At 36.5% G+C, this 53,802-nt stretch overlaps 2 protein-coding genes and 1 long non-coding RNA gene across 4 annotated transcripts; 1 reads left to right on the forward strand and 2 right to left on the reverse strand.

Moving 5' to 3' along the window:
• Window positions 1–5,016: 5,016 nt before the first annotated feature.
• LOC128013901 (uncharacterized) lies at window positions 5,017–9,915 on the reverse strand. Its single transcript, XR_008183447.1, has 8 exons — window positions 9,243–9,915; window positions 8,914–9,101; window positions 8,481–8,814; window positions 8,066–8,355; window positions 7,261–7,439; window positions 7,007–7,134; window positions 6,632–6,758; window positions 5,017–6,482 (listed from the first exon to the last, which is right to left on the reverse strand). It is a non-coding gene; the product is annotated as an uncharacterized LOC128013901 (long non-coding RNA).
• Window positions 9,916–16,431: 6,516 nt separating this feature from the next.
• On the forward strand, window positions 16,432–34,416 carry LOC128014118 (pyrethroid hydrolase Ces2a). The gene is made up of 25 exons (XM_052597404.1): window positions 16,432–16,597; window positions 20,885–21,074; window positions 21,163–21,301; window positions 21,379–21,512; window positions 21,810–21,963; window positions 22,088–22,192; window positions 22,295–22,393; window positions 22,494–22,640; window positions 22,756–22,833; window positions 23,345–23,492; window positions 23,582–23,731; window positions 24,215–24,287; window positions 25,539–25,699; window positions 25,818–26,007; window positions 26,091–26,229; window positions 28,006–28,139; window positions 29,560–29,713; window positions 29,812–29,916; window positions 30,012–30,113; window positions 30,601–30,744; window positions 30,893–30,970; window positions 31,061–31,208; window positions 33,592–33,741; window positions 33,843–33,915; window positions 34,000–34,416. The coding sequence occupies exons 1-25, from the start codon at window positions 16,522–16,524 to the stop codon at window positions 34,181–34,183; spliced, it is 3,255 nt and encodes a 1,084-aa protein (XP_052453364.1). The 5' UTR covers window positions 16,432–16,521; the 3' UTR covers window positions 34,184–34,416.
• Window positions 34,412–49,609, reverse strand: LOC128014119 (F-box only protein 31). 2 transcript variants are annotated; one of them, XM_052597405.1, is made up of 10 exons: window positions 49,150–49,609; window positions 46,141–46,212; window positions 43,987–44,073; window positions 42,189–42,265; window positions 40,222–40,389; window positions 40,064–40,138; window positions 39,358–39,467; window positions 39,107–39,260; window positions 37,798–38,132; window positions 34,412–36,592 (listed from the first exon to the last, which is right to left on the reverse strand). In XM_052597405.1, the coding sequence occupies exons 1-10, from the start codon at window positions 49,520–49,522 to the stop codon at window positions 36,370–36,372; spliced, it is 1,674 nt and encodes a 557-aa protein (XP_052453365.1). In that variant the 5' UTR covers window positions 49,523–49,609; the 3' UTR covers window positions 34,412–36,369. The 2 variants fall into 2 exon arrangements, with proteins under 2 accessions (XP_052453365.1, XP_052453366.1); XM_052597406.1 differs by lacking the exon at window positions 43,987–44,073 and having other exon boundaries at window positions 49,150–49,606.
• Window positions 49,610–53,802: the final 4,193 nt, after the last annotated feature.

Raw genomic sequence — 53,802 nt, forward strand, 5'->3', positions numbered from 1 at the left:
AATATTTTGAATAAATGCAGTTCTTTTTAACCTTTTATTCATCACCTATATTAGCCAGCAGAACTGTTTCCAACACTCATAATAAATCAGAATATTAGAATGATTTCTAATTGATCATGTGATCGATTGGATGTTACATGTGACACTGAAAGCTGGAGGAATGATGCTGAAAATTCAGCTTTGCATCACAGGAATAAATTATTATATTATAGTATATTCAAATAGAAAACTATTATTTTAAGTTGTAATAATATTTCACAATACTACTGTTTTTTCTGTATTTTTGATCAAATAAATGCAGGCTTGATGAACAAAAGAAACTTCTTCCAAAAACATAAAAAATAGTAATGTTTCCAAACTTTTGGTCTGTACTACATTTACATACAGTATATACAGTACAGACCAAAAGTTTGGACACACCTTCTTATCAAAGAGTTTTCTTTATTTTCATGACTATGAAAATTGTAGATTCACACTGAAGGCATCAAAACTATGAATTAACACATGTGGAATTATATACATAACAAAAAAGTGTGAAACAACTGAAAATATGTCATATTGTAGGTTCTTCTTTTGCTTTGATTACTGCTTTGCGCACTCTTGGCGATCTCTTGATGAGCTTCAAGAGGTAGTCACCTGAAATGGTCTTCAACAGTCTTGAAGGAGTTCCCCGAGAGATGCTTAGCACTTGTTGGCCCTTTTGCCTTCTGTCTGCGGTCCAGCTTACCCCTAAACCATCTCGAGTGGGTTCAGGTCCGGTGACTGTGGAGGCCAGGTCATCTGGTGCAGCACACCATCACTCTCCTTCTTGCTCAAATAGCCCTTGATGCCTTCAGTGTGACTCCACAATTTTCATTTTATTGTGTATAGTATTATTATATTATTTATATTAGTAAGAACAACACTAAGAATTATTATTATTATTGTTGTTGTTTTTGTTATGATTTTCCACATTACTGTAGGATTTTAATTGTTGGATGCAGTAGAGAAGGACAAGACCACAATTAAACTCTCTTTTTTTATGCCTCATTTTTATTTTATTAGATAATTACTTAACACAACATGGAATTTGTCCCTTCATTGCTTTATTGGATGCCAAACTACAGTCTAATAGATTTATCAGGGTAAAAACCAGCAGAACAGCAACCAGAAGAAAAAGCTTAAGGCGGAAAGGCAAAGGAAATGATTGTGTTAGAGTAATTAGAGCACAAATGTTCTGGCTGCATTGTTCCTTTCAGAAGACAACACTGACCCTCAGGCGCGCGCACACACACACACACGCGCGCGCACACACACACGCACAATGAAACAACACGCGAATCAGCTGCAAAGATATGGAGCTCAAACAAAGCTGAGTGACATTATAAGCCAGCCAAACCGGCAAATCCACCACACAGACCATATTTAATAACCATATTTATCCTGCATACAGTTAGTGTGAAAAGACGTTCATACAAACCCAATTATCCTCAAACTACAGTAAGAGCACAATAAACCAGACCACCCGCTGTCACAAACCATTAAACCAGCAATCTTTCACAACTCATATAGGCAGCAATGCTTCGTCTCCTGCCATCATGTGGAGATTATAGGAATTACACTTGAATAGAATACATTTAGTGATAGGAAAGCATAAAAATAACCTTAAAAGACTTTAAGTCCTGATGGTCCTGCAGGCTTCACCCGATAAAACCAACTAACAGACGAGGATCCCATGAGACAACTCTGTACTAGGGTGACCACCTGCTAATAAGCCCAAGGGGGGACAAGGGGTATGTTTCTGAGGGACAATGTGGGACACCTTGAGCGGGGGTGCCCCCACCCCATGGGCAGACTCACTGATAGCGGTTTACCCATTTCTAGCACATACCACCTTACATGGTATATTAATAATGCCCGATTGCCCTAAACATGTGTAATTGCTGATGTATGCTCATGACAGAATTGACAGATGCACTTCCACTTACGATTTACTTTAGCTATTTTATTTATTTTTCATTACAATTTATTCACTTTAAATAAATTATAATATAAAATTTTAGGATTAAAATGAATTGTAGTTGCTCAGCACCACAGGAACAGTTTTTTTTAAAAAAAAGTCTTACATCACAACTCAAGGGAAGGGAATTCACTCATTCACTAATCCCTATATAGTGTATGGCAGTTGAGTTCACTATATCAGGAAGGAGTGAACTGATAAATAAGTGAACGGATTCGGACAGTGACGTACAGCCTACACTGCGCCTGAGACTTAATTTTAGAAAATAATACTAATAGCAATAATACTCAAAATGTCTTTATATTGCAGTTATACATACCTCCCGCGTCAGCTTTGTGGTTTAAAATGTAAATTATCCACCAAATTATCATAATTTTTGTAAGTTAACAATGACGCCACCTCAATTAATTAGTCAAATATTAAACTGAGTTATTGCCTACATAACATATTTTTATATAAACAATGTAGGAAAAACGTTAAAACAGAAATAATAAAGATGTAAACTTAATCTCTCATTCAACCTCGCTTGCTCTCGCTCTCGCAGTAACGTGCTGAACTGTCAAGTAATGTTCGTTTGGCTGCCTGGGGCTCGAGGATATAGAGAAGGGGGCAAGGAACTCGACCGGAAGTTGAAGTCGGGTGGGGGCTGCCATCTTTTAGCAGAACTTCACTTGCGTTAGCATTCCCAATGACTCCCATTCATTTTGGCGTCACTTTGACAGTGAATAACTTTACATCTTAAGCGTTTAAAGACTCCGTTTGTCCATTATTTATTTCTAAAGATACACGACTTATAACGATTGCGTCATAACCACCTCGACTCTCTGTCGCATTACCGTACAGACAGGAGGAGAAGCTCGCAGGCAATTAACTTAATATGGCGTACTGGCGTTACATTTTAAAATACTATACAAAATAATTAATCAGAATACTTACTCGTGCTCACTCACGTCAAAGAACTCCCCGCTCAAGCTCGCCGTCTCTGCAAGATTAACGATGGCAGTTTGCACGCACGGCTACTAGAAGATTTACATCTGTCAGACAGGTTGCTGACGTCGTTAAGCTTCGTTTGAGTCTGCGCGTCAGAAAAGGACGGGTTAAAAAAAGCTAAAAATGAGCTTCACTTGTCTCAATTGAGTTCCAATGGGGTCGCTGTGTCCATTTCTTTTACTGTCTATGATATAGAGCCATCAACTTTTCTTGAGCAAGCATTGATTATGCGTGACAGTCTCAATTTGTGGGACGCATGAATTGGCCTTCAAACGCTGTGCACGCACGCGCTACGTGGGTAGGGTGGTCACCCTACTTTGTATGACACCTCTCCTCTCCTTCACCCCCCATTAGTCGTGGTAAAGATCCTAAAAGACGCACAGGGACGCGAGTTCGCGGCCCGCTCCGACCAGTGATGGATTTCCGAGAATGTGTCCATTTTGACTCTGCTGTAATCATCATTGTCCCCCGCATTTTAATCAAACGTAAATTAGTCCCCAACACTTTAATTTGGGAACTCTCCGAGGTAAACACTCTCACGCTATGTATGTTTCGTTCATACCAGACGCCGGAGGGCGCTCTCTCACATAAAGTCCAAATAGGACTCGTAGAAAATACCTTATATGGACAAAGGCATCCGGCTGTCGCTTGATAAAAAAGCCGAAATGATTTGACTAATAAAATGTGAATATTCATTGCAACAATACATGATTTGTGTTTTGTGCATTGTGATTACAAATACATGAATAACGCAGCGCTGACACCTTTTTCTTCAGTATAGTATATTATTTTTTTTTCAGTTATTATATTTTCTGCGCCGCGTTGCATTCTGTTACGAGGCGGCCATGTTGATGGCCTCGCGAATGTAAAAATACAGCGAGTCGAACGAGAAGCAGAAGAATTGGGAGAAAAAAAGATGTTAAAATCGCGAAAAGGTTGTGGGATTTACAGGTACACGCTAAATAGGGATGTCAAGGACTGGTATGTGGACAAAATCTTCACTATTAGCGGTATGAATCCAACAAGTCATTGGAGTCTCGTGTGCAGTTCACAAATGGGTTCAGGAGCTGCAGATCATAAAGCCGACAAACAGTATACAGTAATACTGCAATCTGGACAAAGGTAAGCTGCGCTCCACCTACCTAGTAACACGTGTAACTTTTAACTAACTTATGTGTTTCAAAAGTGTAGTTAGTAGCTGTCAACCCCCGTTTTTTCCCCGGGGTTCTCACGGATTTGAGCTCTTTTCCCGCTGTCTTTCGGTTTTAGTATTTTCCTGTAAAATATCCCAGTAATGTTAGCCCTTCTATCGGACCTGTCAGTCTCTGTATTGTTATCCTGTTGCTATCCCCTTGCCCTTCCAGCTGTTTTCAAAGCATTGTTTTGCTTACTTGAAAGCAACCTTGATGTGATATCGGGCTTTTTAAGATAACAGCGTGGTTGTTGTGAGAGCACGATTTCACGCCAATCTGTAAGCAAAGTCACGTTAGACCTAGCTTCACAACTCGCTTAGTCAATGCAGCAGTTTTGCAGTAACGTTACTAATTTTTGCTGTCAGCAGAGGGATATCAACAGAAAGATACATGTTGAAATACATGTTGAGTAACCAGGGAAATTTCCTTTATTTCCAATGTTTACTAAAGCTATTTTTAATTAATCAAATTAAGACACATGGCTGAGAGGGAGTACGTCTAAACACTGCGCAGTCAACACGGCGGCCACCCCAAGTAATGACGTCACGACGCCCAAGCCCAATTCTTAAAGTCCCTTTTTTTGTGTGTGTTTTACGGTTATGCAATACATAATACAAAATGTTTTAGAACTACAAATACAGTGAGAAATAGGCACAAAAACAATGTGAGTGCAAAGATTAACAACCCTTTTTATTTGCAAATACAAAGTCATTTAAAATAAATTATAACAGCAGTGCAAATATATATATATATATATATATATATATATATATATATATATATATACACATATATACATACATGTACAAATATTGTGAGAATACAAATAGGCACAATAACAATAGTGTGAGGGCAAATATTCACAACCCTTTTAATCTGCATTTATATTTTAAAGCCAATAAAACATTTAGAACAGTAATGCAATTTTGACACATCAATTTAAAATATATAAAACCAAAAATGTTTACCACAGTAGTAAAATTTACATATCAGTGTAAAAAAATATAATAAATATAAATTTGCAGGTGTTTCGTTGGGGCTCACAGTCCTGCACAGTGGCCTGACTGCAACCGAGTGGTGGAGGCCATTTTCACAAGGCTCTGTGCTCTCTACCCAAACGCGGTGCGCTGTGATGGAGTGAGGGTGTCCCGCTTCACTGTTGTAGCACGTGCTCACAAGCACATCCAAGAGTGCATCCTCACCAATGCTAAGGTGATGAGTGAGACCACCATCCAGCTCCCAGAAGTGAATGTGCAACAGTCACACAATGGTGAGTAGATTAACAGTGCAATTTGCAGTGCAATTTTGACATCAGACTAAGAAAATAATAATAAATTGTAAACCAAAATAAACATTTACGACAGTAGTGCAATTTTGACATATTCGCCAAAAAAAAAAAAAAAAAGTAAATCCAAACAAAAATTTACCACTCTTTTCATATATTAGCCAAAATAATGATAATAAAAAAAAACATAAACATACCATCTGTTGGGAATATACATATATAGGAAACACACAGTAATTACACATTTTAGAGACAGCTGTCATTGTGGGAGACTTGTAAATTGCACTATAAAGCAAACATTAACCAAATAAAAATATCATGTGCTGAAATGGCAGCTTTAAGAAGCTGAGGGTTGCCATTTCCCTTTTTTTTCCCTATAACCTCGTTCCTGCAGCACAGCCCTCCATTCACCATATGATTGAGTCTCAGACTCTTTGCAGAACCAGTTATCAAAGTACTAAAGATGTGATTGTGGCTTTCTCTCTTTGTTACACTTTCTGCAAAGAATGACGTCTGTCTTCTTCACATCTTTTCTTGTGACAGTTCCAGTGCGCTCTCTCTCCAGTTTTCTCTTTCTGTATTGCTGGGTGGAGTGAGGAACATCTTGACCGAATGTCTGTGTCCGAGCGGATGGTGACATAGCTGAAGGTAATGGGAGGTTGAAGAACATCACCTGTGAGGTACCTGGCACTGTAGAGGATGGCGCGGAAGCTGCACAGATGGTAAAATGAAAGGGAGAGAGACGGCTAGTGCTGGTGCAATGACAGGAAGTCCTTGATGTGATGTTGGAGCCTGGGAGATGGCCTGGGGTTGCGACCTCCTCTTAAGTTTTGCCTTCCCAGCAGTGTTTGGTGGCAGGATAAAAAGGTGAGGCTCAGCCAAATTGCCTGGATAGAGAGTTGGTCCTTTCTGCATAGCCGCAGGAAGCGTCTCGGGTCCTGCCATGGGTGCATCTGGGGCTTGGATACCCTGCTTCAAAATCTCCTGTTCCTGTGACTTGCCACGCCTGCTGAACCTGGGAAACATAAAACAACCAATATTAAAGGTCCCATTTTACGCGCTTTTTTTGAAGCTTTGATTGTGTTTACAGTGTGCAATATAACATGTGTTCATGTTTCGCGTGTAAAAAAAAAAAAAAACAACAGTATTTTTCACACAATTCACCTATCTGTATACCACTGATGACTTCCTTGTTCTATGAAGTCCCTCCTTCAGAAACACGTAACGAGTTCTGATTGTGCCAGCGGTTCCTGTGTTGTGATTCGACACCAGCTTAGAGCAGGCTGCTCTCCTGTAAACGCAATTGGACTAGTTTTGGAGTAACGTTAGTTTTGAGAAGCAAGTGGGCAGGAGCATGTTCTGGAGATGTACTTATAATCACAGGAGAGTTTTTACTGACGAAGAGATGCGCATGAAAATTGCATTCGTTTTTTTGCACAGCCCTACCATCTAGTTAACAAAGCTAAACAGCGTTGCCCTTTGTGTAGTAAGTTACAGAAACTGTTAAACGCACCAACTTAAATAATAAAATACACTAACTGGTTGTGGTCCATAAACAACGCCTTCTCCAGACAAAGAGGGAACTGCTCCATCTTTCAGGAATAATCTTTGTGTGAATCCGGCATTAAACTGATGGAGATTGAGGAAGCTGTCCTCAGCAAAATGTGCTGCACATAGTTTTACATGTGGATTATAATTTTCGGGAACAGAAATAAACATGAATTGTAACCATTAATCTCCAAGTACAGCTGCTTTAAGTTTAGGCTTAGCGGTGACAATGCGAATTTACTCACCATTGTGTGACTGTTACAGCATTCACTTCAGGGAGCTGGATGGTGGTCTCACTCATGATCTTAGCACTGGTGAGGATGCACTCTTGGGTAGAGAGCACAGAGCCTTGTGAAAATGGCCTCCACCACTTGGTTGCAGTCAGTCAGGCCACTGTGCAGGACTATGAGCCCCAACGAAACACCTGCAAATTACAACAAAATACATATTAATGTAAGATTTAATTTCATTGTGTGATCTTATTTTTATTTTCCCTTTCCTATTCTGTCTGTTTTGCTTTGTGTTGTCTAAATGTTCATTTATAATATCTGCACATAGTTATATTGTCTTTCTTCGTGTTGTGGAATTATTACAGTGTTGTTAGTCAGCCTGTCAGGTTTTTTTTCACAATAATGACTACATATTATCCCGCTTATTACATGGCTACTTACTAAAGTACAGTAAAAGTCAACATATTGATACAAAATGATTTTACTGATTAAGAAATGATTGCCTTGTTTTTGCTAAATTAAATATTACAATGTGCGGTTGGAACTGTGTCCATAGCAATGTAACATACTTAGCAACCTAATATATATAGTCAGAATTAAATGTAAATCACAACTAACAATGTGTTATATAATCAGGCTAAGTTTGAACTTAACAGGCTACAGGAAGATAAGCTAGTCATGAAGGTGTCAGGTTTTACTCATTTTACTAGAAATCCTTACTAAACAAAAAAAGTTGTAGGTAATATTTCAGCCAGTTTCAGATATATATATATTTTATATAAAAAATGTGTAGACCCTGTGTTTACTAAACGTAACATACCTTTTGGTTCTCTCCACACCTGGGGCCACAATCTTCTTAGTGGCCCTGAATCATCCCTGTTTTAGGTTGGTTTGGTTACGTGGTGGGTAAATGTTTTTTTTCTTGTCATACTCCCCCAATACCTGCCATAAGGAGATGATCTTGATGCACTCTTCTCCTGACAAAGCCAGACGGTGCTCTCTGTGGCTAACCAAAAACTCTGCCAAGTCTTGCACGGCTCCATAACCCTAAAGATTATGAAGTGTTCTCTTCCGATGTTGGACGATCCATTTCTGCAGATAATCGGTCCACTGGGACAACATCAAAAAGGTAAACATTTATTTTAAAGTTGTATTTATGCCTTTCAATGTGATAAAAATGTATATAGTGTGACAACAAATAACGAAACCTTTATGAATACTTTAGTAAAACTCACAGCTATGTGCTCCAGGAAAGAGTTCTAGATTTGATTGAGTGTGCAGTGAGCTTCTGACAGGAGATGACACTGATGGAGGGAACACAAACAGTGATGACGTGGGGCTGGTTGCTGGAGGAGTTGGAGATGATGCTGCAGACACTGATGCTTGTGAAGAGGCAGCAGGTGTCAAAGGTGAGGACGGTTATGTCCTGAAACTCCTCAAGTTCAGCTTAACCTTCATCCACCTCTATACCAACCTCAGTGGTATACTCTGACTCTTCAATGGCCAACTTGTAGTCCTGCAGAACTTTACCAGTTTGCTTGTAAAGATATTCCACTCCAATAAGCTCCCCTTTAAAATAGTAAAACATTGACAATTAGATAACATACCACAGTTCAGTGGTTTAAACTTGAATTAAAGTGTCACTAAAGACAAAAAATAGCTATATACCAGTGTACTTTCTTGGCCCAACATAAGGGATGATTTTCATGCCAATAAGCTCCTCTACAAGAGTGTTGACCGCATGACGCAGAAGATGATTGTAGGAATGTTGGTTGCTGCCACTGCCCGGTCCTCATTCCACATTGCAAGTCCATCCAAAAGATATGACTGAAAGAAGCTGTCACTTGCCAGCGTACCTATAAATGAAAAAAATAAAAAATAAAATTCACAGCACAAAATTTCATATAAATACACAAATAGCTGTTCTTGCAATTCTCATAATTATTTCAGTATAAATCAAATCTTATTTTAATAATTCAGTTCAATAATTTATTAACCTGGGATGAATCTGTTAAGGTGCAGGTGAAATGACTTAAGTGGAGTGGTTGGCAGGCGGTGCCCTCTCTTCATTACAGTACCCGTCTGCATGTAGAGCTGCACAACGGCAGGATCCTGGATGCAGGCCACATGTTTCCGCTGGGACTCTCATACGGGCTGAGTTTATTAGTGGGACTCCCTGAGTGTCACGACCAGCATCTCCATCAAAGGGCTGAACATCGCTCTCAATCAGTGCCAGGGTCTCTTTGGTCCCGTGAGTGGTTCTCCTGCAATGTAGCGCTAGCTCGCTACGACTGATACAGCGTAGCACATCAGCCTCGGATGATGGTTTCCCATATGCTTCTAGATCTGCATGCTTCACTGTCTTCAGGGCCGTCAGGTCGACCGGGTCCCACATGAAAATACAACGGCTGAGGCGACTCATAAATGTGGCATATAACTGTCGGTGGTGCAACCCACAGCAAACGTCCGCATGAAGTGCTATACATCTAACCGGATGGTCATTTGCTCCCACTCTTCAAACATCCTCCACAAAAGAGAGTAGCCACAGTAGTCTCAGTCGACATACAGCACTTCGGGAGGAGCCACCCCAGCCACTCTGTATCGTTTGATAAGGCCTTCAGTCATTGGCCCGAGACCAAAACCTTGATGATCACCTGTCCATGCTCATTGCCAACAAAACAATTTTTTGGTAGAATCCATTTTTTAAAGATTTTACCATATTGTGATGTTATAGTGGCCTTGACCTAATCAAGCCTTTGCAGGACATCCTGGGCATACACCTGCATCAGCCATCGGTGCTTAGGTATAGAAGGCATTGAAGGAGCAGGTTCGACGTCACAGCTCTGGCAATCCCCTTGCAATCTGTCAGATACTGGACTGTCTTTTGCAACCAGACATCAACATGACGCTCCTGCAGCTGTTTCCCAGCCCTCGCTGACGCATCAAAGTTATTACCTCGAAGTCACATGCAAGTTTTAATGTTAGAATGAAAGGGAACAGCACCTTGTCGCCAATGTCGAGCTGGGAAACGAGATCATGGCTCCAGCTGATGACCTTCCTCTTACATCTTCGGCAGGCCAGGTACTCAGATGCCACAAAGTACATCTCACCCAACCACCTGCCTGATCATTTGATCCTTATCCAAGGAAGGAGAATTACTGGTCTTCAGTGGCACCAGTGGAGGATAACACCAACGTTTGTTCACCCTACTAAATACCAGCTCAAGATGCCCCTGTGCTGTCCACCAGAACAGGACCTTGGAGATCCACCTCTGGTCCACTTCAGGCAGGGTGTGTGCCTGGGCCAAAGCTACAAAAAAAACAAAGGACAAACAGATAAACATGACTACTGAACAGCAATAAATACTAAACAAACCAAAAAAGTGGTTTGCTTACAAGGTGCGACTTTGAGGGGGGAATTCAGTCTTTCTACAGTCTTGTTCTGGTTAGGCAACTTCCTATCCAAGAGGGAGCGGAGAGAGGCAGTAGAAGTATGGGTGGTGGTAGCGTGCTGGGTGGGGGTGGTGAACTCTGTGGGGGCAGAGTGCTGGGAGTCCGCAGCATGCTGAAGAGCTTTCCCAGCATATTGCTCTTCATTCATGGCAATGGCAATTCTGCCAGAAGAAAAGAGCTCAATATACTCCCTGAAACTCCCCTTGTTGTGGGCATGTTCTTTGGTGTCTTTGCTGCCTCCTGTGGGGTCCCTCTTCATAGCTGCCACCAGGTAAGCAGCATACCCCAGGGCATTTTCAGCCCCCCACTTTCTGTTAGACCGATCTCCGTGATGCTCACTTAAACTTTTCTTGGCTTTGTCTAGCACTTTCTCCAGGAACAGGGGTCTTGCGTATGGCTTTCCTTTGTTGGCTTCCTTCACCTTTCAAGCTTCCACTGTATCAGTCAGATTCGGGTTGGCATTAGCCCATCTCCTGAAGCGACGGTCCATCTAAATAAAAAAAAAAAGTAAATCCCCTTAAACTATTTTCAACACTTTGAAGCCCTCTGCTCTATTACAAGTAAATAGATTAGATAGATTCAACTTTATTGTTATTATGCAGAGTACACGTACAGAGCTAATGAAATGCAGTTAGCATCTAACCAGAAGTGCAAGAATATAGTGTTTTATATACATAAAAGTGCAGAGTAAGTAAAGCTATGATATACAGAATGTACAGTGGAGTTGCTATATACAATATTGATCAGAGTATATACAGAATATAAATATGAATGCAATGTAGGGATTGTATGTACATTATGAACAGAGCAATGTAAGATTGTATATACATTAGGAACAGCAGCAACGTGAGAACAGTGGTAATAAATACAGTTGAATGAGTCTGCAAAAGTATTGTTGAACAATGTATTATATGCAAAATAACAGTAGTGCAATACATGCATGTAAAGTACTGTGACCAGTGCAGTAAAAGAGCAGGTGCAGGTTAGATTGGGTGTGTGGAGTTTAGAAGTGTCACAGCCCCAGGAAAGAAGCTCTCCCTGAGTCTACTAGTGTGAGAGCGAAGGCTCCTGTAACGCCTGCCGGATGGAAGGAGGGAGAACAGTCCATGGTTAGGGTGAGAGACATCCTTGATGATGTTTCTTGCCCTGCCCAGACAGCGCTTGTGATAAATGTTCTCGATGGAAGTTAACTGGGATCATACATTCAATACACTCAAAATTTTAGCATCAAAATATACTTAAAGTACTAAAAGTAGAAGCATAATGTATAATGTATTATTGCATTATAACTGATGCACTAATGTGTAAGAATCGTTTCAATGTTGCAGCTCGTGAAACTGTATTAAACTGTAACTTTATATACTTTATATTCTGCTTGGTCGGCTAATCTATAAAAATATAAAATACTTTATTTTTTTAATAGTAATTTACATTAATTAGCTAAATTATTAGCTTGTCTGAGGTACATGTTATTCATTCAAAACAACTTTATATATTTAACACTTTATTTTTATGTTAACTCACTTTACAATATGCTGGCACTAATATGCATTAATTCATGATTAATTCATGAAAAGATAATCATGACTTAATATATAACTCATTAAGGACCAAACCATTTATCAATGATTACTGCATTGGCAACAAATTAACATTTTATATGATTCATAGATAAAGTTATCAATAAATTGTTGTTATTAGTTAAATGTGTCAATGTATTAATTCCTTAATAACATATTATATTAACTAATAGTGTAAAATTCTATCATTAATTAATCATTAGCTAATAATTTGTAAAGATGTCATTATGTCATTACTTTAATGTTACTTGTTGAGACAAATGACTAATAAAAAAAAAATCCATAACCACATATTAACATACATAACATATTAACAATTAGTTAATAGTTCTTTGCCATAACATGATTACTTTGCAAATCATTAGCTAATGATTAATTAAAGTTGACAACTGGAAGTTGAAGTAAATAGCTTTGACCACTGTAGTAATTAAGATTACTACATTTACATCATTAGTTAATATAATGTTATTACGGAACTAATACATTAAAGTAAACTTAACTGATAACAATTTATTTATTACTTAATCTATGAAACACCACATTGGAAATGTTGGTAAGAAGTTAGCCGATGACCGTTATCATCTTCTTCAGCCGTGATCCGCACGTCTCCGGGGGTTCTTGACGTTATCAATTGATCTACTTGTTGTTACTATGAAGAATCACGGATGAGGAAGGAGCACTGATTGGCCAATTTCTTGTTGTTACTGGGCAAAATCATGGTTGCGATAGGAGCTGATTAGCTAATTGCTTGTTGTTACTGGGCAAAATCATGGTTGCGATAGGAGCTGATTAGCTAATTGCTTGTTGTTACTGGGCAAAATCATGGTTGCGATAGGAGCTGATTAGCTAATTGCTTGTTGTTACTGGGCAAATCACGGTTGCGATACAAGCGCTGATTGGCTAATTGCTTGTTGTTACTGGGCGAAATCACGGTTGCGATACAAGCGCTGATTGGCTAATTGCTTGTTGTTACTGGGCAAAATCACGGTTGCGATACAAGCGCTGATTGGCTAATTGCTTGTTGTTACTGGGGGGAATCGCGATACATATGTTTCATGGTTGCAGCTGGGAATGTGATTGGCTGTCATAACAAAGAATAACCACGACCTACAGGTGTTGCCAAGTCTGCTTATTATAATCGACTTTGGGCTTGTTTTTCTGTAAAGTCGCTTACAAATAAATATTGGTAGTCGTGGGTCGCATTTTTTGGGGCTTGTTTCTAAAATGTAGTTGCTTAATTGGGCTTCATCCCAGCTCCATAATAAGTTATCAAGCAGATATTTTATATATGTTATTTAAACGTAGCAGTTCTAGCCTGTTTTCTCTTCTTTTTTTTTCTGGTTAGGAAAACGTCGGCAGTGAGTGACATAAACTTTCAATGAATGGGCGCCAGTTGCAACTGATGGTGACTGACTGGACTGTAGGAGACTTTTTATTATACAATAATAAATAAAGAATTTGTGAATTCAGCAATTTTAATTATCAGATGTTTACGGTGTATATAATGTACTTGGTACATTTGATATCCCATCAGTTTTCTAATGTTAAACAATGTTCAAAGGTGGTTTGACTCCCTCTTGTGGTCATTGTCCTGAAGCTCAGGGGGCAGAAAAATTAATAAACTGTACTGTGTGTGCAGTTTTGTAAAACTGTGCACAGTTTACCAATCTGTCCACATGGATGTAAATTGATAATCTGTACCCACAGTTTAAAATCTGTCCCCACGGATTGTAAAACCGTGCATGTATGTTTATAAACCGTGGTTTATTTATTTTTCTCTTCCCGGAATCTAGGGGGGCTCCGTAGAAAAAGTCGCTTGTTTTGGGCTTGTTTTCGCAGTCCTAGTTGCTTATTTGTCTTGTGAGATCTGGCAACACTGGGGCCGACGTGTTTAGCGCTTTTATACACGTAACTCCTAACAAACTGCTTTGATATAATCATGCAAGATTTGCACAGTTTGCAAGGTACACGTTAATTTTTTAACCTTAACCGCAGCAAGTGAAGCTAAGCATCGCTAAGTTAACTAGCCTTTTGATCTCTAATATTCTATTTGTAGGTCAACGTGTGTATTGTGTGAACTGTAGGTCCATGTAAGGTGATATCAAAATCATTGTTGCGTCATCATTATGAATAGGCACTTAGGGTAAAGGGCTGATTTACTCTATGACAGACACTATTTGATAATGCTCTTTGTGTTTCCAGATTGAAAGAAACCACACCAATAAAGAAACAGGACCGTCTCCTCCCAAGGAGTCAGCTACGGAACAGGACCGTATATTCTCCCGAAGTGTCAGCTATGAAATAGTGTCTCCAGCAGTGCAAAGCTTGCTCAGGAATGGCAGCAGGTTGGTGTGAGAGCATCTGCACACAGTGAGGCCAAGACTTTAGGACAACGGCCTGGTGTCAAGAAGGGCAGTAAAGAAGCCACTTCTCTCCATGAAAAACATCAAGGCCAGACTGAAATTCAGCAGGAAGTACAAGGATTGTACAGCAGAAGACTGGCGCAAAGTTATTTTCTCTGATGAAGCTCCCTTCTGACTGTTTGGGACATCCGAAGAATAAATTGTTCAGAGAGAAAATATGAACGCTACCATGAGTCCTGTGACGTGCCAACAATGAAGCCTCCTGAGATCATCCATCTGTGGCTTTTCAACCAAGGAGTGGGCTCTCTCATAATCCTGCTTCAAAACACTGCCATGAATAAAGAATGGTATCAAAACGTCCTGCAAGAACGACTTCTTCCAAGGATCCAAGAGCAAATTTGTGATCCGTGCATTTTACAGCATGTTGTGTTACTGTGACTCAAGTGGTAGAGCTTTGCATTAGCAAGTGCAAGGTTGTGGGTTCGATTCCCAGGGAACACATGTTAGGTAAATAAAAGAGTTAGCCTGAATGCACTGAAAGTCGCTTTGGATAAAAGCGTCTGCTAAAATGTAATGATGGAGAACCATGTCACAAAGCAAGAGTGATAAAGAAGTGGGTCAAAGATCATTACTTTGAGACTTTAGATCCGTGGCCAGGCAACTCCAGATCTCAACCTGTGGTCACTACTCAAAAGGTGAGTGGACAAGCATAAGCCCACAAATCGTGATCAACTCTGAGAACTAAAAAGGCAAGAATGGATTGCCATCAGTCAGGATTTGGCCCAGTGTAGCTTCCTGGCTTAAAAATGTTGAACTCTTTCACTGATTCATAATGAGCTTTATTAAAAATCTGTCACAGTAGATTTGCAGTAATCACCATTAAATGCCATAAGACATCAGGAATCACCGTAAGGGCTTTACATGAAAACAAACAAAACATAATATAAAGAAACCATGAAACAAACATACATCAAATCACATACAAACTAATACCCCTTATTACATTACATAAAACAAGAAATCCAAAACAATACATATAAGTCAATTTTACCTTATTCTCCACTTAAACCAGGAGTTAAATCCTTTAAGTTCTCTTTAACCGTATGCCTTTGGATGAATCAACCATGTTCGCTCCTTACTACAATGCTTTGAGCACGCCACAATATATATGCTTAAGTGGATACATTTCAAAATAAAAGACCTCGTTACCACAAATGTACAAACTAATAATAATAATAATAAAAAATCCAACGATAAAACAATACACATTCAAAACAGACAAAATTATAAATCATTTAAATATGAAACATTGAAAGTAAACTGTATAAAAGGACATAACCAAATCCGTAACACCCAGAAGCTGATATCCAGCATGAATTGCAGAGGTTATGAAGAACAAAGGTCAACACTGTAAATATTGACTCATATTTTCTATTTTTTTAAACTTATGCTTATCATTGTTTTTCAGTATACCATAGAAACATGGAAAAATAATCTACAATTACTGAAGCAGCAAACTTTGCAAAAACACAATTTTTGTTAAGGACCACTATCAAAACTTTTGGCCATGGCTGTATATAAAGTAAATCTGAAACAATCAAAAAAGGATAAAATAATTACAAACATGAAATCGCGTTCCACGTCTCAATTAAACGTTCCATCGCATTTGAGAAGGTTTCAACTGACAATATGCAGTTGCTCATTTGGCTATAACCTTGAGCAAAGTTAACTGAATAATCTTTAACCGGGATTCACTGAATCTGGCAACCACAGTCCCATAGCAAAGTTCAAAGTGTGTCCAGATTGCGCAGTCGAGTTGATGAGAGTGTGCAGAACGCTTGTGAACACTCATACTGCTGTGGGACTGAACACGGACTGACGATGAGAGGCTCTGTCGTGCTTTCACTCTGCGTCCTGATCCAGCTGAGTCTACAAAACACAGTGAAAGCAGAGGATGGTAAGGAGCGCGTTTACTTGCACAACAGTAGGCTACGCCAAGTTTTGAGGACCGGGTCTGGTACAAATTATGACATACAAAAATAAATAGGCTATAGGCTCATATGGATTAATCATTAAAAGATCGCTATTCAAACACATGCAATATCTTATTGCTATAACGATAATTCTCTATAGTATATATTAAACATTTGACATCTCAATCACATCGGAATATTTAAAGCTGATTTCGCGCAGCCGCTGATCCAGAGAGAGCATGTAAGATATTTGTTTGAAACATATTCACTAAGTCTACTAAAGTAGGTTACATTTCTGTGTTGAAAACATTAAATAGGCCTGTATCAAAATAATTGGGATAAAAGTTTAGGCTATAGTGAGAAACTGACTGTTAATTGGAACTTAGGAACGTTTCAAATAAAGATGCTAGTGATTGTTAAAAAATCATTTGATGTCTAATTCACGCAATCAAGAGATTCGTTCAAAAACGATCGAATCATGTTCATTCATTTACTATCTATCTATCTATCTATCTATCTATCTATCTATCTATATATATATATATATATATATATATAGGCTATATATATATATAGCTTATATAGCTTATTAAAATATAGACTACGATGTAAAATGTACAGTCTTACAGACTTACAGTTTACATTTATAATGCATTATAATGCCCCTTCTCATCCAGTGTGCGAACTCCATCACCCCAACCCCGCCCCTTTCTTTTGGTACGTTCAGCGATCCGTGGGTGTGTCGACTGTTTTGCTTAAACAGACTGTTACAGGCGTGTATATCGGTTAGGTTTGATCAATGTCTTTATGTATTGGCTATGCATATGTAAAATGGGCATAATGCATGCATAAAAATAAAATGTAACAAATAAAATAAATAAAAATAAAATATAGAACATAAAATAGTTTATATATATAATATATATATATATATATATATATCATTTAAATTAGTGCTGTCAAAGGAGTAAGATAATCCTGATTAATCGCGTTAAAGTTTAAAAGTTAAATAAAAATCAAAGTTTCGTTTCAATTATATGCGTGTGAACAACTGTATTTGTATTAACTAATGTAAACAAAGCTTAATTATACTGTAAAATATGCTTTTATTTTTGAACTGATGTTCAGCTGTTTGTTTTAATAGTCAACTTAATTTTGGGTCATCGTCATAAAAGCTCTGTAAACACTGCCACAGACATGAAGATCTTTCATTTCATCACGCTGAATGCTCACTAAAAACATGACGCAGTCGTCACATTTTCAGATCATTTCAATCTTTATCTAAGGGGGAGAGTTGTATATACTTACATTGTAATTAGTTAATAACTCATCATTTTCTTAATTCAGACTGAAAGCTTGCACGAAAACAAGAGACGGGATTTATCGCAGGAACCAATCACATCCAGTCATTGGTTGATCATTGTCAAAGTGAATGGACCGAAGGGAGGCAAGCCTCCGCTGTAACTTTACCTGCGGGTATCCCTGAAGGACAGTGTTACTTTATAAAAACGAGTGACTTTTAGACTTTTACTATCATATTTAGTTATATTTGGGCTGTTTTAATTTTGTAATATAGATTATTTTCTGATCCAATTTTGAGGAGAGGATATACTGCCTCCTTTGCCTCCTCGGAGGAAATTACCCTGATTTGAGTGTATGTATATTAGTGATGTCAAACGATTAATTGTGATTAATCGCATATAAAATAAAAATAAATGTTTACAAATTGTTTTCAAAATATATACTGTATGTTCTGGGGCGCATTGATGCACTGGCTTTAAAGTTACCATTTTTCAAACACAAACGCTTCCTTCTCCGTGGGAGCTCAACAAAACCACGCCCCCTTTTTTGTGTATTCATGTTGGCGGAGGTTAGTCAAAAAACTGTTTTAGTGACTTATTACTGCAGGAACTAGAGGGATGTAGTCCAACTGGGTCGTTCGTTGTAGGCGAATTCTGTTACATAAAATATCTCGCTTGGCATTGAACTTTGAGCTTTAGAATTTTACAGATATTATTTATACTCTAACAACAACATTACACACTAACTAAAGTTTAAAACATGGGATCACGAAGAACGGGACCTTTTAAGGGGCTGAAGCCCAGGGGCCTACAGTTGGGAGGGGCCTACTGCTGCTGGGAAATTATATTTTTCAAACAAACTTACACACTCATTTTCAGTGACGCCCTGCTTGAATGGTTCTTGAATGGCTTGAAAGAGTCCTGCATTCAAATGCACCAATAGGCTTACGCTTGCTGCAAATCATCAGCAAAAGTATTTATCATAAATGTGTCAGGGGGAAGCAGTAAGGAGATATTTCAATTATTTACCAATAAATAGTGTTTTATGAGTTGGTGTCGCAAGGATGAAGTTCACTTTTCACATCTTCATTAGACGCGCCTTTAGAGAGTTTTTGTTTTATTTTATTTTTAAGTAGTAATTTAAAGCTTTATATAAATATATTTATCATGTCTGTGAGGCATGTATTCGCTGAGTTTCGGTTCATTTTTGTTCTCCTGTTCAAGAAGAGTTGGCAGAAAGCACATCATGTTTGTTTCTTTATTTTATAAAAGCACAATGTTTAGTTGATATTGTGAGTGCACACAAATACAACTAGACCCCTTTCACTTTCACCTTTCAGGAAAAATGACGGCATACCCATTAGAAAAAAAAAAAAAAAACACAAGTGATCGTGCTGGTGCCTCCATGTCCTGCAAAGTGTGTTTAAGCTTCCACTCTCCACAATGTCTGAATGTCTGCTGAGGAAAGTGATATCTTTGTCCTACTATTCTTTCATCTGTTAAGAGTGATTTCCAATGAAAACGCTGGTCAGTGCATTTGTTGGCTGCATCTTGCAAGCTGTTGAAAGTAAAAATAACTTCTTACCCTTACCAAAAAGTAGTATACTTCAAGTTTATTTTATTAAGTATACTTAAGTAAAGTTCAAGTATATTTTTAAGTATACTTCATGGAACAAAAATACAAATATCAGTGTTCTAGTAATATACTTGTACAGTTTCAGTTCTCCTTGGGACTAAATTAGCCCACTTTCTAGTATATAAAAGTATACTTTTAAGTATACTTTAAGTATAACAGTAGCAAACTTTGAGTACACAAAAAGTTTATCTCTATGTCTGTAATTTGTACTGCAATTATTCTAAAAGTGACCTTATAGGTATACTGATAGTTTACTAATTAAATACTTTGTACACTTTGAAGTATAGTCTTAGTAAACTACTAGTTTAGTAGTTTTTTTTACTGCAAGTATACTCTTTTTATTTAAGTTTACTTTACATCATACATTAAGTATACTACTATATCCCTATTTAGGTTTGAATTTGTATAGATATTGTTGTATGAATATGGACATACAAAACATCCAAATAAAGAACAGGGTATCTGCTTGTAAACAAAAACATTTTATTCTAGCTTCATGCATTCATTTTTTAAAACACTTTAATGTGGGTAAGTTTCATAAAAAAAATAGAGAAATAAAATTTTGAACAAAAAAGCTGGAAAAATACTATGAATTGGTTTCAGAATGATAATCAAAATGTAGATGGAGTTAATCAACACCCCAAAAGCTTGAATGTAATTATTACCTCTTTATCGGTTGACATTTTATTCCATAACATCACAGTTTTGATGTTGTTTCATGTCAGATGATCGTGTTACATGTGTTAGTATCTGTTGTTTCTTTTTTCTTCTTTTTTCCGCTGACATCCTGGAGCTCACATCTCCGAAAACATTGAACAAATTTTCAAATAGATCTTATCTTTATTAACAAACCACATATTTGAAGTACAGTATACTGTAAACAACTACATCTTTTCATAAAAAAAATATACAAATTATAGTGGATTTGGGTGTCTGCCATGACATCCGCTGTGAGAAAATACGCCAAGTGGAGTGATATAAATACGATAAAGTGAAATAAACAGTGAAACGGTTGGAGTTCAGATATCACCAATATACCGAAAATCAATATCGCAACTCAGAAAAAGGCTCGCAAATTCAATCAGTTTCGAGAACCAGAAAGAACTGTTGTATAAATATATATTATGCAAATTCTTAGGTTAGACAATATATAATATTACTGCTAATGTTAATATTTCTTTAAGCATGTGAATTGTCATAAAATGTTAATAATAAGTCAACAGTGATATTTGAAGGACAACCAACTGCTTCTTTGTTTTCAATTTCTATGTCAGTTTAACTAAAAATGAATGGCAAATCATAGTGTGAATATGACTATTTTATGAATTACACAGGACCTGTCTTGCAAACCAAGTTTGGGGCCCTGAAAGGTGAATATATGAAAGCAAAGGGAAAGGACACAGTTGTCCATTCCTACCTGGGTGTTCCATTCGCCAAGCCGCCCGTGGGTCCTTTGAGATTTTCTCCTCCACAGCCTGCAGAGAAATGGGCCGGAGTGAGAGACGCTACAAAACAGCCCTTCATGTGAGAATAAAACCAAACTAATGCAACTGTAGATCAGCCATTTCGTTCAACACCCAGATTTGACATTGTTCTTCTGTGTCTTTCCCAGGTGTCTGCAGGAAAAGCAGTTAATTGTAGACTTGGTAGCCAATCTATCATTGAAGTTAGAGGTTCCTGACTCATCAGAGGACTGTCTTTACCTCAACGTCTACACACCCTCTAAACCTGGAGCAAATGACAAGCTGCCTGTAAGAGTGACTGATTTGGATAAACTTTGTTGCACTTTTATGAATTTATTGTAATGTTGTTTTTAATGGTGCAAAAGGTCATGGTTTGGATCCATGGTGGAGGTCTGTCGATGGCTGCTGCGTCACTGTTTGACGGACATGTGTTGGCTGCCTATCAGGATGTAGTTGTGGTTCTGATTCAGTACAGACTTGGCCTACTTGGATTTTTCAGGTATAAAAGAAATGGTTACCAATATAAAGATCCAACAAAACCTAAAATAGTTCATTTATTCAATTAAACCAATTCTAAATTCTTGATGTAAACCTGTCCATGCATTGGAGTGACCATAAAAAATCTAGGTCAGCCCATGTGTCTTTGGACTTCAGACTTACATGTTAATTGTGAACTGCCATAAAGTCCTATTAGTTCATGTTTTTGATGTTTGGGATTCTCTGATTAGTGACTGATACTGTGGCGCTGAGGTCTAAGGTCTCTGATGAGCTTGTATGATGATCTTCTGCCCTTTAGCACGGGAGATGAACATGCGCCAGGAAACTATGGTCTTCTGGATCAGGTCGCAGCTCTTCAGTGGGTTCAGGAGAACATCCACAGCTTCGGTGGAGATCCTGGATCAGTGACCATCTTTGGAGAGTCTGCTGGAGGAGTCAGTGTCTCTTTACATGTAAGGATTCAAACACAAAGATTTGATCATTTAATGACTGGGAAATTATATTGATCTGGTTTAAAGATGGCTTAAATAAAGATACACTTGTGTGTTTTAACGATTTTCTCCTCCACATCTTTAGGTTCTTTCTCCATTATCCTCAAACCTCTTCCATCATGCCATCGCAGAGAGTGGTACGGCAGCAATGGATGCTATCATGAGTCCCAACCCTCTGCCAACAGCCCAAGTACATTTACCCAATGCATTACAATTTCAGATTTACAATTATCATCTTATTATACCTTGACTTACAGATTTTTAATCAAAACTCATCAACATTTTTCTGTAGTATGTAGGAAATGCATCTGGCTGTGATATTTCCAGCACAAAGAAGATTGTTGACTGTGTGATGCAGCTGACAGAAGACGATGTACTCACACTGGTTAAGGTCTGTCTGTTCACAATCTGGGTTTTTTCATAGAATCATATGCGAACAGTCTTCTTATGCACTAAATGTTGTGTTTGAATTGATGTGTCTTTTGAAACAGGAGCATCCAATGGTTCGTTTTGGAGTGACGACGGATGGCCAGTTCCTTCCCAAACCTGTAGAGGAGCTTCTTCAATCCCAGCAGTTTAATAAAGTGCCTCTGATCAATGGAATCACGAATGATGAGAGTGGATACATGCTGCCCAATGTAAACACTGTTTCACTGTTAAAATATGTAAAAATACAAGCATAAGATTTGTTTTCGTCCAAAACTTCAGTCAGAATTGTACAGTATATTCATATTTAGCAAATGTTTTCCATAGTTCTTTTCACCAGAAGGATGGGCAGATGGGATGGACGTGGAGCAGATCTTGCCATTTTTGACCATATTTAACCCCACTGTAAGATAAAAAAAACGTTTATTTTTCTTATATATATATATATATATATATATATATATATATTATATATATATATATATATATATATATATATATATATATATATATATATATAGACATTTTGTGATGTCAAACGATTAATCGCGATTAATCGCATCCAAAATAAAAGTTACATAATGTATGTGTGTGTGTTGTGTATATATAAATACACACACATACAGCAAATATTTGTAAAATATTTACATGTATATATTTATATTAATATAAAATATATCATATAGAAATATATTTAATATATAAACATCACATATTTTTCTTAAATATATACATGCATGTGAGCGTATTTATATATAAACATAGTAAATTCTGTAGAATTTTATTTTAATTGTATTTAAAAATTGATTTTTATTATTAATAATTTTAGATAATATACTACAATTTAATGTAATATAATTTTAATTTAATATAATTTTTTGATATAATATTTCTGGTCTGTTTTCCTTCCCTTTAGCTTCAAGATCAGTCCGTTGCTGAGCTTGTATTAAATGAGTATTTAGGCACATCCCCTGACAGGACTGAAATCCGAGACGGTTTTCGAGAGATGTTAGGAGACTTTTTGTTCAACATCCCAGCTCGGAAGGTAGCGAATTACCACAGAGGTGAGAGTTTGTAGAAGTATAACTGTTTATTTCGCAGATGGCTATTTCAGTGATACTCGAAAGTAATTGGGGATTTTGTCTATTTCTAGATGCCGGTGCTCCAGTATACATGTACGAATTCCAGCACCCTCCAAGTGTACTTCAAAAGAAACGACCTAGTTTTGTTGGAAGTGACCATGGAGATGAAGTTATATTTGTGCTTGGTTTTTGCTTTGCAGATGGACATATGAAGCTGGAAGGTACAGCCCTGAATAATATTTAGAAACAAATTTAAACAATCTAAAAGTGCCATCACATTAGTACATTTTCAGCAAAGTTTGTGGACAAAAAGGTCCATTGTCTTTTATCATTAGTGTATTGATGTATGAAGCTCAGTGCACACAGAGGTCACTTTCAAATCAAATGCATTTCTGAAATTTGTATGACTAACCTGAATCTGTTGCGAAATCTGCATAGAGAATTTCTAAAACAGATTTCTGAGATAATTACTTGATTTCAACAACAAGTAAGTACAGTAAGATTTAAGAAAAAGGAAGAAATATTTCCCTTTGCAGATTTTGCAATGGGTTCAAGTTGGTCATGTAAATGTGCTCATCTTAAGATCTCAAACTTTGTTTTCATTTAAATATTAAATCACAACTGGATTCTATAGATAGTGACAATAAATACAGTGTCTCTCTTAGGTTTTTCTGTTTGATGTCTTTCTTCCTTTTTCAATTCAGAGGAACTGTCAGAAGAAGAGAATGAACTCTGTAGAACTGTCATGGCTTACTGGGGAAACTTTGCTCGCACTGGGTAAGTGACACTTAACAAAGTTGTCTGGTTGATATTTTTGAGTGGGAAGTAAAGTCAGATATTTTAAGGGTGATACAACTGTCCTGATATCACTAAGAAGAAAAAACTTCAATCAAAGGATGGAATTCTTAAAATGAAAACATTAACTATGATTAATATCTATATTATATTTACTATATCTTAAAAAATTGAATAAGAAGTGAAGCAGCTTTGATATAATATGAATGTGGTAATAAATATAAAAAAGCCTGCAGAGAAATATAAAAAACAGTTAACAGTCTGTTAAATCAAATCATGTGGTGTGACCAACATGTAAAACAAAACAGGAAGTGATATCATAGAGAGAACCCCAAATATAATCCCTTAAAATATCAGGTCAGGTTAATTCAGGTGTAAAATGTCATGTGGTGCGACTCTGAAAAAGTCATGACATTTATGAAGTAATAATTTTGATTAACTACTTTTTTCATGATATTTTATAACATTTTACTAAAAATGTATATTTTAAACTTGGGATCACTCACATGCATTCAGGTTTATCTGATAGTTACACCTCATGACAATTTTTGTGTCTTTTAATAGAAATTCATATTGAAATAGTTTTTTGTTGTTGTTGTTGTTTTTTTCGTCGTGGTGTGACTCTCCAAACATCCTGACATTTATCAGTTAATACTTGATATCATTTTTACAAAATATTTAATCAAATTTTATTAAAAACATTGAATTATATATTTAAGACTTAAATCACACATGTAAAAAGCAAAATTACTTTTTACTTGATAGTTACACCACATGACATTTTAAGAGACATTTAATTGAAAACCTTTTTGTTTTCCAAACCGAATTAGCTCTAGTTGAAAAATGTCATGCGGTGAGACTCTCCACATTAAATATATAACATATATTTATTTGTAATCACGTTAAAAGAAAATATTTTTTACTTGATAGTTACACCACATGACATTTTTATGTGGCCTTTTCGGCCTTTCAGTTTTCCAAACCAAGTAATTTCATGGTGTAAAATGTTATGAGGTACTCTACGAAATCATCCTGACATTTTTGAATTATTCTATAAAAAATATGTTTCATCATATATAAATATATTTATCTATTTATAACTTGTTAAGATCACACACGGTGTAAAGGTTTTCCAAACCATATGAAACCAACATGAATACAAAATAATACATTTCCAAACATTTGGCATATGCATTTAAAACCAGATTTTAAAAAACGTTTTCCTGGTGGCAGGTCTCCGAATGGTCCAGGCCTCACCAAGTGGCCTAAGTTTGGAGCTGAGGCTGAGTATCTCAGCATTGGACTGGAGCAAAAACCTGGGAAAGACCTGAAGGGAAAACACTTCACTTTCATGACTCAAACTCTTCCGCGGATAATAAAAGAGCGAAAGGAAGGCAAGTTACCCATTTCAGAATTGGTGTAAAATTAAGAAGTGTTTAATACAGTTTTTTTTTTTTTTTTTTTTTTTGCGAAATGTAAGTTAAGTTGGTTCTTTATTGGTCTTTTTGATAGGACCTCTAGTGCAAACAAAATTAGGATCTCTGAGAGGTGCCTTCTTGACAGTGAAGGGCAAGGACACAGTTGTTAATAGTTATCTAGGTGTACCATTTGCCAAGCCCCCCGTGGGACCCCTGAGACTGGCTCGGCCCCAGCCTGCAGAGAAATGGGACGGAGTGAGAGATGCGACCAAACAGCCACTCATGTGAGATGTCGCACAAACACATTTCAATTCAAACATCTTTAGTTAGACATTTCTATGATCTAATGATCTAATTGTCTCTTTAGGTGCATCCAGGACAGGCAAGTTAGTATCACTGAACTTAAGTTTCTCGGTATGGATGTGGAGATTCCCGAGGTCTCGGAGGACTGCTTGTATCTCAACATCTACACTCCAGTCAAACCTGGCCAAGACACCAAGCTACCAGTAAGTTGATCAACAATATAGATGAATGTAGGGCTGAAACGATTCCTCGAGTAACTCGATTACAAAAAATGATTGAGGCAAATTCCTCTGCCTCGAAACCTCTTTTAATTTATTTTAAATCTCACGTCAGGTTTTTTCGCAATGATTTTTTTAATATATGACAACGAGTTTACGTCACCCACAAAGCGGAAGGACACAAACTGCGCTGCGTCCGAAATCTCATACTGCAAGAAGTCGACTGGAAGTTGAAGTCGGCTGCGTGCCGCCATCTTGTAGCAGAACTTCACTTTCGTTAGCATCCCATTGACTCCCATTCATTTTGGCGTCACTTTGACAGTGAATAACTTTACATCTGAGGCGTTTAAAGACTCCATTTGTCCATTATATATTTCTAAAGATACACGACAATGTATAAAGGGCTCCATTACCTTCTTTGTTACATTATGGCCTCGTAGAAACAGTTTTTGTAAAAATAGGCTAACGATTGCGTCATAACCACTCGACTCTCTGTCACATTACCGTACAGACAGCAGGAGAAGCTCGCAGGCAATTAACTTAAAATGGCGTACTGGCGTTACATTTTAAAATACTATACAAAATAATTAATCAGAATACTTACTCCTGCTCACTCTCGCCAAAGAACTCCCCGCTCAAGCTCGCCGTCTCTGCAAGATTAACGATGGCAGTTTGCACGCACAGCTACTAGAAGATTTACATCTGTCAGACAGGTTGCTGACGTCATCAAGCTTCGTTTGAGTCGGCGCGTCAGAAACAGAAGTGCTAAAAATAGTTAAAAATGGCCTTCACTTGTCTCAATTGAGTTCCAATGGGGTCGCTGTGTCCATTTCTTTTACTGTCTATGAGTCAGCAGTGTTTTGATTTGAGGGCGTGGGCAAACGTAAATAGAACGTCGTGGTGTGTCCATTGCAAGATAGAGCTGGCGTACGACAACTAGGGCCCTATGATTTCTGCGATGCAGAAAACGCGGAGGGAATCGCGGAATCCAGTCAAAAAAACTGATTTTACAGTTTACCGCGGAATGGCACGGAGATTTGCCAAATTTGGAATGAATGAATCAAAAATAGGTCATTGCACTTACATCAAATCACGATGTGAATCCTGCATGTTCTGCGTGTCTCTGTTAATGAATGGAGCAGAAGCGCGACTTCCTTTATCAAACACACTGAAGCGTTTGTGACGCTCGCGGTAATTTCAGCGTCTGCTGTCTCACTAAATAAGGACGTGAACACATGAAAAACATCTCCAGAACTGCTCTGACAGTCACTCCATAAGCATAATTTGAACGTTTGATTTGAGTAAAACTAGCGTCACATCACATACACAGAACTGTAAAGGTACGTCAACCTGTCAAAATAAAAGTCCGTTTTTTTAAGGTTTAATCACACAACATTTCTTCCATGTTTTATTTTTTATAGTAAATCCCCTTTGTTTACCAAAAAGTTAGGTTTGCTTAGTTTTTTATAATTAAAAGATTAAATTAATGTTTTATGTGTTTAATGTGCATCTCAGAAAATGCTTTATTTTAAACCCCAACTGAATGGCACTTAAATGCACTTAATTCATCTGTCAACTTTATTGTCATTGTTTACAGTACAATTAAGCAAAACACTTTAATTAAGCAAAAACACATTTTATCCGATTACTCGATGGAATTTTTGGTAGAATACTCGATTACTAAAATATTCGATAGCTACAGCCCTAGATGAATGTCCTCATAGAAAAATGTGCTGGAGAATGTTTCCTTGTGTTTTCTAGGTGATGGTTTGGATTCATGGTGGAGGACTTGCTCTAGGTTCAGCTTCATTGTATGACGGCTCCGTTCTGTCAGCGTATCAGGATGTGGTTGTGGTGCTGATTCAGTACAGATTGGGTCTGCTGGGATTCTTTAGGTAGGGTATCTGTGGTTACCCTTGATCATACCATTTACCAAACCAGATAAATGTTGATAATAATAATTAGATAATTCATAATTCAATTAAAATCATTTTGGTATGATACATGATATTTTTTTTTATGGCAGTTCAAACATAAAAGCCATGGAGTCTTAGCCTGGTAATACCAGACTCTGCTACTTCACTTTGCTTCGTAGACAGAGTCTGGAATGGCATAATAGAGAAGTGTTTTCTCTCTCACTAGGGGGCGCTTGTCTGAAGTTTAAAATCATTGGTTACCGTAAGCCAATCAGATACGTTTAGTTATGACGTATGTTATGCGCCTGTACAGCCACATCGAAGCACAGACATCATGCATCGAAGTCAAATCTATGATTGAACTTCTACTTTAAACCTGTTGTAAACACATGATGATGCGAGCGAAATACCGGAGTGAACATGGCTGTAAACGACTTTTGCAGATTATGCGAAGGTAATCTACGCATCTACGTCACGGCTCTCAGCCCGCCCTCTGTTCGTTGATTGGCCCGGCTGTTTCCAGACCGGTGGCAAACAGAAAGCTCTGACGCTGTATCAGACTGAGTACAGAAGCGAAATGAAATTGAGCGGAAGTAGGAAGTCTGACGTAGTCAGGCTAATGGAGTCTCTTCAATTTACATATTATTATTATTATTACACCAGATTATTGAAAATTATTCAAATAAATAATTAAAAAATAATAAAAAAATTACTAAATTATAATAAATAAATAAGAAAGCAAGATGTGAATGTAGCTGAATTTAGATAATAGCAGATTCTTACCTTGATTACGTGGATTTTTAACACCTACAAGTGGGTAAAATTTGTATCCTGTGTAAGAATTTAAATTTTTTATTAAAAATTAAATTGGTTATTAGAACCTAAATTGGTTAAATCGGAGATGACAGGAAGCGAAGTGAGAGAGAGAGAGAGAAAGTGTGATCGGGAAAGGTCTTTGGGTCAGGATTCGAACTCGGGACGCACGTAGCATTGCGTATTAGTAATTCAAATTAAATTATGTAATCAATATATTGAATATTCATCATCACATTAATACAGCAATACACATGCCAAAGCGAACGTGTTAACTTTAAATATTACTTAAATGTACAGTGTTACATTAATGCAAATTAAATTAAATACAATTTGTTTTTGTTGTGCGAAAGTATAAGGGATGCACTGAAAATATTTGGCTGAAATAGTTTTGGAGGGCCGAAATCGTAGACGAAACATTTACGAGTAATTTAGCAAAACGTTATTTTCAGTTTTTGAATAAATTAAATTGATCAATTTTGTTTTTGGTGTTTCATTAAAAAAAAAAAATTGTGCATTACTTGTATGTTGTGAGTTTTTTTTTATTACAGATTAAGATTAAAGATACCTTTTCTCTTTTTCGTAGCACGGGAGATGAACATGCGCCAGGAAACTATGGTTTTCTGGATCAGGTCGCAGCTCTTCAGTGGGTTCAGGAGAACATCCACAGCTTCGGTGGAGATCCTGGATCAGTGACCATCTTTGGAGAGTCTGCTGGAGGAATAAGTGTGTCCACGCTGGTATGGGTCTTTATTAATAGCATAGTAACTCAACTTCATTACTGTTAAATATTAGTTTCGAGTGATCAAGTCATTTCTGTGTCATTTGTGTCTTCAAGATTCTTTCACCATTGGCTTCTGGTCTGTTTCATCGTGCCATTGCAGAAAGTGGGACGGCCTTGTGGGACGGTTTAGTGATGGGCAATCCTTTACTGAGAGCTCAGGTACCATTTCATATTCTTCTTATATTTTCATCTTTTTTTATTTGTATTAAGTGCAACTGTTTTTAACCACGTTCTCATGTTGATGCTAATTTCAGAACGCAGCCAAAATGTGCAACTGTGATAGCAGCAGCTCATCGAAGATCGTCGACTGCATCATGCGCTGGTCCGAGGAGGAAGTTCTGCAATGCTCTAATCAGGTGTGAAATTATTTTTTAAAAGTAAGCCATTAATATTTCAGCAATAAGTACTTATTACAAAAATAATAAACAATGTGTGATGCTTTGAATTACAGGTGTTTATTTGACTGCTTATGGTAAACTGCTTGTTGTATTCTTCCTTTAGAAAGAAGCGTGCGCTAAATTAAATGTAAATGTGATATATTTTAAAGTATGAACTGATTGTTAAGTACAATTAAATGAAAATGTTGTATGAAAATGTAACTGGCATATTTAAGTGCCCTTTTATATCATTAATAGTATATTATCTGCCAATATTTTTTTTTAAACACTTTTATGTGGACATTCAATGCAATTAAGCACACTTATTTTTCACAAGGTATGATGCTTCAATATAAATCATGTATTATGTAGACATATGCACTAAAAGCACTTATATCTACAATATAGCCTATATTTGCTGTGATTGATATTAATGGATTGAGGATTGTTTCCATTATGTTTCTAGTTTCCGATAATGCACTTCAGTCTCGCTCTGGATTCCTATTTCCTTCCCAAACCTGTAGAAGATATCGTTCAGAAACAAGAGTTCAGTAAAGTTCCTCTCATCACTGGAATCACTGATGATGAGTTTGGCTTTTTACTGCCCGCAGTGAGTACAAATTATATTTATTATTACATTTAATATCACACTCTAAACTCACTTAGAATCGAAGATGTTGTTTTACTGTCATTGACACATTTACAGCATATTCACATATTTGGTTTAATATTTTGATGCTAATGTTTTTCCTCCATAGTATTTTGGGGGTAAAGGATGGATTGATGGGATGAATAAAGAGCAAGTCATAAAGGGCCTGACCCTCACGTATCCTGATGTAAGTCACAACTCAACACAATGTACATTTACATTAGCTTACATGTGTTTTTCTTTGGATCCTGTGTGCTTTGACTGATATTCCCATCAGCCCAGGGATCGATGGATCATTGATCTGGTGGCCAACGAGTACCTGGGCGACACAAGAGATCCCATTCGAGTCCGAGACATTTACAGAGAGATGATGGGAGACGTGATGTTCAACATCCCTGCCCTTCAACTGGCAAAATACCACAGCGGTGAGACGCAGCCAGTTATTCATACTGGTCCATTGCAACTGTTTGGGAAGAAGGGTTTAGAAAATAACTTTTAATTCTGATTATATTACCGTCTATTAAATTTTAATTTTAGCCTAAAATGATATATACACTTCAGGTAAAACGTTTGGAATAATTACTAAAATTCTCTTAAATGCTCACCAAGGCAAAATGCAGTTATAACATTAATATTGTTAAAGTTATAATAAATAAATATCACTTTCATTCAGCATTAAAGGGATACTCCACCCTAAAATGAAAACCCCCATGTCGTTCCAAACCCGTAAAAGCTTTGTTTGTCTTCAGAATACAATTTAAGATATTTTGGATGAAAACCTGGATGCTTGTGACTGTCCCATAGACTGCCAAATAAATAACAGTATCAAGGTCCAGAAAATGTATAAAAGGTCGTCGCCAGAATATTCCTTCTGCCATCAAACGTGCAATCTGGGTTAAATGAAGCGACAGGAAAACTTTGTAAGCAAAGAAAATGAAAATAACAACTTTTTTTGATAATTCCTTTGTCATCGGTCTCCTCAGTGTCTCTGTATATCACTTTATGCTGCGTGTGCTCTTCTGTGCCCTCCGCTTCACAACGATGCAATGTTTTATTTCAAATCAAAGCTAAATACACATAAAAACAGCGCATCCTTGTGGCGCAGAGGACACAGAAGAGCATACAGTGATATGGAGATTGATTTCCACCAAATTATTAAGCAGCAAAAACGGTTTTAAACCTTGATAATACAAATAATAATTGAGAACCAATAATAATTAAACTGCATGAGCATATTAGACTGATTTCTGAAGGATCATGTGACACTGAAGACTTGAGGAATGATGCTGGAAATAAAGCTTTACAACACGGGAATAAATTACACCTTAAAATATATCAATACAGAAAAATATTCAAAATGTTGAATTATGAAAAAAATGTGATATATTGATATTAGAAAGAAATAAAAACAGGTCTATTGTGCTTTTTTTTTTTTACATGATCGCTTTGCTCTTCAAAATCACAGTGAAATACTCTTGGAGTTTAAAGGTGCCATCTGTCATGTCTGGCAAAAAAAATCAAGTCATTCTCCACATTCCATACCAGATGGGGGCAGTATGCCTCAATAAATTGAATTGGTCTACTCTAGAGTAACAAACGAGAAACGGCATAGTCTCTATGCTCCGCCCCCATCTTCACAACAACCCTACAGCCCTCAACCCTTCAAGCTACTCCCCTTCACCTTTACCAGTGAATATGTTCCTATTCGTTTTATTCATATTACATTTTGAGATGTATATACACACGATTTGAATTAAATTAATTTGACAGACAGCATTCTGTCAACATCATCGGTCAACATCAGACAGCTGATGTTGACCAAGCTAGCGCCAACCAACGTAACCAGAGCTGCCAACTCTCAAGCATTCACCGTGAGACACACGCAATTGACTCTTTTCACACGCTTTCATGCCACACATCAATTTTCTCACGCACAGAAAAACCACGAAGCAAAGAGGACACGGAGACCAACAGACTAGACAGAGCAGGTTAGTTATAAATAGGTAAGTTAAAGCTAGCTAATTATCAAACGCAGCTACGGTTAGCAATCGCTAACATTAGCACGTTTATCGAACAGCCTTCGATACACAAACACAAACATGAACCATGTTTACTCTGGTTCAGCTCCTTTTCTTATCGGATTTGATTTGTGATTCCGAGCGCGGTTGTTTCCCTGTAGCGGGTGGTGGTCTCTTGCCAAGGGCTTGAGACATCTTTTCTCTACTTTTCTTCCCTAAACTGAAATGTAATACTGAGCTGTACTTTCCACATGATTGACATCAGGTTCAGGTACGCCCACAAGCCCTGCGAGTTATTAGTGTATTGCAGGTTGGCTGGTGGTTATGTTGCCCGCATACCGCCTCCCATGGCCGAAACTGGTATTACGACACCTGTCGGGCCGGGGCTAGTAATGCTAATGCTAATTAAGGTTGATATCTCTGCAGCACTATAACTTGACATTTTTTTAATGACATCATCGCCCTTATTTCTTCTCATTCTTTTGATGCGTGTAGGTCATTTTTTGGATATTTTTACCTTTATACTTTAAAGGCATTGTTCATCCAAGAACATAAAAACGGTCCTCATTTACTCAACCCTCGTGTGACAACAGTTGACGGTAGCCATTGACTTCAATTGTTTTTATTTTTCAGTCAGTGGCTACCAGAAACTGCTTGATTAATAACATTCTTCAAAATATCTTCATTGTGTGCAACAGAAACTCACACAGGTTTGAGTATGAGCAGATAATTACTTTTTTTTTTTTGGGTGAATCTCTTTAAATCCTATGTGTCATTGTTGTGGCTGTAGCTTCAGGGGCGCCGGTTTACCTGTATGAGTTCCAGCATCCTCCCAGTATGATCCAGAAGAACAGGCCCAGCTTTGTTGGTGTTGACCACGCAGATGAACTCTTCTTCATCCAGGGCACCTGCTTCGCTCAAGCCCACCTCAGAGCAACCGGTAAAACACTTCATCACAAACACATCCTCCACTGACACTGAACTACTCTGAAAGGGTTTCAAATAACCACTGAATCATCATTTAATGGTTCAATCTTTCAGCTCCTTTCACAAAGGAAGAGGAAGAGCTGTGCAGGACTGTGATGGCATACTGGGGGAACTTTGCACACACCGGGTAAAATATCAGTCTCTTTGTTTTTCATAGAAGAACAAAGTATATATTTTCTGCACTTTAATACGGCTGTTTTTGGATCGGCAGGTCTCCGAATGGTCCGGGTCTGACACACTGGCCTAAATATACGGATGAGGCTGAGTATCTCGGCATTGGACTGGAACAGAAAACTGGGAAGAACCTGAAGGAGAAACACTACACATTCATGACCAAGACACTTCCAGATCTCATACGCCAAGGCCGAGAGACAACAGAGCACTTAGAACTGTAAAAAAAAAAAAAAAAAATGGTGTTCATTAGAAATAAACTTGAATGTGAGGATGACACAGATAAAAAATTGAGGACTTTGATTCAACATAAGCATTAAAATACCTAACCTTAGTGTATTTTGGAGCTGAAGCTCAAATTTGATAGACAAATGTACAAATGAATGATGTGACATACATTGAACTAACTTGTACTGATCTGTTTTGCACTTAAAAATAAAAGTCAGACAACGTTCAAGTTTTTCCTCCATTTTATTGAGAACAAACGAAGGCTAAAGCTGCAAACCTCCCTGAATTTGAATGCAACGTGTGCAAACTAGTCATGAATTTGCGCTTTGACATTTTCTAACTGGCAAATTTACATGAATGACAATAATTCAACTATTGACAATATTCTGATTGAGGAAAAAAAAATAATTTCAAACAGCAGATTAACATCAAATATAAAGACCTGTATTGGATGCTTGACTCGCTAATGGAGCGGTTTTGCTACACATAAAATAATCACACTTACTGAGAACTCATGTTTCACTTCCAATACAAGTACAAAATTAAAAATAAGGAAATTACAAATGTACAACACAAGTGTACAAATTACAGTTTTAGGCACAGTGCTTTGCTAAATTATAATTATAGATAAATAATGGAGAGAAACTCAGATTGAAGTCGGCTTAATCCTGTGAATCAATGAATCATGGCGATGAAAAATGGGGCAAAACTTGATTTAATTCATTGGGAAGTGAGAAACTGAAGTCAACAGGGTAGACTTTGAGTTATTAATTGCACAAAGCCTGATAAGAGCCAATATAAACTGCTGAAATGACATCTTATTGAGAATAATATCAATAGTTGTAGGATATCAGTCCACGAAAACAGCCATTTCTACCAGAATATTACACTTTAAACAAGTAAACACAGGCGATATACTTAAATTAGTTCATCGATCAATATACAATCATCCCTAAAACAAAGCTGAATGTGTTGATACATGTTTAAATACTTTCAATGCATTTACATATATATTCACTTTACATTATACTTATTTTTCCCCTTTTTTTAAATGCTAGTAATGCTGCAGTCAAATACAAAAGTATAGCCGGAGTAATTCTGCCTCCGATAAACGTGTACGCTGCGAAGGGAAGAGCACTTGGAAGAGAGCTGCACAGCTAGAGGAACAGAATCACTATCATGTGAACATGAGACAGTCGTCGTGGTCGTGAAGTCGGCTGGCTAACCAATTAGCTATTCGCTTGGAAATTTAACAGTATGATAGCTTTAAATTCAAGGAAAAGTTTAGCCAAAAATTTACATTTGCTGAAAACTGACTCACTCTCAGGCCATTTTGAGATGTAGATGAGTTTGTTTCGTCATCAGAACGGATTGGAAGAAATTTAGCTGTGAATGTGAATGGGTGCCGTCAGAATGAGAGTCCAATACAGCTGATAAAAACATGAAAATAATGCACCAGTAATCCACACCACTACAGTCCATCAGTTAACATCTGGTGAAGTGAAAAGCTGCACGTTTTTAAGAAATAAATCCATTGTTTTTTAAACCATCAGCTGTTTGGACTCTGACTCTGACGGCACCCATTCACTGCAGAGGATCCACTGGTGAACAAGTGATGCAATTCTAAATGTCTCGGCATCTGATGAAGAAACAAACTCTTCTACATCTTAAATGACCTGAGGGGGAGAGTCTTCATCAAACTTTGATGTTTGTGTGAACTGTTCCTTTAAATAAGAAAATTTGTCTTTTTTTAGTGTACATGTTAACGGATGTGATAAAACTGACAACATTTGCAGTGACAAAGCGGCTGGAAGTCATTGGTTTTCAGTGAACACTGGCGGAAAAAAAAATTGAAGTCTTTCCAAATATGGTGTGGACTTCTAATATAACTAAAGAAATAAACTGAATAAAATAATTTAAAAGCAACCGCAGATGTTGCCACACTGAGGACAAACACTTCTAAGATTATTAATATGCGGATGTTCACATTGTTGTTGTCTTCATCGCCATTTCCAGGTTACAAAAATAAATTAATTAAAAAGCTGATAAGAAAGGCCTGATATAAATACTGTATGGGCATGTGGCTTTAATACACCTGTGCGGATGCGAGCAGAAGTGTGTGTGTGTGTGTGTGTGTCAGCAGAGGATGTGCCTGATGAGAAAGGTAGTGTGAGGTTTGCTATCAGGATGTCCATGACTGCATGTTGCGGAGCATGGCCTCGAAGCGCTCCATGCTGGGGGCCTGAGCGTGGGACAGCTGGTCGGTCAGCCGACTGTACAGACTGAAAGACTTGAGCTCCAGCCAGATGAAGCCAAAGCGGTCGTCATCGAACAGGATGAACAGCCCCGGCGTGCGCTCTGGACTCGTGAAGCCGTGGCCGGCGATCAGGCCTGTTCCATAAAAACTGAAACACATGAAGATTATAATCAAACAAACTAACACTTTATTTGAAGGTGTCCTTTATACAGTGTAATTTTACATTTAAGTGCTGAGTAATATGAATCAACTACATGTACTTACTATATAGTTAGGGTTAGGTGAAGGGTTTGGTTTAGGGTTACTGCATCATTTATTGTTATTATAATAGTAAGTACATGCAACGTGTAACAAGAATACCTTCAAACACAGTGTTAGCAATTTTTTTTCATTAATTTAAAGAAAAATTTATTATGTATTATATTTTAAAGAATTTTAAAGTGCACTGCATATTCCTTTTATATCAATATATATTTACTTTAAGCTAGAATAATAAAAGACAATTACACACACACACTTTACAATTTAAGTAAAAAAAAAAACAGTAATTTAAATTATTTTCCATGCCAATTTTATAAGGTATATATAGTGTATAAGAACATTTAAAATGATTACAAGAAGTATATTTAATATTTATTATTTAATATATTATGTATTTATTTCTAAGTTACATATAAATTATATACCTACATAAGCTCATTTAAAATAAAAATATGTCTATTTATATAAAATACAATGTAATAACTTTTTAAAATATATTTAATATTGAATGTCACATTTTAAATAATTTTCATGTCTTTTTATATATGTAATAAATGCTATTTAATATTAATAGACAAAATATATAAAAAAAATACATCAAATTATTTAGTTTAACAAATGAAGTTTAGTAACTGATTTAAATTAATTGACATTCATATTTTATTAAATAAAATAATAATTAAATAAATTTAACTGCTGTCTATTTTTTCTGTATAAAAATATATAAATATATAATTTCCATTAATTATATCTAATATTGTAGAGACAAAAAAATATATATTAGTGGTAGAGCACAGCGATATAAAGCGCAAGGTTGTGGGTTCGATTCCCCGGGAACACATGATATGTAAAAAATGTGCAGCCTGAATGCACTGTAAGTCGCTTTGGATAAAAGCGTCTGCTAAATGCGTAAATGTAATTTAATTTAATTTAATTTAATATAAAATTATATACAACTATTCAGTTTTAACAAATTAAATTTGGAAATGTATTTAAAATAATTAACATGCTTATTTTAGAAAATATAATCAAGTATTATTAATGTATTATTAATATAATAAAAATAAATACTGTAAAAATGATCAGACTCACCACATCTTGCAGGTGCGAGGATACACTTCATTACGGGCCATGACTCCCAGAGGCAGCACAAACGGCTGCGCTTCAGATGCAGAGCTGCAGGCAGCAGCTCCCGGTTCCACGTCCTCCGCTCCAGCAGGGGGAGCCGTATCTGAGCCCTCTGCCGCCTCCGCAGGCTCTGGTGGGGCGTCCCGGGCCTGGAGACCCCTCTGGACCTCCTCGTGCACCCCCAGCACCAGACGAGAGAGCTCTTCCATGCTCCGCTGGTGCTCCAGGTCCGGCAGACGCAGCGGCCGGTTCAGGTCGATTTCTAACGTCAGCTGACCTGCTGGGACATTGGGGTCACCCTAAAAACAAACAAATGAGCTGATGAACACGCTAAATCACACATACTATAGGCATTGTTGGAACCTTCATTTGAACTTTTACTTTTAAATAAATGTAAAGTTTGTGTAAATGTGGAGTTGAAAATGTGTTAATTTATTTATTATGTTTTTTATGCTCATATTATTCTGTTCAGAGACAATATGGAAAAACATTAATGACAAAAATCATGTGCCAAAATACATTGCTTGTATTTGCTTTGTATGTATAATTATTACAATTATATACTATGATATAAGAATCTATTTTCGATAATAATTTACTAAAATTATTTTGTATACACATTTTAATTTTAATATATACTAACAAATTATTTCATTTAATGTATTTACATGTATTTTTATTTATTTTGTCTAATTCCAAAATATACAATGAATTTGAATAATAAATTATTAAAACTATAAACTACAATACAGCAATATTTATATATATTATACAAATATTTAAACAATAGAAAAACATTAACATGTATTTGTTTTATCTTCTTTTACACACACACACACACACACACACACACACAAACAACTAAATTGTTATTAGGATTATTTACACTGTAAGCCATTCATAGAAATGAATAATAATAATAATAGTTTTAAATGTAATGTTTTTACATACATTTATGTATTTTGTGTATACAGTACAGTATTTTAATAAATACTGACAAATCTTTTTTTTAAGTGTATTTAAATGTTTTATTTATTTTGTCCCAAATATAATATGCTATTAAAATAAAGGTTTTTGTTTCCATAATATATGTGTGTATGTTGTGTATATTTATATTTACAAGTATATATTTATACTCATATAATTATATATTCATATATAAATATTTAATATGTAAACGTAACATATTTTTCTTAAATATATACATCCATATGTGTCATGTTTTCCTGAGAGTCGAAGCGCTCCAGTCCATATTTTGGGATGTCAGACTCACGGTAAGTTTGGTGACTTTGGCCTTGGAGCCGTGGAAGCTCAGCATGATGATCTCCAGGCCGTGACTGCCGTACGTCCCTTTGAAGAGGCCCGGCTTCAGCAGGTCTGACGGGAGGCACGGGGGCAGATAAATCCGCCGGTACGTCAGGCAATTACTGAAACCAGGAAACACACGGTAAGAACACACCTGGCACCAGACGAATCAAACCGTTGACACATTCTGGGTGAGAACGGGCGATGTAGGAGACTTACTCGTATTGGCTGGTGTAGATGAACTTCATGAGGATCAACTCCTGCATGTGCTCGTGGAAAATGTCCTCCAGTGTTCTTCCCCATTCATCCTCCAACCACGTTCTGAACTCCTGCACAGACACACGGGGCTCAGTGTACATCCAGGAACTACAGGAGAGCCACGGTTTACCTCAAAATCTCTTAAAGGGATAGTGCACCCAGGAATAACAATTCAGTCATGAATAACTCATCCTCAAGTCGTTCCAAACCTGTGAGACCTTCGTTCATCTTCAGAACACAGTTTAAGATATTTTTGATGAAATCCGAGAGCTCTCTGACCCTCCATAGACAGCAATGATAACACCATGATCAAGGTCCAGAAATGTAGTAAGGACATCTTTTAAATAGTAGAGGGGTTCAACCATAATTTTGGGAAGCTAAGAGAATAATTTGTGTGCAGAGAAAAGGATAATAATGGTTTTATTCAACAATTCGTCTCCACCACATCATCCTATAGCACCATTTTGGAGAGTATCACATACGTAAACAACGTATGCAACATATGTACGCAGATACGTTTGTTTATGTTTATGCTTTGATCTGAACGTAAACAACGTTTCTGCGTACATACATTGTTTACGTATGTGATACGTCATGAGGGTGAGTAATTTATGACAGAATTGTAATTTTTGGGTGAACTATCCCTTTAAGGAGTCTGGTTTCCTACCTCTTGCCTTCCTCCAGGCATTCGATGGTGATCGGTCTGGTTGCATTTGGTGGAAAATTCATCTTTCTTCACAGTCTGGAAAGAAGAAAAAAATGGTAAATATCTTGTAGAATATAATGACACATGGAGCCATTGTGGTAGAAATCTGTCAGATTTACCTGGATGTCTCCTTTATGAGGGCCCTTGTGTCCATACATGCATTCTACCATGGCTTTGTTTTTCTCCCACATATGAATGCGGAAGAGCGGCCGTCTACGCATGGGGTCCTCCACACGGGGATCATGGGGCGGTAAATACATCCAGCCAATGATGAACAGCCCGTCAACCTAAAATAACCACCAAAGCAAGAAAGAGTTGCACATTTGAAATACAGTATAATTGTTCATTTATTGCGTGTCTTAAATATGCTGAATTTGATTCAAACTAATTTTTTAAGTTGTATGTTTAACAAGCCACCGGGTGAATTCCAGTTCGCACACAATTTCCCAAAACAATGAAGCAGGTATAAACTCGATAATAAATTCAGCTAGATACTAACACTAGCTAGATGCTAACGTGCAAACAAGCACACTTTAGCATACTTTTACTTATTACAGAAAAATATACTTAAAAATAGGTATAATAGGCAAGCAACGGAGACGGGAGCTCAGAGGAGAGAGCAAAACAAAACACTGGTCCCAAAATAGAAGTGTAAAGTGAGAATTTGAAAAGAAAACTGTCAAGAGGATTTCGATATAGGCCAAGAGGAGACCGTTTTTTTACCTCTGATGTAAACTAAACTCGGTTAGCATATCCTCGCCGGAGCTTAGCCTACGCCAATGTCTTCCACTGGAACGCCACTCTCTCATGAACGTGCGTACGAAAGTTAGCAGAAGCTAGAGATTACAGTTTATAAAGTTTTAAATATGGATATTTTTCTAACACAAACACATTTGTTTTCACTTCAAAAGTTCCTTATTAACCCCTCGGAGCCGTGTGGAGCACTTACTATGATAGATTCATGCACTTTATTGGACTTCTATTTTCATTTCCTTGCCACTTTTTTTTTAACGTTAAATATAACTCTGTTTGAATTTGCCCGAAAGAAGAAAGTCATATACACCTCGGATGGCTTGAGTGTGAGTAAATCGCGGGGTGATTTTAATTTTTGGGTGAACATTTGGGTGATATTTCTGACCTACCTAAGTAGGACTTAAGTAGATCTTTAAATGTAATTTCATGGTAAATATAGATTGTTTACTGCTGACTATACCGACAATCAATTATAAGAAACTTTAATACACTTCATACTGAAATATACTCTCATGTAATTACACACTTGTCATGATTAAACTGAAATTTTAAACTATTAAAATGAATTGAAAGTGATATAGAATAAAAAGTGAAAGTTGTGACATTTGCCAAGTATGGTAACCCATACTCAGAATTGGTGCTCTGCATTTAACCCATCTAAGTAAACACACACCCTGAACACACACACACCCGGAGCAGTGGGCAGCTATATATTTCAGGGGAGTCGTGGCCTAGTGGTTAGAGAGTTTGACTCCTCACCCTAGGGTTAGGGTTAGGGTTATTAAACTTTTAAAATCTGAAGAACAATTAGAAAATAAAAATAATAAACAGAGCAATTCCAAGAGGGTATTCACACCATTGGTGCTCGGCCCTAATAATTAAGAGCAAAACAAGTGAAATTGCAGTTAGCTACTGTATGCTAGAAGATATTATATAACGCTATTAGCTAGCAGCGTTAAAGCTTTTTAGCTAATATATGGTATGTACTAAAATAAACAGCATATGTTTATTTTATTTTTTTACTGGTTCACAATATTACATTAGAATTGGGTTCATTCTGAAATGTCTGTTAAAAAAGATATATATTTTGTCATGTAATTTTGTCATGCTTTTAAAATATCTATAAATAAATAAAACATTATTTTAACATTTTATTGCATAGTATTACGTCCCATTACATCTGTACTGTGCTAATTTAATGATATTCATCGCCATAATCATCTTCTCAATACATAAGTGTTTTGTGACGATTCACACGTGTCATTTTCCACCAGTATCAGCTATCATTTTGCATTTCTTATCATTCTTTGTTGCTTTTTCTGTGTGATCTTACCACCACGTTCAGCAGTCCTCCATAGGGCCCGATATCAGGCTGCCAGAGACCCAGGATGTTTCTATAAGGATATAACACTGCAAAACAAGCACATGACCTTAAAACACCACACAACACACATAACAAACCCAGAACCAAGAACATTAGATGGGATTATATCACTTTCGGCATTGGGCATGAACTCATGAATGCACATGGAGTGTGTGAGTATATGCAACTTATCTGCCATGCAACAACTTGGAGCTAATATTCCCCCACGTCTGGTCACCTTTACTCATCTGCATCTCACACAGTCAGCTGATGTTAGTGCATCTACAGACGTCTGCACCCTTGTCAGCCTGTGTCAGTCACACACAATCATGCTGGACACACAGGCATGCTCACGCCTGGTAGAAGCTGCCCTTACGCCGCTGTCACATCAGTCTGTCCCAAACCAAGGCTGTGTCCCAATTTGCATACTTAGCCAACTAAATAATTAGCATCCGTGCATTCCAAATTGTAGTATTTTGCAAACCTTCCTGAATTACTTCCAGTAGAATAACATCTGCTTGTGGCTTATATTACCCACAAATCCTTGTGCTACAGAAGGAATGTGATGCCAAGACAAAATGTAAATAATGTAATAATATAATGAATTCAGCTAGATGAATGATGTATGAATGGATCAAAAATGGATGAAGGTAATAACAACACACTTTCCTACATGTGGTGTCTTGCTGCATAATGCATAGAAAAGTACATCAAAAGTATGCTCCAGTTAACACTTTTATAGTGTAGAAGAACTATGCAGCTTGGGATTCAGCCTTAGAGGAATGTTCCACGTTCATAATAAGTTAAGAATCTGTGACACAACGTAGTGATTTAGAAACTTGAGCTATTTTGGAACTAAAACTATTTTACTACTTTATGGTTATTAAAAATAAAGCAGAAATAATATGATTCTAGATCATAAAAAAAAAATCAACCAATAAACTGAAAGGTAGCTTTGAAATAAATAAACTGAAGTTAAAGTACTAAAATGGCTAAAACTAATCAAATCGACAAACCACCTAAACATAATTTTTTTATACATTTTAGATTTTTTTATATATATATATTAAAAAATTATAAATAATTAGTATAATATAATATAAATATTTGTAAATAATATTCTTCAAATCAATTAAATAATAAAAACATTTTATATGTTACAAGCAAATTTAGGCATCACAACAAAGATCTACGGTCTGAAAAACAGATATTGAGATTTTCTAAATAATCAAAATGTTGTTATTAAATGATTAATATAAAGATTATCTAGATGATATCAAAGATATTCTAAATTTAAAAATAAAGGAAACGAGCTGTACAATTAAATAACCAAAGTACCAACACTCATAAATAACTAAAAGAAAATAATTTGAACTCATTCCTCATTCTCCATATTGTGCAAAATATATATTTGCATATTCTGTTACTAGGTTTGCAACTTTACAGAGACTTAATTGTTATTTTATTGTACTGTAATATATAACACTATCACACGTTTAAAACAATATTTACTTTTATCTTTCCGCACATTGTTTACCATTTACAATTTGCTTTTTTTTTTTTTTGTAAATTAAGGAACGAGTCAGTAACATCTGCGATAATATAAATCTAACTATATGGTCTTAATTTATACCATGTTCGACAGCTCTACTTGAACTCAATGAACCTGGAACAGTGCGTCAGTAGCAAAGAGCATCTTCAGCCAGCAGCTTGACAAGCAGTGACTGGGCTCCAGCACGAAGCCTTCACACACACGGCCAGTACATACAGTGTGTGTACACGTCCCGATAGTCCATGTGCTCATAATCAGGGAGGAGCTTCATAAAGCGTCCCGACTTCACCTGCGGGTTCACACCTGGACATGTACGCAGGTGAGCGTGCCACAGGAAGAGGAGAGAGCCACAAGGCAGAGTGAGAAGCACACTCACAATGAACAGGGCTGGGAGGCTGATAAGTGTTCGTCTGTCACTTCAGAGGATAATATTTATTTTATGTTGCATATCCACATTTTTAAATCAACTGGATTATACACAAATGTCGCACTGACTTCTGAGGAATCTTTCTCTATAAACACTGTGTTTTCACCTGCTGAAATATTTTTGGTTGAAACAAACATTGATACTCTACGGACAAACTGTTATAAATGCACATAAAATGGCTTTTGAGAGCTGAAGTAAATGTAAAATGCACTGAGAAAATGACATGTAATGGGGTGAAGCGACAGCATTACATTAACAAACACATCTGATTTTACAGTTGAAAAGTATAAAGGACATTTAAAGAGACGTCACACACTAGATGTGATATACATGGGCTGATCAGGATTTTTACAGCTTACTAAAACTATTAAAAAGCATTTTTGGTAATTACAATAAAGCCGAAACTATATAATATGTCAAAAATAAACTTAAAGAATAGCTCACCCAAAAATGATTTGGAGAAATTTTAGCGGTTCATCACTTGCTCAGTAATGGATGCTCTGCAGTGAATGGGTGCCGTCAGAATGGGAGTCCAAACAACTGATAAAAACATCACAATAATCCACACCACTCCAGTCGACCAATTAATGTTTTGTGAAGAAAAAAAGATGTGTGTTTGGAAGAAACAAATCCATAAAGACTTCAAATCATTTTGTCTGAATCAGGAGAGAAATCTGAACAGATCAAGCACCATCCACAAACTAAAAAAATATTCCAAAACAGTTCAGAATAATTATGTTGGTGGATTTTAACGTGAGAGGACAACAAGAGATGGACTTTTTAACTGGAGGAAGCGTTATTATGGATTACAAGATGATTTATTTATTCATTTATTCACTTTTTTTTATTGCCACAAAAGCATCAAAAGGCTATTCTCATAGCAATCTCAGAATAAATTACTCAAGGTATACAATTAACAAAACGTTATAAAATACATTTCAGATGTACAGTGGGGATCGAAAGTTTGGGCACCCCTTGCAGAATCTGTGAAAATATGAGTGATTTTCAAAAAATAAGAGAGATCATACTAAATGCATGTTATTTTTTATTTAGTACTGTCCTGAGTAAGATATTGTGCATAAAAGATATTAACATTTAGTCCACAAGACAAAAAAAATGCTGAAATTATTAAAATAACCCCACTCAAAAGTTTGGGAACCCTTGGTTCTTAGTACTGTGTTCTGTTACCTGATGATCCTCGACTGTCTTGTTTTGTGATGGTTGAGCATGAGTCCCTTGTTTGTTCTGAACAGTTAAACTGAGCAGCGTTCTTCAGAAAAATCTTTAAGGTCCTACAGAATCTTCAGTTTTCCAGCATCTTTGCATATTTGAACTCTTTCCAGCAGTGACTGTATGATTTTGAGATACATCTTTTCACACTAAAGACAATTGAGGGACTCAAACACAACTATTAAAAAAGATTCAAACATTCACTGATGCTCCAGAAGGAAACAAGATGCATTAAGAGTTGGGGGGTGAAAACTTTTGAACACAATGAAGATGGCCAAATTTGTCTTATTTTGTTGAAATATAATTTTTTATAAGGGACTCATGCATAACCATCACAAAACAAGCTCTTAATGAAAAGAGCTTGTTTTGAGAAACAAACATCCAATGATGTTTGTTTCTCAAACATCATTGGACTGGAGGGGTGTTTATTTGCTTTGATGTTTTTATCAGCTGTTTGGACTCTCATTCTGACGGCACCCATTCACTGCAGAGGATCTATTGGTGAACAAGTGATATAGCGCTAAATATTACCAAATCTGTTCAGATGAAGAAACAAACTCATCTACATCTCAGATGGCCTGAGGGTGAGCAGATGTTCATTGGTGGGTGAACTATTACTTTAAAAAATCCCAACTGGGTATCATATTTCATTATTTAAAATCACTTGAACTGCCACAATTGGTGACTTCTGAGGTTACAGTAGATTTACTTACGTTTCACATACAGATCTCGGCTCGACATGCCCACGATCTCCATCTTCCGCAGGTCATCTCTCATACCGAATTCTGCAAGAAGAGGAAAACTCATGCCAAACTGCGCGAGCACAGTACAGTCTATAGACAACAATCAACCTGGTTCAGAAGGATGTGTCTTTAGTATCTTTCAATTCAGAATAAAACCGAATGCTAACAGTTTCTGTGCCGACCTTTAAGCTGATCACAACAGGCAAGTTTTCTGTGTTTTCTACTTGATTCTACTGCTGCAGTGGTGCTGAAGCCTGTTAAACAGATCTTAGACCTGAGATAAGGCAAACGACCCCCTCATGGCTCACATAAATGACATGTTATCAGGTTTTTGGCCAATCCCTGGACTTATGCACCAGAAAGTTCAAGTAACGTATTTCACTCCGCAGCAACACACTGACAGGCAAACATTAACTCAAATGCATGTTCATTTTTTGCTACTATTGCATCTGAAAATCTTTTGATCTGTCTATCTACACAGCCTTTTAAGGATTTTAAATGCATGCATTTGATGCCTAAAAATTTTGTTTTTTTTATGTCCATTTAAGTTGCAGGTCAATAGGTTTTAAGACACAGTTCATTTCTGGTTTAAAGTGCATGAATCAATCACCAGAGCACTAAACCACTTTAACAGCTAAACATCAGAGATCAAGAACAAGGAGGAGGTTATGAAAAGAAGAAATCAAATGTATTCGGTGTTCATGTTGACAAATGTTAAAATTTACGTCAATGACTCTGTAAACATCATATGATTCTATGAATGATCACATGTGAGTGTACACACCTCAATCATTATATAAAAGGGAGAAGAGAAAATTGTAATAAAATTACTCTTTAATAATAAATAAATAAATTATTTACACAAAATATATATAACTACTATAAAAAAAATAAAAACCTAGATATATTTGACTTCAAGGCTTTAAGCGTCACAACAACAAAAAACTAAACTTGAAATTGATTCAGAAACTCAATACATTCAAGTCATTGTCTGTATACATTTTAGATCATATATATATATATATATATATATATATATATCATATTATATTATTATATATTATATATATAATAGGGGTGGAATGGTTCAACTTTTTCACAGTTCGATTTGTTTCACGGTTTTAGAGTCACGGTTTCGATACAGTTCGGTATGTGCTAAGTTTATGGAAAAACTACATTTTCTAATAAATAAAAAAGAATATTCTATCCAACTACAAGCAACAGCACAAATAAATACAATAGGGTAAAGATAAAAACAATAAACAGTGATTTTCAGTTTTTGTTTAGGGGGGTCCAGTATTAGTTTTTAGGTACAGAAATTGAATAAAGTAATCAAATGTAAAACAGCATTGCATATTGCACTGTATAAATTAAAAATTATTCTTTATTAAAGTTACGAAAGCTTTTTAATCAAGAGCAGTGACTGATTTCTTTGTTGTTGCTGTTTCTATTAATATAAAGACTGTCACTTTAAGAGAATGCACTGATACAGCAGGCCTACATTCAGCTGACTATGTCTGCTGTACTGTAGGATACTTACAAAAACGGGAATTTTGACATAATTTTTGTCTGAATTTGTCCTTTGAAACACAATACTTCAGAGAGAACTTAATATTTGCGCTTCGGATGAGCGCACGCACAAATCTTCTCACTGCGCACACGAGCTCCTGTCTTTTGGCTCCTAAATGTTTCAACTGACAAAGCTTAAATGAGTTTAGTTTAAACACATATTAACGTGTGCTATTCAGGTCTCACCCGGGTGATGTCGGTATAGATTATTCATATTGGAATATAGTTGTAATGTCTGGGAAGCCAGATTAGCTGAACCCTAATTTACAGCAAACCATATTACAGATGCTTTGTCAGATTTAAGTTGAACCGCGTTCCCAGCGCGTGCTGAACCATGTGGGGTGAGGTTTTTTTCAGCGAACCGTCACACCCCTAATATATATATATAAACATTAAATAAGACATGTACATATTATTATTTTTAAAAACACTTGTCAAAATGAGTTTATCAGCAAACACAAAATAAAGCTATTTGTGACTCTGTAGCACAAAAGCAGTGATAAGTAGCAGAGGTTTATTTGTAGCAATAAATAATAGATTGCATGGGTCAAAATTATCGTTTTTACTTTTATGCCAAAATCATTAGGATATTAAGTAAAGATCATGTTCCATTAAATATTGAGTACATTTCCTACTGTAAATATATAATATAATATTTTTTTTATTAGTAACATGCATTGCTAAGAACTTAATTTGGACAACTTTAAAGGCGATTTTTCGCAATATTTAGAGTTTTTTTTAACCCTCCGATTCCTGATTTGTGGTCCATCGTCACATATTTACACATAAATTCTACATGCAAATCATATATATTAACATGTACATACACACACACACACACACACACATATATATTTAGTGATTTCAAATGATTAATCACATCCAAATTAAGTTTTTGTTTACATTATATATGTATGTGTACTGTGTATAGTATGTACACACACATACATGCATGTATATACTTAAGAAAAATGTGTTACGTATATATATATATATACTTATTTGTAGTAATCTATATGAATATAAATATATTTACTATATGATTTTATGTTCCTGTGGCTCAGTGGTAGAGCATTGTTTGAGCAGCGTAAGGTTGTGGGTTCGATTCCCAGGAAACATGTTAGGTAAAAAATGTTAGCCTGAATGCACTGTTAGTCTCTTGTCTCTTAAAAATGTACATAATAAAAATACACAGAACATATATTTCCAATAGCAATTTATTTTGAATGCGGTTAATCGCGATTAATCTTTTGACAACACTAGATAATATATAATATTAATATATATATATATCGGCCTATATAATAACGTTATGATAGTGTTTGAGTCGGTGTCATATCATATCAGTATCGAGTGTAAACAGAAGGCCGCTGTGTGTTGTTTGCTGTGTAGCAGCCATTATTACATTACCCTCGGTACATCTCCTCCTCCAGATCGTTTCCGTGTTCAGGATCTGCCTGAATTTCTTGCACACCAGCGCCAGGTTGGGCAGCGCAGCGCCGGGCAGAGAGGAGAAGATCTCCACCAGGAGCTCCGGCGGAAGATCCAGCAGTGACTGCGGGCGCGGCGGCCCGAGGACACCGGCTCCGCTGCTGTGACAGCTGCTGCCGCAATCGGACTCGTCTTTCGGTTTGCCCACGACCCTCTCCTCTTCCTCCTCCTCGTCCATGTCCATGTCAGAGTCGCTGTCCCGATGCGGCTGGCTGTGCCTCTGCCGCCGCCTGCAGCGCCGCGACTGTCCCGCTCCGCAGAGCCTGGCGCACACCGCCATCCGGAGCAACATTACATCATCCCCGAGCAACAGCCGCTGTGCCCCGCAGTGCTCCGCTGCCGCGCGCGCGACGTGCCTGGGCGTTTTCTCGTGACGACAACGCGTCGCTCAGCAGTACGTTTGGACGTCACAGCTTACAGAAGGTTATCAAGGTTGAATTTTGTGGTCACGAAAAAGAAATTACTTTGCTTCCTTTTTTTTTTTCTCATTGTATTTAATCAAGATTATTTTGAAAGGATTTGGAATTCTATATTAACAGAAAAATGGAATGTATGATTTTGTAGTCAATTTGAAATAAAATTTGTAATTCTTTTAATTGTAAAGAACAACATTTTTACATTAATTTTATTAGTAAAATATCATATGCATAAGAAGAAGTGGTCTCAAGGTAGACTTTAAATTGTACGTCAATCTCTTGGAACAAACAAAAAAAGCACTGAAAACATGTAATGCTCTGAAAACATTGACATTTATGTACATTTATTTTTGTCTCTTTTCTTTTTACCCTGTCAGCTAATGTTAATTTGATCATGTAAATATGAAAGACCTCTTGATGTGTCATTCACTGAACTAAAAAAAAACATTAAAATAGAAGCTTAGCAAGGTTAGTTTTTAATTTGCTTACACATTTAAATTATTTTTTCGTTTTTATTTTTATTTGGAGGCTTGGCTTTAAAAGCAACAACAGAAAAGTGTCATTATATTTTTATGTCATTGTTTTTCTAAATGCCACACTAGGACTATATAAGACTATAGGGAAATGATGGTTATTGTAAATAAAATATATGTTAACTAAATATATTTTACTAATTTGAAATATTTGATTTAATAAAATATCTTATTCTGACTGAGACAACATACAATTTTGTTTACTCTCTAAAGATACGTCATTATGGTTTAGTAACACCAAAATATGCTGTCTTTCAGGTTTTGTGTCCACATTTGCAGTTGCAGGTGGGATTGTCTCATGGGATCATCGTCTGTTAATTGGTTTTGATCGGATGAAGCTTGCAGGACCCTTGAGTGTTTTAATCTTGTACGTCAAATTCATACATTTACAGTGCCAAAAGGTTTTTTTCCCCTTCCTGTTTTGTTTTTATTATTATATATATATATTTTTTTGCATATTTGTCACACTTAAAAGATCAAACAAATCAAACAAATTTTTATATTACACAAAGATAACCCAATTAAATACAAAATGCAGTTTTGGCAAAAAAAAAAAAAAAAAAAAAAAACTTTTTTTTTTAAATCAAATTAAATTAGTAAAAAATAAAAATCTAATTAAATTACATTACATGATCTTGGCCCTCAGTTTCACTGGTGTGATGCAATAGGACTTCAGTAGTTCAGATTTTTTGTTGACTATAATCAATGGTCAAAGTTTTCTCCTTTAGCTGGAGGAAGGCGGTGTTGATTGTGCGAGACATGAAGAGTTACACAGAGCAGCTGAAGAAATTTTAAGAGCAAAAGTAAGCGAAATCTTGCATCTGTGACAGCCCTAGACTCTGTAAACTGAATACAAAAGCTGTGGCCACAGTCAGATGCTTAGTTTAGCCAATCAGAAGACTCTGTCAGTCATTCTGTAAAGAGGGTCATTACTATTGACCTCTATACCTACACAAAGTAAAACAAAATGTTTTGTGTTCAGTTTTATTTGATATTGTTTAAACTGTGCTGCTATTGCCAAGCTCCAACTCTGATTGCAGTGGTCTCCAAAATTCTCTGTATGCATAAGCGATTTTAGGAGGTGCATTTGCACTCCCTACTGTTGGCCTATGAAAATGACAAAAATGTAAAATGTTAAAGTTCACATTAGTTTATAATAAAATCATTTTTAGTCAACATTTCATTCAAACTTGTGTTTGTATTTAATGACGTTTAAACTTACTTTAGAATCATTGTCTCAGAAACATCCAGAACTATATACACTAAGTAGACATCGGAAACGCCTCTTTTACTGCCACGGGTACCGCCGCCATGGCGTCTGTAAAGTGCATTTGCAGCTTTTGACCGCTGCGTGGCGCTTTAACCACAAGTTATCAAACAAGCGTCAGCTTTGCCTCGTTGATGTGTTACATTTGACTGCTTCAGTCACGGAAAATGAAAGAAAAACACTATAGTTTAAATATTTAATATATTTAATATTAAACATTCACAGATGAAAGTTTGGTATTTATGAAGTTATGTGCATTTCTTAGAACGAATTCAAGCAGGATAAATGTCAAGCCTGTGCCTGAGTCTGTGCTTATATTTTCTATACACATTTGATTTGATTGATTTTGATTTGACACATTTAAAAGGTGTGCAGTATTATTTATATTATATTAATTATGCGTTATATTATTCAAAATAAATTGTGGTTTACTTTGCATCGGAGCATTAAAAGTGGTAGCCTATTTTAGGGGGTTGGCTACATGGATTAATATTTAAAAATGTCAATATTTTAATATATCATGCCTATATTTTAATTTATATTTTAAATATAAATATATTTTTTCCTTTAATAAGCATTTTTGTTATTCGTTACCTGTCCTTTATTTTTACATAACTTATTGGGAAAAAGACATTTGTCTGTAAACTGATTAAGAAATTGTTGCATGTTTAAATGTGAAGCACTGTATAATTTCATTCCCATTATTTAGGCCTAATTTGCCTAAAACAATAAACGAATAAAAATTAAACTGGCACGATGAAATCTTTGAAACTCTAAAGAATTAATAAAACGTCCTCACCATTAAACTCAAGTTCTCACATTATAATCAACAACATTCACACGATGTAAAAAAAAGCTTTAGTAATTGACAACTTAAATGATTTTAAAGGGAACCTTCTATACTTGCTTTTAGTGAGTGAAGTGACATTCAGCCAAGTATGGTGACGCATACTCAGAATTTGTGCTCTGCATTTAACCCATCCGAAGTGCACACACACAGAGCAGTGAACACACACACACACACACACACACTGTGAGCACACACCCAGAGCAGTGGGCAGCCATTTATGCTGCGGCGCCCGGGGAGCAATTGGGGGGTTCGGTGCCTTGCTCAAGGGCACCTAAGTCGTGGTATTGCAGGTGGAGAGAGCACTGTACATGCACTCCCCCCCACCTGCAATTCCTGCCGGCCCGAGACTCGAACTCACAACCGTTCAATTGTGAGTCTGATTCTCTAACCACTAGGCCACGACATTACCCTACTTTTAAAGTAAGGTTATGTCATATGGCCTAAAAAAAAAAAAAAAGGAAAAAAATATCTGATTTATGATTTAAACCGATTTTTAAATCAATATTTAAATGATGAAGTAATTTTACAAAACAAGTTTTAATATAGTTCTTTATCATTCATTTAGCAGTTAAAATTATAACTGCAACAAGATGATTAAAAAAAACAGTACTGTTTGACAGTACTTAATGCTGGAAAGACCTTTATTTATATATATTTTTAATTTATTTATTTAATACTAGCCCATCATGCATCTAACCATCCACTCAGCTTTAAGAGCTGTTCAGATTAAAACTGCCAGCTCCGCAGTGAGCCAGTGTCATGGACGGAGGACCTGTTAATATATTTTCTAGTTTATATTTCCATCTCGTTATGCCACTGGTTTAGAATTAATTATAACTTATTTGTAAATAGAGCAGAAACTTTCTGTGTGTCTACAACGGACGCGAAAGTTGTCATCTGTGCCCCACAGCGAAAAGTGTGTCTAAACTTTATGACATCACACTATAGTGTCAAATCATCTGAACGCAGTGTCAGAACATTTCATCATAAACAGAACGAGCATCAGTTCACCGATGGGGATCGTGTCCAGTGTATCCATCACTGTGTTCTGTTGTCTTTTGTTCGATCGTTCCACTTGTGTCCGGTGTAGACCTGGCGTGCGTTTTTTATTGTTTTATTTTACAGCCCTGCTTGTTTTAATGTTTTTTATTAAATATCTGTATTGACTGCATGGTCATATTATTGAATTATTTACTGCCATGCAACCTACAAAAGTAAAGCTTGGCGAGTCGATGAACGAGCATTGCTGCAGGTTGATTTTTAGCGGATGTACTGTGCTTGTGTTCCTTCTGTTTAAATCATGCTTTAACCTGAAAATAATCAGTAAAAGAAACAGAAAAACCAACGTTATCTCACGACCAATTCGTACGTATTTTACGAGGTGGCTTATTCGTACAAATTTGTACAACCTCACTCGTACGATTTTATACAACCCCATTGACGGTTAGGTTTAGGGGCGGGGTTAGTTGTAGGTCATTCGTACAAATTCATACGAATTTTGCAACT

Source organism: Carassius gibelio, chromosome B25 (assembly GCF_023724105.1).
Source record: "Carassius gibelio isolate Cgi1373 ecotype wild population from Czech Republic chromosome B25, carGib1.2-hapl.c, whole genome shotgun sequence".
NCBI classification, from domain to species: domain Eukaryota; kingdom Metazoa; phylum Chordata; class Actinopteri; order Cypriniformes; family Cyprinidae; genus Carassius; species Carassius gibelio.

Excerpts from the sequence above, each read along its gene's own strand:
- LOC128014119 (XM_052597405.1), bottom strand. The coding sequence starts at position 49,522 with ATGTTGCTCCGGATGGCGGTGTGCGCCAGGCTCTGCGGAGCGGGACAG. Across the intron at positions 39,261-39,357 it reads ATCTACACCAGCCAATACGA|TAATTGCCTGACGTACCGGC; the intron begins GTAAGTCTCCTA and ends TCCTGGTTTCAG. Across the intron at positions 36,593-37,797 it reads CCTCGCACCTGCAAGATGTG|TTTTTATGGAACAGGCCTGA; the intron begins GTGAGTCTGATC and ends CATGTGTTTCAG.
- LOC128014118 (XM_052597404.1), top strand. The coding sequence starts at position 16,522 with ATGAGAGGCTCTGTCGTGCTTTCACTCTGCGTCCTGATCCAGCTGAGT. Across the intron at positions 23,732-24,214 it reads TGGACATATGAAGCTGGAAG|AGGAACTGTCAGAAGAAGAG; the intron begins GTACAGCCCTGA and ends TTTTCAATTCAG. Across the intron at positions 25,700-25,817 it reads AATAAAAGAGCGAAAGGAAG|GACCTCTAGTGCAAACAAAA; the intron begins GCAAGTTACCCA and ends TCTTTTTGATAG.